Source organism: Durio zibethinus, chromosome 6 (assembly GCF_047325235.1).
Source record: "Durio zibethinus cultivar Kanyao isolate XHJ-2024 chromosome 6, ASM4732523v1, whole genome shotgun sequence".
NCBI classification, from domain to species: Eukaryota; Viridiplantae; Streptophyta; class Magnoliopsida; order Malvales; family Malvaceae; genus Durio; species Durio zibethinus.
In genome coordinates, this window is record NC_143167.1 from 12,373,542 (window position 1) to 12,442,071 (window position 68,530).

Sequence of the window (68,530 nt, forward strand, 5' to 3'; positions counted from 1 at the left end):
AAGGAAAGAGGGTTCTTAAAGGTTCTAGGGTAAAGGTAGCCATGTTAAGCCTTGAGGGAAAGGCTTTACAATGAGACCAACATTATTTGAAGGTACAAAAAAGTCTTGATAAGCTAAAACAAAAATAAATAAATGAAAGTTTTAAGGCAATAAAAAAATGATGAATGTTAAAATGGAAATAAATTACAATGAATGACAAAATGGAAATGAAAGAATGAAAAATGATGAACGAATAAATGAAAATGAATGATGAATGATGATGATGGTGAAGAAAAAGAAGAGAAGATGCTTTTAGCAAAAATTAGCAAACAATTAATAAGGAGATTAAGGTAACAAGAGGTGATAAAAACAAAATAAAAAAAAAATATTTGAACAAAGAAAAGGTTTCAATCAGGTAAGTATCATTTGACTGCTGATCACTTATCTAGAACTAGCAAATTAGAACTCAGTTATGGTTATAAAAACCTTGTTACCATAAGTATGAGCACATGATGTGAACAAAAATGTTTGAATCATATACATTGTATTTTTTGCATTCATTATGTACATTGAACATAGAATGGAACTTGATTATGGAACAACAAATATGCCATTTGGAAAATGAGCACTTGGTAGGAAAAATCAAGAGAGAGGAAGCAATTTATAGGAAAAGAAATCCTTTATAAAAGCCTTCTTTTAGATGAGTTTTTCAAGAATGATATTTTAAAGTTTCCAAGCCTCGTTTTAGAATAACTTTTCAAAAATGAGATTTATGAAGCTTCCAAGAATTTTTTTTAGATGAGCTTTTCAAAAATGAAAATTTTGAAGTTTCCATGCCTTTTTTTAGAAAAGTTTTTTAAAAACAAGATTTTTAAGTTTCCAAGCTTCTTTTTAGAAAAGCTTTTCAAAAATGATATTTTTAAAGTTTCTAAGCCTTTTTTTAGAGGAGCTTTTCAAAAAAGAGATTTTCAAAGTTTCCAAGCCTCTTTTTAAAAGACCTTTTGAAAAATGAAAATTTTAAAGTTTCTAAGCCTCATTTTAGAAGTTGTTCGAAAATGAGATTTTTAAAGTTTTCAAATCTCTTTTTAAAGGAGGTTTTCAAAATTGAGAATTTTAAAAGTTTTATAGCCTTTATTTAGAAGAACTTTTCAAATATTGAGATTTAAAGTTCCATAGCCTCTATTTAGCAAAGCTTTTCAAAATCAAGATTTTAAAGTTTTCAAAAGTTTGAATGGCAAAAAAAAAAAAAAACCTTTCAAACCCTAGTGCCGGACAAAATTGATGTCTTTGTCTTTGTATTATTTGTAATTCTCATAAATATGCAAAGAAGGATTGTTGTTGACACCTAATTTTATTTAGATAGAGTTTAGCTAGTTGTGAGGCCTTTAAAGTCCAACCCAGTTCAAATCTAACATTCCTTTAATTTTGATGAGTTTTAAAAATCAAATTTATAACTAATTTAACCAAAATACCCTAAGTTCAAACTTGGTCAAACAAAGTCAAACTTAATCAAAGTCAGTCAAATTACATCAAACTAGGGTCAATCCATAGAATTCAAAATCAAACAGGATTAATAAGCCCTGATTGCACTTCGAGAAAGGTAAAATTACTAAAATACCTTTTAGAGGTATTTTCATAATTTAACCTTCTCAAAATTAGTTTTTTGTGAAAACTTTTAGATCACATTCAAACATTTTTTAATGATTTTTGATGCATTAAGAACCTTGGTCACACCTTGAAAGGTGTGAAATTACCAAATACCCTTAAAGGGTATTTTCATAACTTGATATTTCTAAAATCAGTTTCACGAAAAGTTCAAGATCATGACTTGATATTATTTTTTGATTTTTGGTGCATTAAATACTTGATCAGACCTCGAAAGATGTAAAATTACTAAAATACCTTTTAGGCGTATTTTCGTAAAGAGCTCGATCATGTTTTGAAAATATTTTATGATTTCTTATACATTAAAAGCCTTAATTGCACATTAGAAGGAATAAAACTAGCAAAATACCCTCTAGGGATATTTTTATAATTTAACCTTACCAAGATTGATTTTTCATGAAACGCTCTAGGTCAGGATTAAGCATTATTTTATGATTTTTAGTGCATCAAAATCACAAAAACAATGAAGAGATCATGGGTTTCCAAGAAAATCACATAAAAGGTCAAACTTTTAATAGGGCAGAATGGCCTTTTTGCATGTTACAGCTACACTAAAAGCCTTATATTGTGCTAAATTCACCATAAATTTTTTATCTTTTAAAAGGCTAGATCTAAGAGTGAAAGGTGTTTGCTTGGTAAATAAACTTGTAGGAATGCTAGGGGCCCTTGGATGGAAAATTGATCAAAGGCTAGCATGCATCTGCATGGCTTTTATATTTATCATTTAGAGCTGTGAAAAAGGGGAGAAGGTAGCAACCTTGGTGGCATGGAAGGGAGAAAAAAAGAGGAAAAAGAACTTTTTTAGGAAAGCTTTGGAAGATATAGTCCTTATCCTATTCTTCATGCATTTTTGTGCTCATTTCCATACTTTTACATATTAATTTTCTTTGATTTTTATGGTGTTTAAAGAGAAAACAATTTTCTCTGTAGTTGTTTGTTTCCCATTTCCAAGCTTGATCCAACAAAATTCAATCAACTAATCAATAGTTTTGGTTTGAAGCAAGGTGATCAAGGAATAGCAACATTCCACCATTAGAAAGCCTTTTAGAGCATTCGACCAAGCCCCTATCCTCTATAGCCAAACCTCTTTAGTTTCTTTATATGTTTTTCTTAGCTAGATTGATGTGTATTGATGAGGATGTTGTCGCTTTGAATGTTATTTACATGCTAGCTTACTACTTTTATGGATTGTGTGTTGTGTTGTGTTTGGTTTGTATGTGTGTTTCTAATACTTTCCTTTTCAGTAGTTTATTACATGTTTGTTCAAAATCCTTTGATAATAAAATACCTTCATGAGTTAGTTTTCTATGTGTTTGATATATGTCTTAGATAAATAAGCAATAGGGAGTGCTTGGCCGAAACTTCCATCATTTTATTTAGTGGCTAGAAGTTTATCTTTCCATGCGTGTTTGCTTATATCCTTAGTTATTCCTTTATGTTTTCAACTTGTTTGATAAAATCCTCAAAGAAAAGAAAAGTTGAGTTGGTAAATTTTCTAGTGGATTTCATTTTGTTTTGCATGTGTTTGATTTGAAACCAAATGGTGGAAACATTGCTACCTATGTTTGGCCAACACAATGTAGCTTGAAAATGGCCTTGAAGCTTTCGATCAAGCCCTTTATCATGGCTCGGTCGAACCTAACTTTCCTTTCGATCCCTTGGTTTTGATTTTTTTTTTACTATGTTTCTTGCACAAAAATTGCTTTATGACGTGTTTGTAATATGCCTAAGTCTTGGTTTCTATCTTCATCCTTATTTATGCATTAAAGGTTGTATTTTCATAATTGACATCTTAGCTATCTTGTTATATGCATTGTCACATGCATCCACCATGCAAACAGTAAACCTCATGCAACCCAAACCCAAACCCTAGACCACCATCCTAAATCCCAAATCACTATGCAAACCCTAAACCTTCATGCAACCCTAAATCCTAAACTCTAAACGACCATGCAAAACCCAAACCTTAAACCTTAGACCCTAAAGGAAACCTTAAACCCTAAACCCTAAACCTTAAACCCTAAACTAGACCTTAAACTATAAAGCAAACTCTAAATCCTAAATTGAGCCCTAAACCCTAAACCAGACCTAAACCTAAACAAAACTCCAAACCTTATAATCCAAACCTTAAACCCAAAACTCAAAACCTAAACTTTAAACCAAGACCCCAAACTAAACATAGCCCATAAACCAATTCCAAACCTTAAACTAAACCCTAAATCATACCTATAACACAAACCAAATCTAAACCCTAAACCAAGACCCTCAACTAAACTCCAAGCCCTAAATCTACCCCAAAAACTTAAATCAAACCTTGATCCATTCTCATACATTTCCATCTCATTTTAATAAGTTGTTACATGCATGTTTGAGTTGGCATGCATTTATATTTTGTCATACATGTTTACTTATCATGCATATATTATAGATTATTATGTTCATGCATACCATTCACATGTTTTGCAAATAATTTTTTTCAAGAATATGTTTCAAATTGAATAAATTAAGGTAATATTTCAAGTAAAAATAACCCTTAAGATCTGACCTAAATATAAGGGACTCTCTACAGTTATTGTTTATGCGAAATATTATCTTCGTTTTATGGGGCAATTGAAAACTGATAAAGTTAGAGATATTTTTTAAGCTTTGCCTAAATATAAGGGTGTAAAGGAAATGTTTCAATATTTAGGATTTTTCATCTTGACCAAAATAAATTGTTTCCACTTTCAAAAATAAAAATGATTTGTTTTCAAGACATAAATTTTGAAAGGATTTGATTTATGTAAATAAAATAAATAAAGGAATTAATTTGTAAACATTAAATCTAAGGCCATTTTTACAAAAACTCAAGGATGACATGCAATTAATTGGTATTGTTTTTATGGACGCTGTGGGGTGTTAATCCTTCCTCACGCATAATTAAATACTTGACCTAACCTTGTTTTTTGTAGACCAAAAGTATTCTTTTAATAAACTTTAAACTTATTTTAAACATTTTATTAAATGGATAAATTTTTAGGTAGCCAATCATACCTTAAAAAAATTGGTGGCAACTCCTTAATTTTGATTTTTCTTTTAAAATACTTTTCAAACTTTTTTTTCACATCTAGCGGTCAGGTTCCTAGACTTGCACGTCATGATAATACTTACAAAAACTGACATAAGAAGTTACCTTTGCTTTAGTCATATATAGAACATCAATTTGTACTTCTATAGTGACTACTTATTTTTCATTACTATATAAAAGGGAGGTTGTTTTACCGATTGAAGTAGAAATTCCTTTTTTAAGGGTCTTAATGGAAGTGCAACTAGAAGAAGTAGAATGGATCCACAATTGCTACAAATAATTGAATCATATTTAAGAGAAAAGACTCATGACACTCAATCATGGTCAAATGTATTAAAAGAGAATGATGTAAGAACATGACAAAAGGATACGGCCTAGGTGTTTTCATAAAGAAGAATTGGTCTTAAAAAGGATACTACCCAGTCAACATGATGCAAGAGGAAAATGGATACCCAATTGGGATGGCCCATAAGTAGTAAAGAAAACATTCACAAGAGGAGCCCTAATTCTTGTTGAAATGGATGGAGACGAATTGCCAAACCTTTTGAACTCAAATGCTATCAAAAAGTATTTTGCATTGAAAGAAAAATAAAAAGGGAAAAAAAGATCCAAATTGAAAACCTGAAAATAGCAAGTTGGGTAAGGGGAAATACTTAAGTTAAAAACTCATAAGAATGACTTAGGTATAAAGAAAAAATCAGATAAATGATCGAGTTACAAACCTAAAATGGATAGGCATATAGAGAAACAACATGATTGGTTTAGAGGATGTGAAAAGTAGGTCATCGGCTCCGAATTAAGGGACATAGCTATGGTTCGATGAGTACATATTGATCAAAGTTATCAATGGAATGGAATTTTGAAAAAAGATTAGGTATAAATAGTCTAGGTCCATCTTAATGTTCAGTTTTCAAAAAATTGAAATTGATCCTTGATATTGTCCTAATTGTTCACTTTCCTTTTCAAAATCAAAATGTATATTCCTCTTTCAATACACCGCAAATCAAATTAATCCTATATCGTAGTGAATACTCTTTATTTTCTTCGATTCAAATTCTTTTGTTCATCTCCTTATTAGAAAAGATGTTGCATTTGGCATGTCATTGTTGATAGTGATTGATAATGCTCATGGTAAACCTTAATTACACTTAAGAAAGGTTTTAGGATAACGAAAACAAACAAATATATTTTCAAAGAAATGAAATGAACAAAATGAAATGAAAACGATGAATGAATGAATGAAAAATGATGATAAATGTTGACTTAATGAATGAAAATGAATGATGAATGATAATGAAGAAAAGAAAAAGAAGATATCCTTGGTAGGAACTAATAGATGATTATTGAAAGGATTAAAGCAACAAGAGATAATAAAAGGTGGAAAAAATTTTGGGTCAAGGAAAAGATTTCAATTAGATAAGAATGATGTTCGATTGTCAAGAGCTTACCTAGAAGTAAGAGCCTGGAAACTAGTTATGGTCATGAAAACCTCATGACCGTTATTATAAGCTCAAGATGTGAACAAATGTTTGAATCACATGCACTATATTCTTTGCATTTATTACATTCATTGCATGCACAATAAAACATTATTTTGGAAAATCAAACGTGCCATTTGGAAAATGAACACTTGTTAAGAAAAATCAAAAGGGAGGGAATGGTTTTACGGAGAAGAAAATCCTTAGTAAATACTTCAAATGTAGCTAAAAAAAATTTTTGAAGTTAAGATTTTTAAAATTTCAAAGCCTTTGTTTAAACGAGCCTTCTAAAGTTAAAAACTTTTTAAGTTTCAAAACCTTTATTTAGAAAAGCTTTCCAAAAATGAGATTTGTAAAGTTTCAAAGCCTCTGTTTAGAGGAGCTTTCCAAAGATGAGATATTTTAAAGTTTCAAAGTCTTTATTTAGAAGAGCTTTCTAAAGTTAAATTTTTTAAAGTTTCAAAACCTATATTTAGAGGAGTTTTCCATAAATGAGACTTTTAAACTTCAAAAGCCTCTATTTAGAAAAGCTTTTTGAAGTTAAGATTTTTAAAATTTCAAACCTTTATTTAGAGGAGCTTTCCAAAGATGAGATATTTTAAAGTTTCAAAGCCTTTATTTAAAGGAGCTTTCTAAAGATGAGATTTTTAAAGTTTTAAAGTCTCTGTTTAGAGAAGCTTTTCGAATATGAGACATAAAAAAATTTGTTTCAAAGAATCTGTTTAGAGAAGCTTTCCAAAGATGAGATTTTTAAAATTTCAAAGATTTTGCTTTTTTAGGTGCTTTCCGAAGTTAAATCTTTTTAAGTCTCAAAGCCTTTGTTTGGAGGAGCTTGCTAAAGTTAAGATCTTTTTTTTCTTTGCCAAAAAAGGGAAACTTCCATTCATGAAATAAAGTTTACGTTAGAGGTAACAATTTGTTGGACTTGATTGGGATAATCCTCTATCGAAATGGTACTTTCATGTAAATTTATACCTAGTTTAGCTAGAAAATGTGCAGCTTTGTTACTTTCTCTCATAGTGTGATTGATATTGACATTATAAAACTATTGAATCTTTGTTTGCGCTTCCTCTATCAATGTTTCAACAAGAGAGAGTTTTTAAGTTGTTGCTTTGAGTTTTGATATTTTGCAAACCCCATTTCCCTTGCAAAGTCCACTACACCCACCATCGCAATGGCCTTGATAATTAAAGGGTCTATTATCAATGGTAAACTATTGGTGAGAGCTCCCATAACCAGTCCATCTGAGTTTTTTACTACTACTCTAACAGCTCTTATCTTCTATGCTACATTTACCGTTCCATCAAAATTAATCGAGTATGTACCTTTAAGAGGTGGTTTCTATTTCTGATTCCTTATTACTTGTGGGCTTGAAGGTCGCTATTGGTCATTGATGAGATCTTGCTGATATTGTTTTGCAAAACTCTCTAACATTGTGGAATTCCTTATTTGCTCACCATCCAGCTTATTATTCATATTGTTCCATATCACCTAAGCTGCAATGGTTATTAGCTATTATTGCTCTTCGGTAGGTCATCAATATTTTTCTTACTTATTCTATCATGAGTAGGTTTTCTCTTACTTCATCCTCCCACTGGAAACCTAAATGCCTTAAGACCACTTTAGCCAATTACACTTAAAAGTTGCATAGACCACTATTTATATCCTCCACATCGAGGACATGTGTTGCTAACTTTCAGTTTTTATTTTGACAAATTATGCATTATAGGGAAGATCTTTTTGCACATTCCCTACAAGAACATTTTCATCTTTGTTGATACCTATGCTGACCATATAGTGGTCCATAAGGTTTTTACGCAATGCCTTTATTGGCTTGTTTTTTTACCACTACCATTTGCTTTTATTGAACTGCATAGCATTCTATATGCACTTTTAACAATGAACACACCAGAACTGTCAAGACTCCATACCATTTTATCAAGTAGGCTGATGTTGGTAAGATTGAATGGTGCATCCTACTTGACCTCCTCTATAGAAAATCTTTCATTAAGTGTTTCCTAGTTCCACCACCATGAGTGTTCATCCATAAGGGCTACAACCTTCTCATTCTCATCCCACCTCTTTTTTGACAAACGTGGTCTGTAGTTTACAAAAGATGGCATTCATTTATCCTTCCATATGCGCATAGTCCTCCCATTTTCTATTCTCAACCTAACACCTTGTTGAAGGATAGCTTCTGTGGTCCTTACACTTTTTCATGTTAAAGAAGGAAGGTACCCAAGTTGGCATCCAAAAAAGATTTCTAAAGAAATATTTGGCTTCTAATACCTTGTGTAGTAGAATACCAATGTTCATCAACTACCTCTATCCTTGTTTGGTGATAAGTGCTTTGTTGAATAGTCCCATATCTTTGAAACCCTTCATCTTTCTCCTTTCGATCTACATAGATGTTTCTATTGGATCTAATGTATGCCTTTCTTATCCTACTCTCACCCCTACCAATTGTTGCTCAGTAGGCTACTTATCTCATCACACATTGAGGTTAGTAATAGAAACCAACTCATTGTGTATGTGGGAATGGCTCAGAGAACAGCTTTTGTAAAAACTTCTTTCCCTCTTACAATAAAGTTCTATGGCTCTAACCTCTCAATCTTGAATTGATCTTGTCTTTTAACTTTCTAAATGTTTTTCTTCTATCCCTTCCTACCATGAATGGAAGTACCAAATATTTTTCCATGTTAATTGTTGATTAAATGCCACATATATCTTTTATTTCTTGTTTTTGTTCATTTGCCACATTTTTGCTAAAATAAGGTTGATTTTCCAAAGTTTATCTTTTATCTTAAGCTTCTTTTGTATCTTTGTACCATATGTTTCACCCTTTGACTTTTGCTTTTATTGGCCATAGCAAATAGTAGGGTGATTAAATTTCAAACTAGATCTACTTACCTGTATCTCATGTAGTAGTCCTTACTTTTGTTTTGGATTTAGCATTTCTACCAGTCCTTCTGTACACATCAAAAATAGATATAAAGAAAGGACATCATCTTAATGGAGTCCTTTTTCTGGTTTGAAGGTGTAAGTAGTACCACCATTAACCATAAGATAATATGAAACCAAAGTAACATAATTCATTACAAGATCAATCCAATTAAAGTGAAATCTCATTTTCTTCATTATGACACCTAAATAGTTCCACTCAACATGATTGTAGGCCTTACTCATCCAATTTCAAGGCTAAGAAACCATTTTGACCTTTTGTTTTAGTTTTCAAGCATGGGAAGCTCATAGGCAACTAAGACATTATTAGATATTAGCTTCTCGAGAACAAATGCATTTTGGGCTTGACTAATACACTCGGGTAAGATGGTCTTTAACCTATTCACTAGAACTTTAGAAATTATTTTATAGATTACATTACACATACTTATAGGTTTATATTGTGTGCTTTCAATAAGATCTTTAGTCATAGGGATTAGAACAATATAAGTATGATTTATGTTTAAAAATCCCTATTTCCATTAAAGTGGTATAAACATAATTGTGTCACATCATCACCAACAATATGCCAAATTATTTAATAGAAAAGAACAAGTATACCATCGAGTCTAGTTGCTTTGGTTGGATGTATATGTTTGAGGGCTAGCTTAATCTTCTCTGCTCTAAATTCTTTGAGTAAAAGTTTGTTCATCTCATATAATACTGGGTTTTCCACTACCTACAAGGTATCTTTAAAGGATGATGTCTTTCTAGAACTAAACAAGAGTCTAAAGTAGTCAGAGTCTATCTCTTTTATCTCCACTTTGTCTTCACACCATTCCCCATTCAAGTTTTTTAGTCCCCAAACTGTGTTGTTTTTCTTCCTTTGTTTTATTTAGGCATGGAAAATGCCTTGTTTCTATCCCCATCTTGTAACCAATTTATCCATGATTTTTGCAACTAAAACACCTCATTTCTTTCAAGCCATTTATTTTTTTCATCATTTAGTTTTTGTCATTTCTATAAAAAGTTGTCACTTGCTAGCCCCCGACTTGTAATTCATAAAGCTTATTTTTTAACTTTTTCAACCTCTTTTCCATAGAGCTAAAATTGGTATTGTACCAGTTGCCTAGATTACTCACCTCTTGTTAGTTTTTTTTCCATAAAAACTAAGTTGTCCATTATTTGAGCTTTCTTAACAATGTCTTCATAATCCACTTCTCTTTCCACCATGCTTCAAACTTAAAATGTTTGTATCTTCTTTTACCCTTCTTTTTTTGTATGCTAGTTATGGTTGACATCATGATAGGAGCATGGTCAGAAATTAAAACCACTAAATGTTGAACCTCATATTTTAAGAACCATTCCATCCACTGTTTGTTACCCATCACCCTATTAAGTCTTTCCCTCACATTGTTTGCCTCTGTATTGTCCTTCTCCCATATGTACCATTAACCTTAATAACCCAAGTCCTCCAATTCATAATCTGTTAATGCATTTTAAAAGCTTCCATTTAACACTTCCTTTTTGGTAACTTTCTTGCTTTCTCATGACGCTATAGGATTTCATTAAAATGTCCCATACAAATCTATAGCTTGCTCAATTGCCTTGCCAAATGTCTCAACAAAGCCCATAATTCTTTTCTTCTATTGGTATTAGGTTCCCCATAAAAGCCAAGTAATCTCTAGGTGTCCTTTCCTTGTTCATCATTTACCTCTATATCTATTTGGTTTCTAGAAAAATTGATTAACTTCATTGATACATTAGTCCTCCATATCATTACTAGTCCACTGCTACTTTTAATTGTATCTACTTCAAAACAAGCTCTAAATCCACATCTTTTCTTATTCTATCTATTTTGCTTGCATGTAGCTCGATTTCACATAAAAACACTACATGGGGATCTTTATTCTCTAACAAACCTCAAAGAGCCTGAATCATAAATGGGTTTCGAAGCCCATGGTAGTTCTAAAATAGGCACCTCATAGATCTCAATGGGATTGAAATCTAGTCTCTGCTTCTTTAAGTTTGTTATGAACTTTTCTAACCCTCATCTTTGCTTTTTTTCCCTTACAAATCTATTTCTTTAAAATCACCGTACTAGTCCTCAGCTTTTCTTTTACCATTATTTATTTTTTTCTATCTCATTTTTTTGTTTATTTCTTATGCTTTCCTCTCCCATTTCTACCTCATGCTAGGTTTTACATTCATGCATATAGTTACCCTTTATTTTCATTAAAAGTACCCATCTCATCCTTTATTGTTCCCACTTCTAGGCTTGCCACATCATTTATTGAGTTATTAATATCTTTTACTTGATCCTTCTTCCCATGTATGGTCTCATCTTTTATCAAACCTTCTCCACGTGCCTTGTCATTATCATATTTGCTTGTACCCTTGATTATTTTCTTTGATTCATTCTTTGTACCAGATTTCCCTTTCTACTCTTCATTTCTATGGTTTTATCTTTCCTTCCTATCTCCCTACAAATTAGCTTAATCCGAAGGTAATCATGATCCATACAATCTCACTTTCTTCCTTTCTATCATGCCTATTCCTTTTGCTGACCATGGCAATTCCATTCTTTCCTTTTTTTTCGCTTGATTTTATCTGCCTAAGTCCATGTTAAGGACCTTCCATTTTGATGAGGCTAGTGTTGACTCACTTTTTTTAATGTCATTATTAGATCTACCTTTTTTTGTTTAAACTTGCTCCTCTTTGCCCTCATCCATGATGTTAGTTTTTGATTGCTTTTGAAACCCTTCAAATGATGCCATACTTCTTATTTATACTAGGGGGCTCTTAACTGGTCCCTATATTATCTTTTCTTTCTTCATCACCAATTTTTTTTCTTGTAAAAGTCACATTCATTCTTTGTGTGCCCCACCATTCCACATATATAACAAAAGTTTGGCATTCGCTCATACTTTAGTTGACCCCAAATATCCTCCCTTTCTTTTCTTGTTAGCGATACAAACCTTCTTAGGGGTTTTATGATATTAATTGTTACCCTCATCCTTAGAAAACCTCTCTAGTAGAATAGGTAATGTTTTTATCTACATGTTTTGGTAGTCCTACTTTGTTTCCTCTTTTTTCTACAACTTTAGCATTCATTATTCTTAGGGGAAGGCTATAGATTCTTATCCAAAATGTGTCTTTGTTAAAAGCATACTCTTTTCAATGGAGGTTTCCATCATAATCCCTGAACACCATTAGGTTTGTGTCAAAAGGCCAAGGCAATCCCTCCAACACTTTCTTCTTATCATGCTTGGACCCAAAGTGGAATAAAAATAAAATTTCCCCCAATGTCGTTATTGCCATTTTTTTCCAACTTCCATATTACCCTTAATGGGCCTATCATTGCATCTCTATTAAAAGTGTGGGTTGTTAACTGTTTACCTACCGTCTAATTCTTCTCTTCCAATGGATTTGTGTTATTCATAATATCTTCCATGTCCACACACTCCTTTTTTTCCTTTGTTAGTTTAAGCTTTTGCCATGCATTATCTAGATCATCCGCCATGGTTGATCCTAAACTACCACTTATCAACTACAAAACAAAATGATGTAATGACCTCAGTTACTATAATCCACTAATTACTCAATAAACTAAAGAAACATCACCCCAAGAACCCTAAGTAAAAAAGCTATTTTATTTGATAAGATAACAAAACCTTTTCACAAAACCTAGAGCTTTGGAGAGACTCCAATTCCAACAGAGTTCAATCAATTTTTAGTTAATTTAATATTTTTAAAGTTTCATAGCCTCTATTTTGAGAATCTTTCCAAGGTTGAGATCTTTAAAAGTTTCAAAATCTCTGTTTAAAGGAAGCTTTTAAAAAAAATAAAAAAGAAAGAAAAAATTAATTTTTAAATTTGCAAAACCTTTAAAGGTAAAAAAAAAAAAGAAAAAGAAAACCTTTTTTGAGCCCTGGTCCCATACTAAATTGATGTCTTTGTCTTTGCATTTTTCTAACTCTCAGAAATATATAAATAAGGGTAGTTGTAGATACCTAATTTTGTTTGAGCAATTTCTAACAAGTTGTGAGACTTTTAAAGTCTAACTTAGTTCAAATCCAATATTTCTTTAATATTGGCAAATTTTCAAAACTAAATTGGGGGCCAAATTGACCCAGATGCCCTACGGTTTAACTTGGTCAAATATGGTCAAACAAAGTCAAATATAGTCAAAATCGATCAAACTTGGTCAGACTAGGGCCAACCCTTGGAACTCAAAACTAGATGGGATTATTAAAACTTGAAATTAACTATGATTTTGATGCACTAAAAACCTTGATTGCACCTCAAAATGTGTAAAATTATCAAAACACTTTTTAAGAGTATTTTTATAATTTGGCTTTCTTGATGTCAATTTTTTGCAAGAAGGTCTAGATCATATTTTTATACTATTTCATAATTTTTGATGCATTAAAAACCTTAGTCGTACATTGAAATGTGTAAAATTATCAAAATACCTTTCGTAATTTGATTTTTTCGAGATCAATTTTTCATGAAAAGTTCTAAATCATGTTTTAATATTATTTTAAGAATTTTAATGCATTAAAAACCTTGATTGCACCTTGGAAGATGTGAAATTACCAAAATATCTTTTAGGGGTTTTTTCATAATTTGACCTTCTCAAGGTTAGTTTTTCAAGAAAAGCTTCAAATCATAATTTAATATTATTTCAAGAATTTTGATAGACTAAGAACCTTGTTTGCACCTCTAAAGGCATGAAATTATCAAAATACCCTTTAAGAGTATTTTCATAACTTAACCTTCTGAAGGTTGGCTTTTTGTGAAAAGATCCAAATCATGTTTTCATATTATTTTATGATTTTTGGTGTATTAAAATCCCAAAAACAAAGATGAGATCCTAGGTTTCTAAAAAAATCATACAAAAAAGTCAACCTTTTAATGAGGACAAATTAGCCTTTCCCATGGTTAAAATTGCATTATAAGCTAAATTTTGTGTTGTATTCATTGTACGCCATTGTTTTTTAAAGAGGTTAGATCTAAAGGTGAAAGGTGGTTGCTTGGTAAATAAACTTGGGGGTAGTAAGAGCCATAGGATAAAGAAATGATCAAAGGCTATAAGCTTTTACATGGCCTTTATATTCATCATTTAGGGCTAGAAATGGGGGAGGAGACAACTGCAATTATGGCATGAAAAGGGAGGAAAAAAGGAAGGAGTAAAGAAAAAATTGGGAAAAGCTTTGGAAGGTATAATCCTACCCCCTTTGAGTTGCATTTTCATGTTAATTTCCATACTTTTCTTGTTAGTTTTCTTTGATTTTTTTTTTATGATTTTTCAAGAAGGAATAACCTTTTCCATGGTTACTTTCCTTTGTATATCCATTCTTGATCCAAAACCAAATCAATGGTATGGTTTGAAGTAAGGTGAACTAAATATCAACATAAATCCATCATGGAAGTTTTAGCCCATGCTTTTCCATAGCTTGGCTGAACCATCCTTTGATTGTTTTTTTTATATTGCTTGCTTGGATTGATGTATTGTGTTGTGATTGTAGATGTATCTATGGTTATTTTCATGATAGTCTATTACTTTGATGAGCTATATTGGTTGTTTGGCAAGTATGAATGTTTCTAACATTTTCTTTCTTGGTAGTTTCTTATATGTTTGAAAAAATTCCTTTAATAATAAAATGCCTTCATAAGTTAGTTTTTAATGTGTTTGATATATATTTTAGCTAAATAGAGGATTAAGTGTTTGTGTAGGGGCAATAGGAAGCTTTCAGCCTAGCACTCCTTATAGTTTGGTCAAAACTTCCAACCTTGTTCTCATGGCTAGAGGTTGGTCTTTCATGCATGCTTGATTATGTTCTTAGTTAGAGCCTTATGTTTTCTACTTATTTGATAAAATTCTCAAAGAATAAATTTGTTAAATGGATGATCTTTTGGTAGATTTACCTTTCTTTTGCTTGTGTTTGATCTAAATAAAAATGGTGGATATATGGTATTATTTTTTTGGCCAAAACAATTGATGCTCAAATGAACTTGAAACTTTATCCAAGCTCTTCTTATAGCTTGGTTGAACCTTGCTTTCTTTTTTATCATTGGTGTTTGATTCATTTTGACTAGGTCTTCGCATGTATGTTTAGTTTGTGACTTGTTTGTGAATTTGCTCAAGCTATGGCATTCATGTTTAATCCCATTTCATGCATTAAATGTTACATTGCATAGATTCCATGTTTATTTTGTCATATGCACCACCAATGCAAACCCTAAACCCAAACACAAATCATAAACCCTAATGCAACCCTAAATCCTAATACAAACCCTAAACCCCAATGCAAACCCTAAATCCCCATGTAAACCCTAAACTCTCATGCAAACCCTAAACCTACCTAAACCCCAAACCAAAACCCCAAACTTTCCAACCTTAGCTAATCGAAACCCCAAACCTATAAACCTATCCTAAACCTAAACCTAAACCCTAGCCTAGACCCTCAACCTATTCCAAAGCCCAAACCAAAATCCCAAACCCTAAACCAAGACCCCAGAACCTTAAACCTATCCTAAACGCTAAACCAAAACCCCAAACTTTCCAACTTTAGCTAACCCAAACCCCAAACCCTTAAGCGTATCATAAACCCCAACCTAAACTCTAACCTAGACCGTAAACCTATCCCAAACCCCAAACCAAAATTTGAAACCCTAAACCAAGACCCTAAACCTAAACCTATCTAAAACCCCAAACCAAAACCCCAAACAGTTATACTGAAACCTAAACCTTAACCTAGACCCTAACCTCCTAAACCATAACCAAAGCACCAAACCAAAACCCCTAACCCTTAAACCCAAACATAAACCCTAACCTAGTCCCAAAACTGAACCTAAATCCTAACCAAACCCCAAATCATCAAACCTAAACCTAAGCTTTAACTAAACTCGGAACCCTAACCAAGCCCAAAACCAAAATCCCAAACCCTCAAACTCAAACCTAAACCCTAACTAAACCCTTGAACCCTAACCTAGACCCTAAACCTAACTTAAACCCTTAGACCTTAAACAAACCTAACCATAACCCTAACCAAACCAAACCCAAGCTAAATCAAACCAATCTTAAGCCACCCTAAACTAACCTTTAAATCGTACCTATCCCCTTAGACCTCGATCAAGCCCTAAACCTTACCATAGACCTTAAATCCGAAATCAACTTCAATCCCTAAATGCGAACTATTAATCCATTCCTATGCATTTGCATATCATTTTAAATATATTTGCCATATGCATCCTTGAATTATCATTTCATTCATGCATTTACATCCGTCATTCATGTTTTAACTATCATTCATATGGTATGTCTTTATGCTTATCATTTACATGTTTCATAAGTAAAGTGTTGTAAGGAAAGGTTTCAAGTAATAATAAAATAAGATAATATTTCAAATAAAAACAACCCTTGAGACTTGACCAAAATATAGGGGGACCCTCAACGACTATCATTTCCACAAAACATTATCTTGGTTTTGTAGGGCATTTTGAAAAGTTTCAAAGTTAGAGACACTTTCAAAACTCCGCCTAAATATAGGAAAGTGAAAGAAGTGTTTCAATAATTGGGATTTTTCATCTTGATCCAAAAATGATTGCTTTTGTTTAAAAAAAAGTTAAAAATACAATAAAATGATTTGTTTTTAAAAACATAAATTTTAAAAGACTCAATTTTTGGAATAAATAAATAAAGATAAGGAATTAATTTGTAAACATAAATTTAGGGCCATTTTTACAAAAAAAAAAATCAAGGATAACATGTATTCAATTGGTACCATTTTATTACAAGCATTATGGGGATGCTAACCACTGAACTCGAATTCTATTTCATAGATCAAAACATCCTTTTAATAAACTTTAAATATGTTTTAATGTTTTATTAAAAGGATAAAATTTTTGAGTGACCAATCACAACTTTAAAAAATTGATGGTGACTCTTTGATTTTGATAAATTTTCAAATTTTTATTTTTATTTTTTTGCCACGTCCAGTAGTCAAATTCCTAAACACGCACGTTGCGATAGTATCCAAAAAGTTTTGTCACTTTTCACATCGAGGTACATGGATTCAAGTTGGGGTCTCAATTATATGTCTAGCTTCCATAGTAACTGGTATCCAGCATGGAAGGCAAGCATTCACTATCATATATCTTTTTGCTTGCTTCTGATATTTTAATATTTAGATCCAGTTTGCAGACTTTGAAATTTGGAGACATAGTTTCTCCATTTTTTTTTTGGCATTAATGGCAAGCATTTAAAATTATAATCAATTTTTATCACGATGGTTTAGTGCTATAGGCAATGCATTTCATTTTTGGATTGTGACGCTTTTTCTCTTTTTCATAAAAATGCATTCTCCGATTGAAGCTCATTTTATATGAATAAAGCTTCTTCATTGCACTTCACTTAATTGGCCCTATCATAGAGGAACTTTCTTTAAGAATAAACAGTATAATAGTCAAAGCTTTATGCATGAACTGTAAATTGTGGAAAAGCTGCTGATTGCAGCATTGCATGTTATCATTGTTTGTTAAACTCTATATTTCTCCGATTTATTGTTTAACTCAGCTTTGGTCTTTTAAGCTATTCATTATTTTGCATTTTTCCTTCTATTCAGATTGCATGTTCAACAACCAGATGGACTTATTTATATAACTGCTTCATTTGGATGATGGCAATTCTAATTTGCAAGATATCATAATAGCACGAATTCTCAATCAGGAAACTCTCCTTCAACTTGGGCTTCTGTCTGGGTTTCTAGTGAACAGTTTCTTTTTCTTTACCTTCTCTTTTACAGGCTGGTTTACATTGAGTTTAAATATTTCTTATATTAATCCAACCTTATTGGGTTATATTTTATGTATAAAATTATGAATAAAATAAGACGATTTATGATTCTATATAGAATTAGATTAGATGATGTCATCTTATCTAATGTTTGGTATGTGAAAGGATTAAGAGTATGATATGATGATTTTGAACTTCCATCATGGTTGTAGATTTAAGATTAAGTAGAATATTAGTTTTTTTATTAGTAAAAAATTATTCATCTATAAAATAAAAAGTAATTTGAATTTATAAATTGCTTGTTATATAAATGTAATTCAAAAACTTTTTTAACTAAAAATAGATATTATATGATAATTTTTATAAATAAGAGTTAAATTTATTTTTTTAATTTATTCTTTAATAAAATAATCTTTTTAACAAATTAAATTGCTTTTGTAAAAAGCTATTTTTTAAAAATATCATTTTTATCAAAAATACTATTTTAACTATTTTTCCTTTTATTTTCTTTCTTTTTTTTTTTTCTAATTTAACCTTAAAATAATTTATATGATTGAGAGCTAAATTTATTTTTTTAAAAATAGGTTTTCTAAAATAATAATTGACTTCTTTGAAAAAAAATCATAAAAATAAGTTTATCTATTTTTTTCCTTTTTCTTTTATTCTCCTTCTTGACAAGAGGGAAAATGATAACTTAATTCAAGAAAATATAATTTTATCTATTACTTGTTTTGATTTAATTCAAATTTTGTTCTTGCAATTTAAGCTTAATTAAGTGTTGTTCTAGTTTAATTTGATATTCTTGAGTTAAATTCAATTGAATAAGTTTAACATTTCAAATTATTAGATTAGGGTTAGTGTTTGTGCAAGCTTTAAAGTTAAATTTGCTTAAATTAAATTCTATTCATGTTGCGTTTTTAAGTTCTTGCTTTGCTTTAAGATTCATGCATGATAGATTAGGTTTAATTTACATGTTCTTAAGTTTAATTAGTTAATTAAGCATTTAGTTTAAGTTTAATTTAAAGTTTTACATTCCGTTCTAGTTAATAAATTGTCTCTGCATGTTTAGTTAAGTTATTTAGTTGTTGCATTAGTTCAATTGTTAGTTTCGGTTTTCTTATTTAAATTCTAGCATATAGATTTTATTTTTATATTGCAATTTAGATTCAAATTTATTTAATTAGATGTTTTCATTTAATAAGTTGCTATTTAAATTTAATTTGCTGTTCTTGCTTAATTAATTTTAGTTTTAGGTTGTTAGTTATTTACTTTGATTTTTATATAAGTTAATTTTCGGTTTTGATTAGTTAAATAATTAATTTAGTTATTTCTTATACTTTTTTATTTTTTGAATATAATTAAAGGTGAGATAATTTCAATACTTAATTTACTTTTTTTTAATCTTCATGCGAACAAATTCTACTTTCTACTATATTACTCAATTATGATTCTATGCACTTACAAATTAGCTTAATCAAAAAAAGAGTAAAAAAGATAAATTAGAAAAATAAAAAAGATAACATAAAAGAGAGAAGACAAAAAAGGAAAAATGAAAGAAAATAAATACTGTTTAAATTTAATAATGCAAAATTCATTAACTAAACAATATATAATTTAAAATAGTTTTTATGATTAATAGTTAAGTTTATTTTAAAAATAATTTAAAAAGCTGATTGTTTCCATCAAAAGTAAATTGATATTTAAAAAAATCCAAAAAATTAACTTTTATAAAAATTATATTTTTATTAGTTGAAAAAAGGAGAAAGAAAAAAAATAAAGAAAAGGAGAGAAACAAAAAATAATAAAAAGAGGGAAAAAATGGAAAAATATGAAAAAAGGAAAAGAAAGGAAGAATGAAAAAATAGTTTGGGTTAATTAACTAAATAATGATACTTTTTAGCTTATTAAATGTTTAATTAAAATTTTACATATAAGTTTTAAGAGTAAAATAAATAATTTTACTCTTACATATATAATTAGAATTCATGAACAATGTTGTAGATTATTACTACATTTTTATCAATAAAATATAGAATTATTTTATTTTATTTTGTATCTGTCTTAATATCTTTTTTAAATTTTCATATAATTTACTTTAAAAGAAAATTTTAAAAATTAGGAAAAAATAAAAGGAAATGGTTAATAAAATATAATTATATAAAATAACAAAATTAATTGTTGGTAATTATTTAGTATTTTTGTATCTTTGACAAAATTTTATCATTAGCGATGGAAGTTTTCATCAATAAAACTTTTATTGATAGAAATTTTTGATAAAATAATTAAATTCAGTAAATATCAAAGATATTTTTAATGAGGGAATTTGATAAATTTTCAATAGAATTTTTCATCAATAAAAGTTATCCTAATACCAACGAAAATTTTCATTATTGACAGAATACTTTTAGCGTCTTTATTTTTTAACTAAAAATTTTCATCAATAATGTGATTTTTCAATGGAAACTAAATTTTCAGTGGCAGAATTTTCCATTGCTAAAAGCTTGATTTCTTGTAGTGTTACCTTACTTAGAACTTTTGTTCTTGAAAAGAAAATTATTTTAAGCTCTAATCCTTATAAACATTTATTCTTGGATTTAGTACAATTACTTTAAAAATCACTTTAACATTTCGGATTAAATCCTTTTCTCAAAAATATAATTTCCTAAATAAATCATTTTGGTCAAATAAGATTTGAGATAAAGTCAACTTTTTTTTAAAAGTGAAAATACTCAATTTTTTATTTTTTGAAAAAAGTATCAATCCCATCATTTAAAAGGCTTAGACTTTTTCAAAAAGAATGCTCCCTGGAGCAAAATATGCTCAAGGGATCAACCCCTTGATAAAGGATCAATCCTTTAGCCCTTAATAACTACATTTTCTTTTTAATTTTAGCTTGAAGTGATTGATCCCCTTGGTAAAAAGATTGATGCTTTGTGTCATAGTATCTCAAACCAACTAGTTTTTCAAGTTTTCAATGACTTTTTTCTCCACCCAATCAACTCAAGTAACTCCAAAGGCTCCCTAACTATAAATAGGGCATCTCCAACATATTTAAAGATAAAAGACATCAATTGCAACATTTTTCCATTGACTTTTTCAAGCTTTCAAGAGACTTCAAATGTTGAAAGCTTTAATTCTTCAAATTCTTGTATTTATTCTTTTTAGTCTTTCATTGTACCTATTAGTAAATAGCTAACCTTAGAAAGGTTTACTTATTTGCAACACTATTTATAAAACCTTAAAGCTTATTAGGGATCAATGGGTAGGGCATTATCTTAAATGATTTTTTGTTATCTTATCCTTGAAAGATAGGATTTTAAAGGTTATGCGTTGGCTTTAAAAGATATTAATTGTAAAGGTTATACCTAAACCTAAAAACTTAGCTTGTAAAGATTAAAAAATAATAGTGGATTAGAATTCTTGATAAAAAAAAGCAAAATGAGAGGATATAGGTTCTTTAAGAAAAACCAAACCTCTATAAATCATTATGTTTGAGTTATCTATCTATTATCCTCTTTAATTTCAAATTCACTTGCACTTAAATTATATATATATTGAATTATTATTTTCCTACTTACATTTATTCAATTCTAATTTTGAGAAGGAATATGGTATCAATCCAATTCATCCTTTTTAGATTGTGTTTGTGCCGAGCTCCAATGTGAAAGTATTCCTGAAACAACAAAAAACTGAAAGAGAGTGGTTACATTCAAAGGTGAGAAGTGTTCTTTATATTTACACTTCGACGCATAAGTCAAAATAAGTAAGGTCACAAAAAAAGTAATGTAAGGGATTGAAAGTACATGGAACTTGCCTTAGTGATGCCTGGATGTTTGTATTTATAAATGAAGGGTAAGGGGCTATTAGGGGACAATAATGATACGGTCGAGCTAATATGGCACTGATTATGTTAGGTCGACCTGACATATCAAGTCAGCATAAATGTCCAAATTGCCTTAACTGTCTATTTAGATCTCCTAATAAGGAAAAAATCACTATACCATTTTGACTACCAAATGCCCCTAACATTCTATCCCCCCACTGAGCAGTTTAATTATTAGACTATTAAGTATGCAGTTAACACATTTCATGTAGGCCAGACAGGTGAAGGAGGAAGGTAGGAGATTTGATTCCTTATAGTCGAAGAGTATTATGGTTGACATAATCTTTAGAATTGTGGCTTATGTCCCTATGAAAGGCACATTTTTGGTCGGATCCCTCCTTGTGTTATGTCTTAGTAGCTTCAACCATTTGAGCTATAGGTTTCTCTTGATTTGTATCAAAATCCTCTCTCAAGATGTATTCAATGCTATTTAGTTTCTATTTTCGTTAGAGTTTCTAACCATATATCGTTTCCCTCTTAGGAGAGGATTATAGTAATCTTTACCTTTTTTATGATAGAAGAGGGGGGCTGAGCCTCTCTCACCTCAATGGCAGATGAGGGAGGATCAACCTATCTCACCTCGATTGTTTCTCATTGTAGCTTTGGCATTTATATGCTTTTAAGCTACAAGTAGGACATCAACCAAAGTTTAAGGTGATTCTAATAACAAAGTCAACTTCAGGTGATACGTTCTATCATTGAGTCCATTTGTTAATATGGCTACAGCAACCATTTATTCTAGGTCTTTTACTTGGAGAGTTTCTACGTTAAAATGCGTGACATAGCTTTTCAAGGATTCATTACGACCTGGGTGGATTGACATCAAACTCAATGTTGTCTTTTTCATTCTTTTACTATTGACAAATAAGGACAAAAAAAATGACTGAGCTCTTTCAATATTGTGATTGACCTCAATTCCAAACGACTATACCAGGACCAAGTTGCACCCTTAAGGGTGGTAACAAGGCCCTTACACATCAAAGCTTCATCCGTGTCTTGCATCATCATGTTAGTTTTATAAAGTTTCATATGATCAAAGAGGTTAAAAGTACCGTTATAGGTTTCTAAAGTTAGCATTTTGAACGCCTTAAGAGGCATGGCTTTGTCAATCTCTTCAGTAAAAGGCAAGGTCTCCAAAAATTTGAGCTCATCCTTAAAAGCCACTACCTTTGCCTTTATCTTTTTCTCCATAACTTACATCTGAGCTTTCAATTCTTTATTCAATTAGGGCTCGAGATTTGTTTGTTTAGATTTTTAGCTCATGGCTTGTGTCATGTTATGGCTAAGGCAGTGGCAGGCTAAAACATTATGCTCTTTTTCTTTTAAGGTTAATGAAACCTCCATCTCTTCGTAACTTAGTTATCTTTTCATAATTTGTCAGCCCAAGGTAACTAAATTTGACACTTTTAAAGCTTGTGGTGGGGTTATGGTCTGCAACATTTATTTAAGGGTTTGCATCTGCTTGGTCAAGGTCTAGAACTACTCCATGGTCAAACCAGCTTGTTATGGGGTATGTTGGTCTAAATGCTAGCTATCGTGTGTTTCTATTCAGGCTAAAATAGCCATCTCTTTTTCCTCTAAAGTTTTCTTCCTATGTGGCATTATTTCATGCTCTACTAATGAATAGAAAAGGTCCCTAGCTAATGTGTCAAATGTTTGTGCTGAGCTCTGACATAGGGATATTTCGAAAAGAATAGAAGATTAGAAAAAAATGGTTAGATGCAAAGGTAGAAAGTGTTCCCTACATTTGCACTTCGATGTACAAGTTAAAATAAGTAAGACCAGAAGGAGAGAAATGTAAAAGATTGAGAGTAGATGGAACTGGCCTTAGTGACGCCTAGATGTTTGTATTTATAGATAAAGGGTAGGGGGCCATTAAGGGACAATAATGATGTGATCGAGCTAATATGGCATTGAGTGTGTCAGCTGACCTAACATGTCAAATCAACACAAATGTTCAAATTGCCCCTGACAATCTATTGAGTCCTAATAAGATAAAAGACCAATATATCCTTTTGACCACCAAATGCCCCTAATAGATTGCTTATCTATACTTGAGTAACAATATATACAATTAAAATCAAATAACTTATAAATAAGCAAGCCAAATTAATAAACCACCAAAATCAATATTTAGATTAATGCCCATATGGTAAAACTTAAACTTGAGACCTACATTTATTAAGGTATCTTCCTTACCATTGAAAGAATACTTCATTGGTACATAAAATGATTTAATTGGTTAAGTCAAATTATATAATTGTTTTTGGGATATACAAACTTGAGCTACACAACTAGAAGGGGTATGTTAGCATTGAATTCATTTTTATTTTGAAATGATAAAATATTAAACTAAATAAGCTTTATTAAATTTTTTTAAAAAAAATTTAGTATATATTCTTTAGTTTTATTATTGTTGGACTAAATAAATACTATGTTGTCAAAGTGATATTTAATTTGAAAAAATCTTGGAAAAATGTTTTAGAAGTTTGGATTTAAAGGTTTTTTCAAAAATATAAGTTTCCAACATTAATAACTATTTCTAAAATGTTTCTTAAATTTACATCAAAATTTTTTTTTTATGTTTCTGTATCTCTCAAACCAAAAATCTTCTTTAAACATTATTTACTTTAACTTAAACTAAAGTTTAATTATTGCTTTAAAGTAAATTTATATTTCTTGGACTCTATATATTTTGATAATATTAGTTTTGAGAAATTAAGTAATTAGAGAAAGTTGTTGTTTTATAAGAACATGGTTTTTACAACATTGATTTTGTTCTTTTTTTTTTTTGTATAAATTTATAATGCTTCACTATTTGAGTTATATATGATTGGAAAGATATTTAAGTCTATTTTTTAATGGAAAAAATAAAATTTAAATATGAGTTCTCTAAGTAAAGATATTATATTTTTTTGTTATAGAATATGTAGAATGTTTGAAAACTACATAATGGATGGTTTTAAAAATTCACTGCAAATTTTATACATTGATTCAAATGTTGAGCTTTACATAGATGGAAAGCATTTTAAGTCTAGTTTCTAAATTTGGAAAAAAAAATCATGATTTTGAGTTTGGCAAGTTAAGATATGGTCAATTTAGTTAGTACTACACAAGCAGGATCAATTCGTTTAAACAAAGGATTGATTCCCTAACTGCCAATAGTTATGTTTTTAAAATTTAAATTGAGGGATCAATCCTCTTGGCAAAAGGATTGATCTTTAGCATCTTGGCAATAAATAATAGCTAGTTTTTCAAGCAAATAACAACTCTTTTCACCTTCCAATCAACTTTAACAACTCCTAAGTCTCTTCCACTATAAATAGAGCCTCTCAAACACCTTTAAAGATATGAAAGAAGGATCCCAAGAGAATCAAATCAAGAAATTCAAGAACATTCAAGTTTATAACATTTTAATTCCATATCCATTTGTAATTCTTATATCCAATCTTTTTTAGTGTCTTCATTATTGTACTTAAACTTATCAAACACCTACTTATTAGAGGTTCCTATTAGTTTGTAAAAGCCTTTGTATCCAAAGGGGATTTGTGAGCTAAAGGGTAAAGTATTATTTTGAGTGGTTTGCTTTGAGAATTGGGTAGAAACCCATAGAGGGATAGAGGTTATAAAAGATAGTGATTATAAAAGTTATACCTCAGCCTAAAAAAATGTAATTTGTAAAAGGATTGATTATTGGTCGATTTGGCTTGGTTAGGAAATCTAAGGGATGGGATAAGGGCCAAACCTGTATACTTCGATTTTTTTGCTTCTCTTTCCTATACCTTATTTAGTTTACTTGCATATTACTTTGATTTATATTACTTTTACATTTTGATATTTGCCTAATTTGTCAATTTATCGTACTTAGTTTTAAATTTTCTTAAAATTTTAACAATCTAGTTCATCCCCTTTTGATTGCCTTCTATATTTGGGCTAATAGGGTAATTTTTTCCATCCCATAAATCTTACCAAGTAGATTTGAAGATTCAAATTCAAGACTTTGTAATGGAGTTAGAAGTTATAACCTTTAGAGGATGTTTCTTTTACGGATTCTTAAATTTCGTAAGAGAAAGTGATTTCAAAGGGAATGGGTGATACTTATATTTTGTTAATATTATGGAATGTAAGAGTTCTATATTTGGTTTAGAGGAATTTAAAATTACCTAATAAATTATTTTATATGTTGTCTTTGACAACACGTGAAAAATACATGGTAGACATAAAAATAAAAAAAATAACACATGACATGTAGTTATATTTAAATTATTTGTTTATTTATTTAACATGTTAAATTATTTATTTATTTTGGGACTAAAAGATTTATCTAATATTTTTGTCAAATTAATAAAAAAATTAAAAATTGCTAAAATTTATTATATATATCAAATAACACTTATGTAAATAAATATTTTCAAAATTTTGTATATATATTTTGTTAAGTTGCTAATTACTATCCTAATGTTGATTATCCCTAAGTAGAGCAAATACGTGGACCTTAAAGATACGATTTTTGTTGAAATTATAAAATTTTGATTTTGATATGAGTAGCAATAAAGACCATTTTTTTTATTTTAAAAACGCAGGTCTTGTTGAATCTATAAATTTTTTTTAGGTAACAAAGATTACAATTTCATTTTAAAAATATGATCTTTGTTGAAAGTATAGACTTTTGAAGCAATATAGACTATGCTTTTATCTTAAAAAAGTAGTCCTTTTTGAATTAGTATAAATTTTGAACAATAAAATTTTTCATAATATATTTTTAATAAGGACTACATTTTTATCTTACAAATACGATATTTGTTGAAAGTATAAAATTATGAAAAATAAATTTTTTCATGATATATTTTGAACAAGGGCTACATTTTTTTATCTTAAAAAAAAAAACTGTTTTTTTTAAAAGTATATAATTTTAAAAAATAAATCTTTTTCATAATATGTTTTTAGTAAGGATTACATTTTTTATCTTAAAAATGAAATGTTTATTGAAATTATAAAATTTCTAAAAATATTTTTTTTCACAAGATACTTTTAAAAAATCACATTTTTAATCTTAAAGCATTGCTTTTGTCGAAAATATAGAATTTTTAAAATAAATAATTTTTAAAATTCTATATTTTCAACATAGACTTTGTTTCTCATCTTAAAAACATAGTATTTTTTAAAACTATAAAATTTTAACTAATTGAAAACAAAAATTAGCCCACAAATAAAAAATCAATAAATACATATTTTTTAAATAAAACTTCAACATAATCATTGCTATGTGTCAAAGCATAGGGCTTGGAATGCCTTTTTGCATGTTAGATTGGATCTTAGTATATCATGCAATTATTTGGATATTGAAAGGTAAAATAGACCATAAAAACCATTTCTTAACCGTAAAAGAAAAACAAAATTTGTTTTCTAGATGAAATGCTAAAAAACCTTAAAGAGAGGATGAAAGCTTCAGATTCCATTATATTTTTCTTTTCTTGATATTATTGGTTTAATATTCCTAGATACCATGAAATTGAACATAGAAATTAAATAATGAAAAGTTAGATTCTAAAAAAAAGGTTAAATTCTACCAACCAAACACTCCTTTAAGATTTTTCTTTTAAGTTAGAGACTATATTTGTCTATTCTATGAACAAATATATACATAAATATAAGATTTTAATAAATAAAGGCTAAAATACAAAATAAACACCTACATTTTTTCACTTTTTAAGTAAATCCTTGCATTTATTTTATTTAAATAAATTAATATCTTTTAATTTTAACTATATAAGTCTGTTCTCTAATGGAAAGATTAATTATCATTACACCAAATGCAAATTGATATTTTTGTACTTGTGGAAGCTAACGTGGGGGGATGACATGTCCAAATATCACTAATAAGAAAAATTAAATGTTTTTTCTAAATAAAAAAAATTAAAATATTTTCCCTTTGCTCTCTTGCTCATTTTTCCTTTTTCTCTAGATCTATCTCAACTCAAACTAGATCCAATCATTATCCAATTGGATATGAAAAATCAATGTCAAATCTGATGTAGAAATGGTCGGAATCTACCTTAAGGCAAGTCAAAATGACCTGAATCATGTTGCAGGAAAAAGGGATCCAACTTCATTTAGGCCATTTAAAAAATGAATAGGAAGAAAGAGAGAGAGAAAAGTAGAAAGAAAATGTTTCTAAAAAATGATTTTTCAGGTCAGTTTCCACAACAAAAAGATCATCTATATTAGTTCAATGAGTATAAAAAAATTCTAGTTGATAGTGGATATAATGATAGTTAATTTTTTTATTAGGGAAGAGGTTTATTTCGATAAAAATAAAAAGTTGATAAATTATTTTGAGCTATTGTAACGGTTTTGGAGACTACTAGATAAATTTGAAAATAAAAGTTGGAGTCACCACCAATCCTTTTGGACTAAGTATGATTGGCTACCTATTAAGACTTATTCTTTTAATAAAAAGTTTAAAATTAATTAAAATTTATTAAAAAGATAATTATGGCTCTATGAAAAAATAGTTTAGGTTCGAAGTTCATTACGCATATGCAAAGATTAGCACCCCTACAGTGCCTGTTTAAAACAATACCAATTAATTATGTGTTATCTTTTAATATTGACTTAAATTGGTCTTAATTTTTGTATTTAAAGATTTAATTTCCTTAATTTTCTTTAAAAACATATTGTTAATTTTAGTAAGCTTAATAAATAAGAACCTTATATTGAAAAATTCTTAAAAATATTCTAATACTCTAGCAATATTAAAAGGAACCATCTCATCTAAAGAATTTTTAAGAATCACTATTCAAAATTTTTAAAAATCTTATCCTCAGTGATTCATATTTATTTCCAGTATTTATGTTAACAAAATATGATATTTATAAATTTAAAAACAAATAGTATTTTTTAAAACTCATTTCTATGCCATTTAAAAAAAAAAAAAACAAGAAATCTTTATTGAAAATTAATCTAAATGCTCTAATAAATTGGTAGCATTTTAGATAGATTTTCTTACCTAAAGATTTTTAAAGAATTACAACTCAGATTTCTTTAAGATCTCATCTTCGGAGATTTTTTGTTTGTTTTTTTTAATTATTAAGTCATGTAACAATATAATTATCTACAAATATATTAATTTATTAAAAAACACACTCATATTTATTAAGAAAACTATTCAAATTAAAGAAAATAATTAAGAAATAAAAAATTTTTGCATTGAAAAGAAACTTTTAAATATTCCAATACTTTGACAATTTTTAGAAGACTTTTCTCACCTATGAAATTCTCGGGATTCACTACTTCGATTTCCCTAAGTCTTGGCATAAAAAATTCTTAGTACTCAATTTTATTAAAAAATGCATGCTCTTATAAATATTTATTATTTTTTAATCTTTTTAAAAGAATTATTCAAATTAATTAAAAAAATTATATTGAAAAGAGTTTCTAAATATTTCAATACTTTGGTAACTTTTAGAAATCTTTTCTCAGCTAAGAAATTCTCAAGAATCACTACTTAGATTTCTTGAAATCCCATCATCGAAAATTCTCATTTGTGAAAAAAAAAATTTTAAAAGACTTTTAGTTTGATAAAATGTTTAAAAAAAACAAATTACAAACATAATACCAGAGCTTTCTAAAGCTATTTTAACTCAACTGACAATATGAAAATAAAAATTAATGTCTTTAACAAGTCAAATAGAAAAAGATAGGCCTAAAAAAAGTAACCTTACTTCTTATCTTCTTTCTCGGCCTCAGTAGCCTTCTTCAATTTGACACCGATATGGCACTTATTCATACATTTCACACATAGCTTATTATAGGCCTTGAATGACTTCATCTCCTCGATGACCTTCACAAGCTCAACTAAAGGCTTTTCATAGGAAATAGGCATGTATGGTCCTTAGACTTGGGTGGCAATTGCAAGTTCATGAGTAGTAGAATCACCAGCTTTATACTTGCGAGCACATCTTAGAAAGATAATAAGTTTGGCCTTCTAAGTCTTTAGCCTCTGAACATTAGCTTGAAAACTTTTAAGAGATCAGTTCTTACGATGGTGATCAACTATAATACCTATGGTAGGAGTTCTTTCAAATACCAACAGCCTTAAGCTATTCCAAAGTGAAACCCTTGCCAGCTCTTGACTTCATGTTGTACTTCAAAGTCTGGCCATAGACAATAGGGTGAAGAGATCCAAAAGTTGGCCTTGGAAAGATGCTCACAGCCTTCTTTTACCTTGTAATTATTTTTTTTCTTTTCTTATTGACTGATTAAACCATGTTTTTAAATAATTTTGCCAATGCTTCTTGAAGTGACCATTTAGCACAACATCGTTATGCTTAACGATGACTTACCTATGGCCAATAGTGACTGAAGGAAGAGACATGGTGTAAAGATCAGTGCAGATAAAAATGATCCCCTCTTTTTTTTTCTTTTTCTTTTTCCTTCCTCCCATAAACAATTTTTTTCTACCTTTTTTTCTTCTTAGTAGTTTTATCTTTTTTTTTATGTGCTTTTTTTATCTTTCTTACAGCTCTCCCTTTTTCCTCTTCCAAGTCTTTTCTCTTTTTTTTTTTCGATAAACTCCTTCTTCTTTCAAGCCTTATCCTCTTTTTTTTTTTGGTAGACTCCCCATTTTTCAAGCCTTGTCCTCATTTTTTGTTTTTTTCTTTCTTTTTTTTTTTAGAAAGCTCTTTTTTTTTTCTTTCTTTCTTCTCCTTCCTTTCCTCCCCTCCTCCTTTTGATAGACCCCTCCCCTAGCTTTTCAAGAATCAGATTCTCCAAGAAAATCTATTTTTGGTGAATATAGACCCTTTAATCAAATTTCATCTAAGGGTTAAAGTTTCTCCTTTTTTTTTTTCAAGGAACAAACCTTGGCCATTGGATCAATATCAGTGAGAGATCCAATGGTTCACATTATTCATGGCAAATGTTGGATTTTTATAGCCTCTAAACCCATAGAAAGACCATTTTATCCCTAGTGTAAAATTTTCGTATTTAGGCCATTTTCTTAGAAATCAATGTTCCCATGCTCATTTTTATGATTTTAAAGCATCAAAAATCATGAAATATTATAAAATTGAGATCTAAAAGGTTTCATGAAAATCCAAATTTGGGAAGGGCAAATTACGAAAATACCCTTATAAGGGCATTTTGGTAATTCCACACTTCCCAAGCTACTGCTATGATTTCAAATGCACAAAAAATTATGAAATATTAAGAAATTAAGATATGAAAATTTTCACAAAAATCAGAGCTCGAAAAGGCCAAATTACGAAAATACCCTTAAAGGGCATTTTAGTAATTTTGTACTTCCCCTAGTGCAATAAAAATTTTTAGTGTTTTAAAAATCACCAATTTTAATTTTAATACACATTGATTCTAATTAGGTTATGAAGTTTGAGGATTGACTCTGGTCTATTCATTTTGACCAAGTTTTGTGTAATTTTGACTATAGTTGACTTTGGGGTTTACTTGTTTCATTTATTCTTTATTTCTCATACATCCATGTGAAAAGGTATCATCCATATAAATTCCATATGAAAGAGTTTGATAGTAACCATATGGGTCTCATTTATCTTTGTTTATTATAGGCATAAATATTGATGCATTCAATGGGCTTTTAAAGGGGCCTTTTTACGGGCTTCAAATGACTTTGTTTGGGTCTCCAAATGGGCCAACTTGTAGGCTCTTTATGGGTTGTAAATAGACTTGGGTTAACTACACTAAAAATTTTTTGGATAAAATTCATTGTCTACAACTGCCCTCTTCACATATTTTTAAGAATAAAAAATAATGCAAAGACATAGACAATAATTTTATCTGGATGATGTTTTTGAGAGTTTGTTTTTGTTTGTTTTGTGTTCTTTTTTAACTTGATTTCTTTTTTGGCTTTTTGTTTTTATAAATGGCTTCACCGAAATAGAGGTTTTGAAATAAATAAAAAAAAAAACTTGTTTGAAAATGGCGTCCTCTAAATAGAGGTTTTAAAACTTAAAAAAAATCTTGTTTGAAAATAGTTTCCCCCAAAACGGAGGCTTTGAAACTTTTTAAAAAAATTTTATCTGAAAATGGCTCATTCTAAATAGAGGCTTTAAAACTTTAAAATCTTGTGCAAAAATGGCTCTTCCTAGACAAAGGCTTTAAAACTTTAAAAATCTTGTTTAAAAATAGCTCTATCTAAACAGAGGCTTTGAAACTTTAAAATCTTGTTTTTCTTTTCTCTCTCTTTCTTTTTTTTTTTAATTTTTATCTTGCCTTTTGGTTTTCATTTTTGGTTTTTTGTTTCCCTATTTTTCTTTATTTTTTTGTTTTGTTTTATTTTTGTTATGTTTTGTTTTGTTTTGTGTATTTTTTTTAATTTAATAAACATGACCATTTACAAACAAATTTAAACCAAAACTTAATAACGTTTGGAAATAAAATAAGAGATCATGCCCAGAAGTCTTACAAATCTTGAAATTAAAATAGTTCAACCCAAGAGACTTATAAAACCTATTCAAAGGACTTAGAAATTATATCCAAAGGTTTTACAAATCTCAAAATTAAAATAGATTCAGCTTGAAAGACTTATGAATCTTGCCCGACAGACTTACAGATTATGCTTAAAGGTCTTAGAGATTGTGCCTAGAAGTTTTACAAATCTTAAAATTAAAACAGATTCAGCTTGAAAGACTTATGAATCCTGCTTAGAAAACTTATAATTATCCCTGAAGATCTTAAAGATTATGCCTGGAGGTTTTAAATATTATGCCAAAAGGTCTTAAAAATCTCAAAATTTTTGAATGGTTATTATAATAAAGGTGTTGAAACTTTGAAATTTTAAAATGTTTTGCCTAGAGGTCTTAAAGATCTTGCTCGGAGGTCTTACAAATCTTAAAATTATAATAGATTCAGCTTAGAAGACTTACAGATTCTACTCGAAAAACTTATAAATTATACCCGAAGATCTTAGAGATTATGTTCGGAGGTCTTAAAAATCTCAAAATCTTTGAATGCTTCTCATATTAGAGGCGTTGAAACTTTGAAAATTTAAATATTTTGCCAGGAGGTATTAAAGATTGTGCTCAAAGGTCTTAAAGATTATGCTCAAAGGTCTTACAAATCTAAAAAATCTCTGAATGCTCCTCATAATAGAGGTGTTAAAACTTTTAAAATTTAAAATGTTTAACCTTGAGGTCTTAAAAATTATGCCTAGAGGTCTCACAAATATATCTAGGTGCCAGCTTAACTAAACTTAAGTCTTATCTTGTATTATATCTTTTCTTTTTTATCCTTTTGCTTTTCACAAATAAATTTTCTTTTAACTTTTCAAACCTTTTTGATACCTTGATCTCCTGTCAAACTATTTTTTTCTTTTTTTTATATTTTCATGATAGACTTTTTTTTCTCTTTCTTTTTTTTTTCTTTTCTAATATTTGCAAAGTTGATAAATGCAATCATGATACAAATGTTTATTCTCATCAAACGATGCTAATGGAAATGTTGATGCGGATGCAAATGTTAATGCAAATGCAAGAATGTGAATGCTTGATGCAAATACATTTGACCTTTTCACAAGGTAAATGACAATGTTCTTTATGCCACTACAAATAATTTTTTTTATGATGTAGATGCCATGATGTAAATGCAAATTTCTTTCTTATGATGCAAGTGCAAATGCCTTGTTTAGGATGTAGATAATGTAAACGCAAATGTCTTTCTCATGATGCACATGCAAGTGATCCATACATGAATGTCTTTTTCTGATGTAGATGTGAATGCAAATGTTTTTCTCATGATGCACACGCAAGTATGAATACAAATTATGCAAATACGAATGTCCTTTTATATGATGTAGATACAAGTGATGCAAATGTGAATGTCTTTTTTGTGATGTAGATGTGAATGCAAATGTCTTTCTCATGCTGCACATGCAAGTACAAATGTGAGTGATGCAAATGTAAATGTCATTCTTTTTTTTTTTTGGCTTTTTTTATAGTATATAGATCCGATGTCTTTTTCATGATGCACATGCAAGTTCAAATGCGAATGTTTTTTTTTTTTTGCATATCAAATAATCTTCTCATGATACAAATGTGAAAGCAAATGATACAAATGTGAAGCTTTTTTTTTGTTTATACAACATGTAGATTAAATGTCTTTTTGATGATGCACATCTAATTGATGCAAATGTGATTTTTTTCTTTTAGCACACCGATCAAAAGTCTTCTGTAATTAATGCAAATGTAATGACTCTTTTTGTTTCATTTTTTTCATCATTTTTTTTAAATCTTTGTTCAATTTCAAGGTTCATTCTTCACCAAAAATGATCTCAATATCTTGTGCAAAAATGCTTAACTAATCTCCAAACTTTTCCAAAATAATCTCAAAATTATCCCATATAAAGTATTTTTGTAATCAATGAGAAAAATAAAAAACACATAACTTTTGAATCTCTTGTAAATTGATGATTACTATTTGGAATGGTTATGGATGGCATTGTTGGTAATTCAATTTTTTCACTGAGGGGTATATTTCAAAAAAAGCTCAATGATTACTATTTGGAATGTTTGTGGATTTAGTGATGGATAACTCAATTTTTTTCACTGGTTGGCATATTTCAAAGAAGACTCAACAAGGATCGTAAGGATTTCTCTTAGGCTCACAAAAGAGATAATTTCTCTAAAACATTTTTCTTTTGTTGAAAACATGATACTTCAATGTGTGCCAAAACTAATCAATATTTTTCGAGAAAGATTTAGGAAGAGAAAAGGGCTGCTTTTTTATTTTCACACTTTGGTGAAACGCAAAGTCTTTAATGGGTACTAATCCTTTAAAAGTTTTTGCATCATAACTTTTTATTTTGGAATAAAAACTTGGAACTCTTTTTTCTTTTTTGGGTCTTAAGAGTGGCTATAGCTTTAAACTGCCCTTTTTAGGTTCTCACTTTAGCACTATTTTTTCTAACAATGAAGAACTTGGTAAAATCTTGCTAAATAACAAGTATATACAAATTTTCAAAGACATAGCTCTTCAATTCAAGTGTCCATATTTGATTAAAATGGACTTTTCAAGGTATATAATGTAGGCCAAGGTTTGAGATTATGAAAGAATGGATAAATAGGCACAAAATATATTATTTAAGGTAATTAAGCCTAGGATCTTACAAAGCATTCTTTGGATGAAAAGCCATGTGTCAATCTTTCTTTACTCTTGTTTTATTCTTTTTCTCTTTTATTTATTTATTATTTTTAGAAACATTAGACTTCAACTTTAGCAATCTTCTTTCATGAATTTTATCTCCCCTTTTTTACTTCGGATTCTAAGTAAAACCTCATTCGTTTTTTGCCTTGGACTTTCATCTCTAAAGTGCATGCCTTTCTTTCTTTGTTTTTTTTCTTCTTCTTCCTTTTTTTTTTATTTTTGATTTTTTTGGGAAATATTTGACTTCAATTTTGGCATTTTTTTTCTTGAATTCTATCTCCCCTTTTTTATTTAGGATTCTAATTGAAACCTCATTCACTTTTTGCATTGGACTCTCATCTCTGAGGTGCATGCCTTTTTTTTTTTGCTCTTTTCCCTTTTTTTTGGAACATTTATCTTCATATCTAGCAATCAACTTTCTTGAATTCTATTTTTCTAAAGCTTCATTCACTTTTTTCCCTAAACTTTCACATATGAGGTCCATTTCTTTATTTATGTATTTATTATTTTTTTGAACATTTAATTTCATTTTTAGCCATCTACTTTCTTGAATTATTGGGATTCCAACTAAAGCTTTATTCACTTTTTGCCTTGGACTCTTATCACTAAGTAATAAGTTAGACATTATCAATATCAGACACTTTCCTTGAAGTTAAGTTTTTGAGGATATCCTTATTTTACCTCTCAATGTAAAAAATGATCCTTGGCAAAGGTTTAGTTTGAGAACATTAAATTTAATAGGCTCAAATGGGTAGCAAGTGAATAATTTTTTTTTTCTATAAGCAAAGGATAGAGAAAGATGGTCATTCATTATTTCAAACACGATCACTTAGTTTGAAAAGTAAACTATTTGAAGAAAGAGATAAAAGGTTTCTTTTTTTTGTTTTAGTTTTGTTGTTTTTTTTATTTTTTATTTTTTTGTTTTTGTGTTATACTCACCACTTGTTTTTTCATGATTATTGTCCCATCTTACTTTTCACCCAAAATTCTTATAATTGTGAAAATCAGGTTGTATGGGATGTCCCAAATTTGATCACACAATTCATAAGGCTCATTTTGATTCATAATTGTTTGGCATTTCTAGTAAAATAAGGGAAAAAATATTTATGCATGAAACAAATTGTCTTTAGGTGAGAAAGAATTTTGTTTCTTTTTGTCAATATGCCTTAAGATGTGAGACAAAAGCTATTTAAGAAAGAAAGTTCAAGCATTTTTCATGTCTATGATCATTGAAAGAATTTGGATGGTTTAATCATATTGACAAAATTTGACACACATTAAATTATCAAATGAAATAGTATCTTGACTGATTTTCAAAATTGGCTATTTTGTTCATTGCCCAAGAAAAGATTATTATCTCAATATATCAAAGGATGACAAGGTTCACAAATTGAAATTCATATCCTTTAAAGGAATATGACTGGTGAGTGAGGTTATTCAAAAAGATTGAAGCATAAGAAAGGTCAAGGAAATGTGTGAAGGTATTGGATGAGTTTTTTTTTTTTTTTATACAGTAATCACCAATTATTTTGAGATTTTTGCTATTTAGAAAATGTATTTCCCTTTGAAAAGGCTATTTTTTCTCAAAGAATTTTGAAAATCTTGAAAATTGCTTATATGAGACTTTATTCTCAAATAATTACAAATCAATTTTTTTTTAATTTACCTCACTTAGTATTTTCAAATCAAATCTAATCAAACAATATGTTATTATTTACAAAAATCCAAAACTAAAAGCCCTTATTATTATTATTATTTTAAAAACAACAATCTTCTTTCAAGAATTGGTACAAAGCTAGGAAGGCCAAATGTTTTTGTGATCATCAATCATGTTTTTCCATGATGCTATCTTTCAGCTTGGGCTTATTCACTTCGAGATGCCCAATCCTCTCCTTAATTCAACTTTGATGCTCTTGCTAAATTCAAATGAAAAGAAGAATAATTTGAAAAAAAAAAATTGGGCATCATCATGACTTTTCTTGCAACAACTTTAGGACCTTGAACTTTTTTTTTCACCCATAAAGAGCGCTTTTTATGCACTAAATGATGGGATGTTATGAGAACACATGAACGGCATGATATTTCCATGATGAATTTGTGAATGTATAAGGCTTACCTCACTAAAATGCAATGTTTGCACCATTAAAGTTTGATGAAAATCATATTTTTCACGCATGTTCACCAAGTAACAAGACATGTTTACATAAAATGAAATGTATCTATAATGCGAGTACAATAGGAATCATATCATTTTTCGAGTGTATGAGTGGAGACAAATTTATATGAAATGCACTATATGCACAATAGAAATCATGTGAATATGTATGTATGGAATGCAACGTCTTGTTTTATGATAAATGGTGTGCTTGCATGAAATGTTATTTATACAATGCACATTTTATAGAATCATACCATTCATGAATCTGCATGTATGAAACACAATGACATCTACATAAGTAACAAGATGCATGCACATGATTGATGAAATATACTTATATAGGATGCACTAACATATTTTTTACATAGGATCCAATGCATGTACAATACAAATCTATTGAAATTAAAATTTGGGTATGAGATGGAGTGCATGTAATATGTTTTATTTTTAAATCTGAAACATAATGGAAATAACCACAAAAAAAAATCAAATGAACTACAAAGGATAAAATTCAAAATCAAAACTCTTTTTTTTTTTTTTTGCAAATTTTGATAAATGCAAATCTTGAACAAACACCAAACCAATAATATGCCTAAAAAAATTTACTGGATGTGTATTTTTTTATTTTAGGTTTTGTTGCCAGGACATTTTTGCAAGGCCTACCAAATAGCCTAATCAATTTTAAAACTTCACTTTTTATTTTAAAAAAATCTCGAAACATAAAATCAAAATGAATACATAAAAACCTGATTATAAATTCAAAAGAAAATTTTGGTTGGAATAAAATAAGTAAAATCTCTCTTTTCTTCATTTTTTTTATTTTTATTTGTCAAACAAAGAAATTAAGAAAACCTTTTTTTCTTTTTTTCTTGTCCTTCCTTTTTTTTTTTTTGGTTTTGTTTTTCTATCCTTTTTTTTCTATAAAAAGAAATAATAATTCAAGAAAACATTTTCTATGAAAAAAACAAGCACATAAGATTACCATTACTTTAAAAAATTTTCTTCTCTTTTTTTTTTTTTGCTTTTTTTTATTCGATTAAAGAAACAATAAAAACACCTTTTTTTTAATTTTATTTTTGTATTTTTATTTATTGGAAAGTACTAAAAAAATTTTTTCTCTTTTTTTTTGGAAAATATTTTTTGAAAAATGCAAATTTTGAATAAGCATTAGTCAAATCGAACTATATGTCAATTTATTGAAAGAATTTTTTTTTATTTCACCTTTTTTTTTTTTTTTTTTTTTTTTGCATTATTTTAGTTTTATTTACACCATTCATACACCTAGATACAAATTGTATAGGAATGTTTCTCTATGCCCAAATTTGGGTAATTTTCTACAAAAAAGCATTGGCAATACCTAAGGCTAGTCCTTTAAAGTTCACAATATGCTAAGTGGGAATTTATACATTTAAAAGGTTCTCAAATTGTTCCTTACTAGCATCTGTATAGGACTAGTAGGGCATCCCGATCTTCACTCATTATAGGCTATGAATGAAAATGTTTTAATTTGAGTGGGAGTATTTCACTTGTCATTACAGAGGTTATCATCTCATGAGAGCATAGGTGGTTTACTCCCTTTTAAAAAGATTAGAGCCCAAGTATAGAGCTTATGTATGATATAAAATGTGTCATTGTGTGTATGAGAGGAAGCGACATCACAACCTTTATCTTATATGCCCTATAATTTATTGAGGATAACATATACATAAAATAAATAATGAACAAATGAAATAATTAAAATGAAATGCATGTAAATTTTTATTACTGTTGTTAATTAAAAATAAAATAAAAATTAAGAAAATTAATGTTAAATACCAAGAAAGACCATTAAATCAAAATTAAGGATAATCCCTAATTAGTTTTTGGCTAGACTTTCTAAAAAAATGATGTATCTAGTGAAGTCGTCAAGTTGTTGTAACGGTTTTAGGTACTATTAGATGAATTTGAAAAAAATGGAGTTGCCACCAATTTTTGTTATTAGGTGTAATTAGCCACCTATTAAAACTTATCCTTTTAGTAAAAATTTTAAAATTAATTAAAATTTATTAAAAAGATAAATTTTGGGTCTACAAAAAAATATTTTAGGTTCGGGAATTGATTACGTATAGGGAAGGATTAACACCTCCACATTGCTCGTTTAAAATGGTACCAATTAATTATGTGTTATCTTTTAATAGTAACTAAAATGGTTTAATTTTGGTATTTAAAGATTTAATTTCCTTAATTTTCTTTAAAAGCATATTTTTAATTTTTAGTAAGCTTGAATAAATAAGAACCTCATATTGAAAAATTCCTTAAAAATATTCCAATACTCTGGCAATATTAAAAGGATCCATCTTGCCTAAGGAATTTTTAAGAATTACTACTCGGAATTCTTAAAAATCATATCTTCGGTGATTCATATTTATTTTCAATATTTATGTAAAAAAAAAACATAAAATATGATATCTATAATTTTAAAAACAAATAGTATTTTTTAAAACTCATTTCCATGCCATTTAAAAAAAATGAGAAATCTTTATTGAAAATTAGTCTAAATGTTTTAATACATTGGTAGCATTTTGGATAGATTTTCTTACCTAAAAATTTCTAAAAAATCATTACTCAAACTTCTTTAGGATTTCGTCCTTGGAGATTTTTTTTTTTTAATTATTAAAAGTCATGCAATAATATAATTATCTACAAATATATTTATTTGCTAAAAACCACACTCTTATTTGTTAATAAAACTGTTTAAATTAAAAAAAATAAAAAATAAAAATTTTTCGTACTGAAAAGAAACTTCTAAATAATCTAATATTTTGACAATTTTTAGAAGATTTTTCTCATCTAAGGAATTCTTAGGAATCATTACTCAGATCTCCTTAAGTCTCATCATAAAAAATTCTTATTACATAATTTTATTAAAAAATGCATGCTATTATAAATATTTATTATTTTTTAATCTTTTTAAAAGACTTGTTCAAATTAATTAAAAAAATTTTCTATTGAAAAGAGTTTCTAAATATTCCAATACTTTGGCAATTTTTAGAAGTTTTTTCTCACTAGAGAATTCTCAGGAATCACCACTCGAAATTTCTTAAAGTTCCATCATAAAAAATTCTCATTTGTAAAAAAATATTTTTAAGGGACTTTCAATTTAATAAAATGTTTTAAAAAAATTGATTACAAACATAAGTCCAGAGCTTTCTAAAGCTATTTTAACTCTATTAACAATATGAAAATAAAAATTAATGTCTTTAACAAGTCAAATAGCAAAACACAGCCCTAAAAAAAAGCAACCTTACTTCTTATCTTTTTTGTTGGCCTCAGCAACTTTTTTCAATCGATATTGATATGGCGTTTATTCATACATTCCACATGTAGCTTGTTATAGGCCTTGAATGATTTCATCTCCTCTGTGATCTTCACATGCTTAACTGAAGGCTTTTCACTAGAAATAAGTATGTATGGTCCTTAGACTTGGGTGGCAGTTGCAAGCTCCTCAGCAATAGAACCACCATCCTTAAACTTGTGAGCACATCTTGGAAGATAAAAATTTTGTCTCTATAAGCCTTTAGCCTTTGAACATTGGCTTGAAAACCTTTAAGAGATCAGTTCTTATGACGATGATCAACTATAATACCTATAGTAGGAGCAAGCTTTTTTGAAATACCAGCAGCTTTAAACTCTTCCAAAGTGAAACCTTTGCCAGCTCCTAACTTCATGTTGTACTTTAAAGTTTGGCCATGGACAATAGGGCGAAAATGTCCAAAAGTTGGCCTTGGAAAAATCCTTACAACTTTTTTTTGTCTTGTAATTCTTGTTCTCTCATTCCTTGCTAGCTTATTAAACCATGTTTTCAAATAGTTTTACTAGTGCTTCTCAAAGTGACCATTTGGCACAACATTGTTATGTTTAACCATGACTTACCTTTGGCCAAAGGTGATTGGAAAAAGAGATACGATGTAAAGATTGGTGTAGATAAAAATGATCCATTTTTTTTTTCTTTTTCTTTTCCTTCCTCCCATAATCGGCTCTTTTTTTGCCTCTTTTTTTTTCTACATGCCTCATTTTCTTTCTTTTAGCTCTCTTTTCTCCTTCTTTCAGCTCTCTTCCTTTTTTTTTTAATAGACTCCCCCTTATTCCAAGCTTTGTCCTTCCTTCCTTTTTATTCTTTCTTTTTTTTTTTTAGAAAGCTTCTTCTTTTTGCTTTCTTTTTTCTCCTTTCTCTTTTTCCCTCTTCCTTTCGATAGACCCCTTCCCAAGCTTTTCAAGAATAAGGCCCTAAAAAAAAAATCTCATTTTGGTGAATATAGACCCTTAGATCAAATCTTATTCAAAGGTCAAAGTTTTTTTTTTTTTTCTTTTCAAAGAACAAACTTTGGCCATTATATCAAGATCAATGAGAAATCCAATGGTCCACATTATTCACTGCAAAGGTTGAACTTTTATAGCCTTTAAACCCATGGAAAAACCATTTTATCCTTAGTGCAAAGTTTTCGGTACTTAGGCCATTTTCTTAGAAATCAATATTCTCATGCTCATTTTTGTGATTTTGAAACACCAAAAATCATGAAATATTATAAAATTGGGATTTGCAAAGTTTAATGAAAATCTGAGGTCAAGAAAGGTAAATTATGAAAATACCTTTATAAAGGTATTTTGGTAATTTTACACTTTTAGGGTACTACTGTGATTTCAAATGCACCAAAAATTATAAAATATTATGAAATTAAAATCTGAAAAGTTTCATGAAAATCTGAGCTTAGGAAGGCCAAATTATTAAAATACCCCTTAAAGGGCATTTTAGTAATTTTGTACTTCTTTCGTGCAGTAAAAATTTCTAGTGTTTTAAAAATCATCAAATTTAATTTTAAACCACATTGATTCCAATTAGGTTGTGAACTTTGAGGTTTAACCTAGGTTATATTCATTATGATCAAGTTCTATTCATTTGTGCTTTATTTTTCATGCATCCAAGTGAAAATATATCATCCATATAAATCCTATACGAAAGAGTTTGACAATAACCATACAAGTCTCATTTTTTTTCATTTATTATAGGTCTAAATATCAATACATTCAATGGGCTCTTAAAAAGGGCCTTTTATGGGCTTTAAATGGGCTTTGTTTGAGTCTCTAAATGGGCCAACTTGGGGCTCTTTATGGGTTGTAAATGGGCCTAGGTTAACTATGCTAAAAATATTCTAGATAAAATTTAGCATTTATAGATATAATAAAGTATAAAGATTATTTCAAAAAAAAAAGATTTAAGATATTTTGTTGGTTTTAGTTCAAAAGCTCACTGGGTGACTAACACAGTTTAACAAAAACTAAAATTGACCTAGATACAGATAGGAGTTTAATACCACTGAATCCATGGTAATGGAATTGATGCTGCCATCATGAGCTTTCCATTGCCTGCCTCGAAGGGCCTAATTGGAGACCTACACAGTAAAAAAAAAAGAACTACTCTCTACCTCTCTAAAACTAAAGTTATGAAACTCAATAGGTTAGCTTCATATTTATAGAGGTGAGAGTAGGAAGCTCACCTAACATGTTAGTAAAAGTTGATCCATCTTATTATGGGTTCAAATAGAGAATTCAATTAGGTCACATTTAATTGAAATCATACTATTATTTGGGTATATTATAACATGGTACCACAACAATTACTCATTACAACAACAACAATAACAAACTAAGCTTTATATCTCATAACTCTGTGGTCAATTGTCTGAAAGACCAAAAAAAAATCATGTTAAGTCGTAGTTTTGAATCTTCTTGGGCTACTAATTTCTATCAACAACTTTTTCTTTTACTTTCTTAACCCTCATATCATTTTTTATTACTTATATCCACATCTTCTATGGTTTACCTCTAAAAATTTTGGTGTTTCCTAAATCTAGAAGCTCACTTTTCCTAACTGGTGCATAGATAAGCCTATGTTTCATATGTCTAAACCGTCTCAAATGGCCATTTTTCTTCTTTTCCTTAATTTGAACTACCCTTAATTTTTCTTGAATCTTTTCATTTATGATTTTGTCTCTTTTAGTTTTACTGTACGCCTATCTAAGCATCTTCATTTCAACTATGCTCACTTTTTCTCATTTGTTTCTTAACGGCCCAACACTTAGTTTCATGTAGCAAAGCTAACCTTACAGTTGTTTTATACAACTTTACCTTTAGCTTTAAAGACATGTTGTAATCACATAACATGCTTGACATACTTTGCTATCTCACCATCCTGCTTGAATCTTTTGATTTACATCTCTTTCTATCTTAGCACCGCTCTAAATAATTGATCTCAAATATCGAAAATGACTACTTATTGGTACTACCTCACCATTCAACTTAACACACTAGCACTCATTTCTTTATGATTAGTAAACTTATATTTAATATATTTAGTTTTAGATCTACTTAATTTAAAGCCTCAAGACTCTAGTGTATGCTTCCATAATTATAATTTCGTATTAAGATCATCATTAGTTTCAACAACTAAGACTATATCATCGGCAAATAACATACAATATGTCATCTTATCTTGGATATGTCTAGTGAGCTCATTTATAACTAATGCAAAAAGAAATGGATTTAGTGCTAAGCCTTGATGCAATCTTTAGGTAATGGAAAAGCTATCAATCACACCTCTGACCATCCTTACATTCATTGCAACTCCTCTATATATATCTTTAACTATGTTAATGTACTTTAAAAGAACTTTTTTTTTCATTAAGGCCCATTAAAGCACCTCTTGGGGAACTCTATTGCTTGCTTTCTCTAAGTTGATAAATGCCATATGTAGATCTTTCTTTTTCACTTTAAAACCCTCTAATGAAAGCCTCAATAGGTGAATTGCCTCTATTGGTCCCAAGCCTGGATAAAGTTAGATGGATTGTGATAGGTTGATGACCAGCGTAAAGCATAGTCAAACCATGATAAGAGACCAACCATTACTCATTAATTGACATTAATTAATATAATTCGATATATAATGACTTTGTTAGTCCACCAATATGAGATAAATATAGCAATCTCCTACTTGGAGAATACAAGTCATTAAACCTAAATTTGAATTAACAAAATGATCATAAAGTAGAAATTTTAATATGAGTACATACTCAAATGATCATACAATAGAATGAGCATATATAAGCATTAAAATACATTGTACTAATAGGGTACCAATGTGTGGACATGCATTCTTTTCATAACTTGAAGGTATTCATTAACCTCAAAAAGCACTATATTAATAGGATACATGTATGTAGACTTGTGAATACTTCAACAGCAATAACAAAAATAGCAACAAGCATTTATGAGCCCTCAAAATGTATCGTACTAACAAAATATGTGTACAGAAACTCATAAACACTTCAAAAGTAGCAATATAATAATGTGAAATGGAAATGATATGAAAATAAAATTAATTTCCATTTCCATTAGGTCTTTCGCATTTAAACCAAAAGATGTGTAGCTTCGAAAAAAGCACATGAGACTGAACTTAAATGTATCATCTAACAAAATGCCATACTCAACAAAATGTGCATAAATAGAATATACATATGGCAAATAAGAATCCATCCATCAAAGTTGCAACGAATTTCAATTACATGATGCTCCCACTAAGTTAATATAGTAGAATGCTCTACAAGACCTAAATAAGTGTCTATCTTTATCACACATTAGTAGCCAAAATTAGCTAGTGGTTACACTAAAATTAGTTGTGTAAATTATGTGCTTTGCTATTTACACCAACAAATGGATTCCGTTACTTTCTCTCTAATATAATGAATCATGATATCTATATATATATAGTGTGAAAAACTCCTAATATTTGAGAGAAAGCCACTACTGCATATTTACCATAAAACATCTCCAACGACTTTAAAATGAAAAAACTAGAATTTGACCTTCAGATGAGATTCTATAATCAACAATCAGACATGTAGCTCCATAACATGTTACGTGCTTCACCTCCAAAATCAAGAACTTGTAAATGTTCATTTCAGACTTTTTAAAAAATAGTTCCTCTAACCAATAATATTGAAATTGGCTTTCAATAGTATACATAATCAAGATAAAATATTTGACTTAATCTAGAATGTTAGATCACTGATGTCTAAATACATAATTGCTCAAGTGTTTTCAATGTACACCTATAGCATACAGAATATCATAATGCGTACGACTTGAGCACAATATCAAACTGCCCACAATTGAGGCATACTAAATATTCGACATGAGCTCTTTCATTTATCAATATGAGGACTTTGAGAATTAACAATATGTCACTATTTTCACAATAGATGACTTACTAAGAAAACAATAGTGCACATCAAAACTACTAAACAAACACATATTGAATGTAAGTTTTTAGACCAACTAATTATGCTTTTATATCGTCACTAAAAATTCAATCCTTAAACAAAAATGGGAGCCTCATTTAGATTTTTCACCTAAAGTGACATGACAACCTGTAATGTCTCAAATGATAGGTCAATGTTTATGGCTGCCAATTCGATATTATCAAAATATATTGCTCCCACTAACCTCTAGACATGTGCACTGACCACCAAAAGTTTCCTTGAAGTGACAATTTTATTTAACTTTAAATGTTACAAGATAAATGCCTTTTAAGTCCACAAATGCATTTCTTAAGTTAGTAAACTAAATGTTCCGTTATAGAAAATCACAAAACCTTTAGGTCACTCCATTTAAACATCTAGTCTTAATGTCTTACTAATGTAGCTCCTAATCGAATGAGCCACAAATGTTGTAAAGATTTCAAATGAATCAATAGTAAAAACAAAATAGAATGATATTTCATATCCAATTTTTCTTTCTGTTTAATGCCCAAAGCCTTAAATTATTGAATTGGCTTTGAACCTTTTTACTTGGCCTATAGAATATCTTTTCAACCATATAAGTCCATCAATGACCAATTGGATTACAATGATATGGTCATTCATAATGATCCTACACATAACTATAAAACACAGCTGCAATCTTATATTGCTTAGCAAACATCCCACTCAATAAGTTAGAATCTATAAAAGCCTTTTGAAACATAACAAAATTAGAAGACACATGAATGCCATATTCATGTTCCTTTGTAAGTTCAAGTACAATTCTAGAAATGAGATTATAAGGATCTATTGTTGGTTCAACTGCATGTCACACTATCAACATCTAAATCACACATGGAACTGGCATAACAATAGCAAACTTTTAATGAGAATGACTTTATAGAGTTCAAAACTCAATAATCCTACTATCTAAGTTATCCTCTAGATAGACTGCACAATCAAACCTGATGATTGCAGTATTTCACAATAGATGATAAAATCTAGAATCTTTGAAGCCGATACAATAGAAATAAAATGTTGTTGATAGTTTTCCAATCAAATTTTCTTTATTATGGGTTATGGGCCTGTAGATCTGAATTACAACTCTAAGCTCTTAAAATGGCTCAGAAATTAGTTTATTGTTTGACCATAATTTACAAAAATCTTTAGGAACTCATTTACTTAGACTTTAATTTAAACTTTATACTATAGTGCCAAAGGCTTTATTCTACATGAAATCTAGAAGCCGTGGAATACCTCAACATATACCACACTATATACATAATTGTGTGGTTGCTTTTTACCACAACCTCACGTCAACACCAAAATCCTATAGAAGACTTAACAGAATAGTTTAGGATTCTACCTAGTTTCATTATATTAACCACAGTATTCATCACCTATGTTTGACCTTATTTCTTTAATTTTATGTTTTTGAAAACTCAACAATTGTTTAGAAAAAAAAAACATTAAGGCTTTTATATGGCTAGAGTTCTCACTCCACATGATTGAAACTTAAATGGTCTTTCGTAAGGGTAATGAAACATTTGTATCCATTGAAAACAATAATTGGAAATAGTCAACAATTATCGATATAGATCAGTTCCTAAGTTAGTTCCTAAGCTTTTTTGCATTATCAAATCACAATGTATATTAGCAACAAGATTTCTCTAGATGTTATTTACATGTGTGCCAAATTCGATATGTCCCTAATTTTTATGCCACAACATAATAGACTTCTCAAATATTCTACCAACATTAGAACCAGCGACTATATCATTTACAATAAACACAATTGAAGAAGATTATCCATATTTATAAATATCTCCCATTGATTTGGTTTTTGGTTGCTTGCCAATTACCATATTTGGCTTAACAATACTAGCAACAGTATCCAATCATGAAAAACCATAAGACATAGTATTTGGATTTGATTCAAACAAAAAAGGTTAGTTGAATGCCTAGCTTCACTTTTCAATCTAGATAACTTTCAAAGATTGCCTTCTTATGCCTTATTTATAATAGTAGTGGCACATATTCCAAAATCCTCTGATTTCAAAGTTTAGAGGCATTCATGGAACCAAAATGGGAACTAGGCTTCACAAAATTCTTTTTTTTAAATGACATTTAATGGAACCTTTCTTAATAGTGTTTTGTTTGGCAGTAATACTAACCTATATCATCTAAAGGATGAAATAAGATTATTGACTCATAATATCTCTTACTCTTAGATGGTTATAACATTCATAATATTTAAATTGCATATGCTTCCTTCTATACTTTATGAGTAGATTTCACTACCAAAAGAAAGTTATCCAAAAATATGTTCTAGTAGGGGCTGGTCCCCCATTTCAGAATTGGTCATTTTTTGGATGTGATTACGTAAACCATCTACCTTATCCAACATGTTAGTGGCAAAAGATCTATGTGGTTTTATATTTTAACCTTTTAGAACTTTTTTAAATTGGTTCTAATGGCATCTTTAATTATCAGTGTACAAAACACTCTATTTGATGCACTACTTAATGGTTTACCTATACGCCATTAGACAATTCTAATTAAAGTATTTTTAGAAAGCACACTATCCTTTTATCCTCTATCAAACTTAATAATGTGGGCTTATCATTTGAATGGGTATTGAAGGTGATTAACTCTCAAGGTTATTTTCAAAATTTATTATGCCTAAAACCATATAGAGTGATTTACACCATTTTATGTGAATGATCTTGTTAAATGATAGTTGTATAGACAAAACTGCGATCGGAGGTTTTTATAGAATAATCTAAAATGGTATTATACAAATGAACAAAATCATGCCTGAATAGTTATTATTAAATTCTAGAATCTGAAAACTTCTCAGAGTATACTACAAAGGATAATACATAATTGGATATATATAGCCCTAGAATGACTTGCTACCAACAGGGTAACTAAATCATATCATACCCTAACCAAAATACTTTCCTTCTTGAGCATCCCTCAAAGCAATAATCAATCTAAGAAGGAAGGTCTTACTACCTTAAAAGACCTTAATAAATGTTGCAACTATCAAAAGAAATTTGCCTTATTATTGTTTGAAATGAATTATCAGAAAAATCTTGAAAATCTTCATGATCACTCTCACTATAGGTGGGCTCTAATTATTCCAATTAGGGATTTTTGTAATTTAAGAACATTCACTGAAAATTGTAAGACCAACATTTAACTACAACAAAAATATGCAATACCAGAAGCATATATTAAAAATTAGGTTTAACAGAATCAATTAATTTGATTTACAGTGAATATTCAAATAATAAGAAAATTTTATTAATTAAATGGGCTTTTAGGAAACTAATGAATTATTAACATAATTGGTAAATTTTAATTACCCAAATAATTCATTTATCACCCATTTAGTTTGGCCAAATCTTTTACAAAATGGAGCTATTTATTTTAGACCCAAAATATTTTACCAAAAATTTTAACCAAAATGGACTAGAAATGAATGGCCTAAAAAGAATTAAAATTAAAATCGACCTCAATTTAATTTAATGTGGTCTAAAATCTAACAATTTTATTTGGTTCAAACTAACTAACCAAGTGGCCAAATTTTATTAAATTAACGGTCTCAAAATTTAATCATTCAATTTGGTCTAAGCATAATAGCCTAACAATAATAAAAACCCCTTAATTTCTACTAAATGCCTTAACCTTGAATATCCTAAAAGGAAACTATCAAAAAAGGGAAAAAAATTACCTACTATGAAAAAAAAAATTAAATTAGTCTAAATCAAAATGCCTAAAAAGTAGTAAGAGCCAAAACACAATTTTCCCCAAGCTTCATTTTCCCAGTTTCTCTCAATTTTCCCTTTTTTGGTTGGCTCATGTAGTAGACATGCCTAGGGGTATCTCTGGCACGTATGGGCTATCTATGGCATGTGTAACAGAAATGCCACGTACTTAACAGGTGAATAGGTATGTGTGTTATATGTGCCCCTGCCAACAATAGTGCACATGCTTTACACACACTGTTGGATGCATACACCACATGTGTCTAAGGCTTATTCTTCACCCAACTACCCTGTTTTGAGTTTTTCAATTTGACCTAACCCGGTTTATCCAAAACTTATCATTTTTACATCGTTTCTAATCCAGAAAATCAAATTTCAACTCCTTTTAAGCTCCACAACACTAAAATGAGAATTTGGGGTCCAAATATACAAAAAAAAAAAAAAAGCCTAGATCTAAAAGCCAAAAAAATCAAAAGCTTCATTTACAGCTTTAATGGCGGCATTACACCAAATAGAAATGGTTAGTGACCTCTGTCATAATAATTTTGGGGACTACTAGACAAAAATTTTAAAAGTTTCAAAACAAAAAGTGACTACCAATATTTTTGTGTTAAGTGCAATTAGCCACCTAAAAAAACTTATCATTTTTATAAAATTTTAAAATTAATTATAACTTATTAAAAAGATAAAATTTTTGGTCTGCAAAAACAAAGCCAAGTTTGAAAGGACAGTTACGCATAGGAAAAAATTAACTCTTTATAGTGTCCATTTCAAAAACAATACCATTGATCATGTGTTATCCTTAATATTGATAAAAATGGTCTTAATTCAAATATTTAAAATGATTTTCTTAACTTTTATTATTTTTGCAAAATCTTTTTTTTAAATCTTTTATTTAGAAATAAAATGAAAATCTTGGTTTTCAAAAAATTCTTCTAAATTCCCCAATATTTAAGCAAAATTTCAAAAAATATTTCTCCACTTGTGATTTTTATAATATCCCTTAAAATCTGGCATAATATTCTTTTATAAAAAATAATCATTGAGAAACCCTCCAATATCTAAGTACAATTACAAAAATTATTTTTACTTAGAAATATTAGTTTTTATTTCGAAAAATACTTTTTTCAAAATTTTATTTTATCACCTAACATTTATTACCGCTGTGATGCATGTAGTACCATTTAAGAAATAAATGATACCGATAAAAATAAAATAATGTAAATAACCAATTTTATTTCATTATTTTCAAATGTCTCATTTTTATATTTCTTATCATTATTTCTTTGATAAAATATTTAGAAATAAAATAAAAATGTTTAAAGCTGAAAATTTTCCTTCATTCCTAAATATCTAGGTGAAATTTATGAAAAATTGGTTATTTGTTTAAAAAAATTATACTAATTCTTTCAAACAAAAATTATCTTTCTTAGTAAAATAATTACTTGAATTCTCTCCAATATCTAAGTAGGATTTCCAAAATAATTTTTTACTCAAAAATACTATCTTTTTTTTTTATTTTCTAAATAATATTACTAATAATTTTTCATTACCAAAAATTATATATAAAAATATAACATTAACATAGGCATTCATAATTTTAATCTCACAAAGATTGTTTTATTGTTTTAAGACATGCATTTTTCTTAGATTTGGACATGCATATATATGTTCATAAAAAAATGCATGTGATAATGAAGTTTGAAAGAGAAAAATTATACCCAATGAAAATAAAATATTAAAGCCCAAGGTTAAACAATCCTGCAAGCCCAAGAAACACATGATTGGGCCTAAAAATTGACTAGATTAGATCTCAAAGAGGTTAGATTAGGTTGGATTAGGGACCTTGGTTGGGTTTCCGATTTACAAGTTGGTTTAGCAACTAGGTATGGTTGAATTGAGTTGAGTCAGGTCTTTCCCTTTTTTTTTGTTTTTCTATAAAAACTCAAGCTTTTTTTTTATTTCCTTTCTTTATTTTGAAAAAAAAATTTTGATCTTCTTTACAAAAACACCCAGGCACCCCATTTCTCAAACCCAAAAGCTAGTGGGTTTGTCGCAGTGCCATTACCGTTAGCCTTGTAGTAGAAGAGCTCCACCCTTTTTTTTTTCTTCTTTTGTTTCATTCTTTTTATTTCTCTATTTTCTTTTCCTTTCTCTCTTTTTTTTCTCCTAGCCAAATGTAGGCCTTCCCTAATTACCAATAGTTGACCACTTCTTAGCCCATTAATTTTTCTCATTTTCTTTTTCTTCCTCTTTTTCTTTCTACACCAAAAATCAAGACCTAAAGCCCACTCAAAACCCCCAATTGAAACTCTCTCTCTTTGATTTTGTGATTTTGGCTTTTTTTTTTTGGCATTATGTTCTTTTCCAAGGAATATGGTTGGTTTTTTGTTATTATTATTATTTTTTTAGGACCGTGGGTTTAGGGTTTGGTTATAAAGAGGGATTCTTTTAGGTAATTTAGGTTGATAGTGATCTTGAGGTAGGTTGGAAGGTAATGAAAAGTGGTGTTATTTCATGGTGGGTGGTGGCCAAATGAAGGTGATTTTGATGGTGGTAATTAATGGGTTGTCATGATGAGGCTAGGTTTTAGCTTACAAAGATGTGATGAGGTGTTTTGACTAGGTTAGTTTTAGGTATGGTGGGTTGGTGATGATAGTGATAAAGGCATTGGGGGCAGGTAACGATGATTGTCTTAGGGCTTTACAAAAGGTAGTAAACATTTTTTTATGACATGTTAGGTTGTAGAAGGGCTCTGAGGAATTGGTTTTCGATAATAGATGGTGATGGGGCTAGCTTGAGTCAAGGGAATGGCAAAGGGTGGTCTTAAGTAGTGTTGGTAATAATGTAGTTTTAGGCTTTATAGAGGAGTTGAGTGGAGGTTAGCAGTGTATGGTAGTTAAAGGTGATAGTGGCAGTTACAAGTGGGGGCGTAAGGTGGCCTTAGGCTTTGAGAAGGGATGGGTCTTGGTCAGGCTTGATGGGGTGATGGTAGTGGCTAGTTTTTGGTTTATGAAAATTGCCTCCCAGCTTATAACTGTGTTCCCCCTCGACTGAGTCTTTCCCCTTACTTGTGAATTCCTTTATAAATTGGGTTTATGGTAGAAAAAGCCTCCGAAATTGGGTGTCTTGGAGTATTACTGGCTTGGGGTTGAGAAACATGCTACACCTTGAATGGTGGAGTATGCTCGATTGGCATTATGGGTCAAATGGTAAATTAGGAGGAGAAAAATGAAAAACTGGAAGTAGGGAGAGGCTTTTAGGAAGTAGAGAAAGCTGGTTATCATAGGAGTCTCGACTTCAAGCTTTGTTCTTCTTTTAGTTGATTTTTTCATATATTTGTAGCTCTTAACAAAATATACTTGGGTTTTAAAATCTAAATGTGAGCACATATAGGGTTTTAGAATGCCCAAATGATATAACTTGCATTTAACCCAAAATTGAATTGAGCTTTAAAAATGGATATTTAGATTTCAAGCATTCAAGACCACATAAAATTAGTCCAAGATTAGATTCAATCGGACTTTAATTCATGTGAAATTATTTTAAAAATAATTCTTCCAAAACCAAAGTCAAAATGAACATGATTAGGTAATTTTCATTAAAATGTTTGAACAAACCTAAGATGGGTATATCCAAATACATAGTAGAACTAATCCAAATTGAATAGTCCCAAACAAAATAAGGTGTGTACAACCTTCATAGTGAGTATGACTATGATACCAATTATTGGTTTTACCCCAAAACTCATAGGATCAATAACACACTTTAACAAAAGCTAAAATTGGCCTAGATGCAAGTGAGAGCTCAATCTCGCTGAATCCATGGTCACATAATTGATGCTACCATCATGAACTTTCCATTGCCTGCCTCTGAGGCCTAATCAAAGACTTGCATAGCAAAAGGAGAGAGGATTACTCTTTTCCTTTTTAAATCTAGAGTTGTAAAACTCAATGGGCTAGCCTTATATATATAGAGATGAGAGCAATGGCCTTTCCTAACATATTATTCAAAATTGATCCATTTCATTATGGGTTCAAATACATAATTAAACCGGGATGACACTTAACTAAAATCATACTACTATTTGAGTATATTACAACATTAAACCACATCAATTACTTATTAATTAACATTAATTAATATAGTTTAGTATATAATGAATTTGTTGGTCCACCAATATGAGATAAATACAAAATATTTAATATTTTGGACAATTAAGTAGAGGTTAAGTTTTCTTTGGAATTTTTTATTTTATTTCAAACTTTTATTTTATTTTCTTAGCATCTCTATATTTGGCTATCAATTAATTAATGAAAATTAAAAGTATTTGAGCGCTTAATTTGAGTTCACTTCGAGATTGAATTGGTTCTTAATCTCTCACATTCTAGAGTAGCTAATGTTTCAATAATGAACGGTCTCCCATTTTGCCTTCAATCTTAGTTTTAGGTCACCAAAGTTGGTTTCACATTCAGTTACTTTAGGTGTCTTTGAATTTGAAGAATTTTACATTTGGAATAACTTCAATATATTGCTATAACTCTCTTTTGGTTGACAATTAATATCCATTGGTTTAGGATAATCCGAATAATTTCTTGTCTTATATTATAAATTATAATATAAATTATAAATTTTCATTCATTATAAACTATAATTAATTGTAAATGATAAACTTCCCGAAAATACTAATTTTTGGTTTAAAGCTGGTTTAATTTCATCATCATTAATTAGAGAGTGCTTCTGCCTTTTTTTTTTTTTTTTTTTTTTTGCAAAAAGAGTTTTAGAACCACTTAGCTTTTGGCCTTGCTGCCCTTAATAGATCTTCGTCCAATAAACGAACCAAATTTATTGGAGGGTCATCTAACACATAATGAGTATCACCTTGACTAAAAGCCCAATTAGCCAAATAATCAGTAAAAGAGTTTGCTTTTTTGAAGATATGTTGAACTCTACACTGCCAACTTTTACTGATAAACTGTTGTCATTGACAAATAACATGGTAAAGAGGATCTTTTGTACGAATAGAACACATAGTCTTTTTAACTACCAACAAAAAATCTGATTCAATAACAACTCGTCTAAAACTTTCTCTCAAACTAACTTTAGTCCCACCTAAATTGCATACAATTCGACCTTAAGCACTGAACCATATTCAATTTTTCTGGCAAACCCAAATATCCAATAGCCATTCGAATCTCGTGCAGTGTCTCCCATAACCAAATCACTTGGATTAGAAGCAGTACCATCCACATTAATTTTGATAAAAGTAGATGGAAGATATATTAAAGTTATTCCAAATGTAAAATTCTTTGGTTTAGGATTGATAATTTCTGCAATCATAGTACAAATAGATATGGGGATAATGGATCACCCTACCTCAATCTTCTAGTTGGCTTGAAATAACTAGTCAGTTCACCATTCCAAAGAATGTTCATTTCCGTGGAAGTCACTCAAAACATTATTAGTGAAATAAGAGATTATGCTAATCCTAAATCCATTAACACCCTAGGCAAAAACTCCAAACTGATACGATCATAAGCTTTCTCAAGGTTAACTTTCATCATCATAGTACCTGTTTTCCCTTTTTTCCTCTTAAGTAAGTGCAATTCTTCTTGTACAATCACAATATTATCTGTACTGCTGCAACCAAGGATAAAATTGCGTTGAGTAGGAGAAATAATATCCCTCAAATAAGGACGTAACCTACCCACAATGATCTTTGGGATAAGCTTCACCGAAACATTACATAAACATATCGGTCTAAATTGCGAAACTTTTTCAAGGTGTTCCATTTTAGGAATAAGGACCAATAAAACTCTGCTACATACACTATCGAAACTCCCTGTTAAGAACGCCTGCCTAATAAAATTACATACTGAATCATTCACGACATCCCAATTTGCTTGTTAAAAGCTTGTCTTAAAGCCATCCGGACCTGGAGATTCAATGGCAAACATGGAAAATAAGGCTCGTTGTATCTCCTCGTCCTGTGGGACCTATGCCAAGAAATCAACCTGCGAGGCGGACATTCGAATTCGGGCACTTGGACAAAAATCATCCATGAAATCAAGATTTTCAGTCGAATAAACTTTTAAGAAGAAATCCATAACTATTCTCTTCAAGGAAGCATGATCTGAACACCATATCCTATCTTCATCTTTTAGGGACACAATGTGATTCCTGTTCCTTCTAATAATAGTGGTTGTGTGGAAAAACTTTGTGGTACGATCACCAAAATTAACCCACTGAGATCTGGACTTTTGAAACCAAAGAAGTTCCTCCTACTGCAAACTTTGCTTGTACTCTCTGGTAAACTCTTCTTGAAGATTAAAAAGATAAGGATTCAGCCCCATATCTAGTTTTTTCTGCACACCCGACAATCGAGCTAACAAAGATCTCTTTCTATGAAAAATATTACCTAAGGTATTAGAATTCCACTCTTTAACCACACTTGTAAAATATTCCAGACTTTCATTAAGTGCCACCTCTCTCTTCCATCTGCCCTTGATCAAATTCGCAAAGCAATCATGAGTTAACCATGCTGCTTCAAAGCGAAACGGCCTGGCATACTTGACTGATTTCCACAACATCATGCAAACATAAAAGGATTGGACAATGATCACTATAAACCATCGGTAAGTTTCTAACAAGAGCTTCAGGGAATTCATGTCTCCACAAAGCATTACATAAGACTCTATCAAGCCTTTTCCTGATTACTTCCCTTTCTATGTGACAATTAGGCCAAGTGAATGTATCACCTACCGCTCCCAAATCTAACAAGTTAAGAGAGAATAATACACTCCGGAGCCTTTCCGTTCTACTCGTATTTTCGGGAGCACCTCCTTGCTTCTCACTATCAGACAAAACTTGATTGAAATCACCAATTAACGCCCACCGTATATTATCAAATTCATCAAAGTCCATCCAATGCTCCCAAAGTTGGTTTCGAATTACAAGTTTCGTGACTGCAGTAAGAGCCCACTTTGACCCTCTCCTATCTGTGATAAGGACCGAAACAATATGCTTACTGTTCTCAAACACTTGCACTTGACCAATGTTTGCTTTCAACGATACCCAGATGCCAGACGAAAAGCATTTAGCATCCACTTTAGTAGAGTGATCAAATTACAATTTTCTAATTACCGTATCAGCTGCTACCCCACTAATCTTTGGTTCTGCAATAATCAATACATCTAAATGATTCGCCATTACCAGTTCCCTAGCGTCACAAAAGAATTCTGCATTGCCAGCCCCTCTACAATTCCCAAACAACACTGACATCATAAATAAATAATGATCAAAGTCCCACAAGGGAGTTAAGCATCAAGCATAACAATAGAATGATCAACTACTTCAACTTGTTGTTCATTCGACACTGCCAATTCCATCCCAGTAGGACCATCACCACCAAAAACATTAATCTGAACCCCATCATCTTTCCCACCCCCCTCCTCCGAAATGACCAAAGGTGTATTTGGCTGAAGTAAGACGCATGGACTCGTGATAGACAAGGAAGACCATGCACCATCTATATCGAAACCCGAACCATCACTTATTCCTTTTGTTAAACTATCAAATCCCATAACTGGCTGAATCGGTCTTGGATTTATCATGCCATTTAGCTCATGCAAAGCCAAATCACCAATTTTGGAGTCCCCACATCCATGTAAATCTAAGTTACCAACATTGGAGTCCCCACACCCATGTACATTCAATGCAATGGTTCCATGCAAACCACCACCATGGCAAAATTCCATGCCCTCAACATTTTGTTTTGTTGATTCTTTTATTATAATACCTGGCATCTTGGTCTAACATTTGATGCATAAACAATCCCCTGCAAAGTCAGCTCATTCCCTTTAAAAACTTCCCCTCCATGCATGTTCGACTCGCCACCAGCCTTTAAAACAAAATTATAATCTTTGTCAACCGAAACTCCTTTCAAACTTTTAGATATAGCCTCCTTTCCAATTAAGCCTTTCTTCTTTGTTGAAATCGCAGCAAACATCTTTTGTTTTCCTTTGTCCTTGTTGACACTCTTGGTTGACTTGTCCCCATCTTTAGTAGTAGAACCCGTTTGCCTCAAAATTTGATTTCCATTTGACTGCCCCGAGTCAGCCATAAAATTAGCGGGGATATCTTTCACATTTTGGGTAATATATTCCTTTCTCAATTGCGCAAATCTATTTCCAAGGTTTTTCCGGGAATCACTCCCGGAAGATACCTTGCCTTTCCCAACATTTTCAGTAACCGGCTTCTTGCCCCTTCACTGCACAATCATCCAAGGGCCATAATTTTGCTCCGACATTTCACTTTTGCTAACCTTTCCATTATTCCTTGTGTCTCCTTGTTGTAGATCGGCATCCATGTGTGACCGGTAACAGAGATTGGACAATTATCTCGACGATGGCCATATTTTCCACGATGAAAACAAAACAAGTGAATACCTTCATATTTGACGAATTGAACATGCTTACCAACCGATATCCTTTCAATTAAAGGAGCCGAGAGATCCAACTCCACACATAGGCGTGCAAAATTACCTCTAATGGCTCTTTCAGTATTCCTATCAATTTTAATCACCGTACCCACAACAGCGCCTAGTCGAGAGAGAGCCATTCGATTATAATACTCCATTGGAAGCGTTGGATATTTGATCGATGCAATTAACTTCTCAATTCTATCAGCGTTAGGAATGAAGTTTGGAAACCATTGTCTCACAGTCAAATAATGCTCCCCAACTATCCAAGGACCACCTTCCAGAACATGTTTGTAATCATCCTTAGATTCAAACTAGAACAAGAAATAATCTTGTTCCAAATCTATAACTTTATATCTCCTAACAGGTTGCCAGATCTGCTTACCCATTACTTTTCCAAGAAGTTTGACAATCAACGCATGCCGCCATGGTTTCCTCATCAAGGTTTTTTCCTCCCTAGAGAAGACAACCCTTGGTTCAAAAGTCTCCCCAGAATCATCATCATCTTACACACAATCGTCAAACTGCATTTCATCATCATCCCCTATATTTGCCCAATCACTCCACGATGAATCCTGATTCACATCTCTCCCAGATACCATATCTTTATAAGACGGAACTTTGATATGCTTCCCAGAATTCTGATTCAGGTTTACATCCGCATCCGTTGGAAGGTTGATTTCCTGCACTTCATCATTCTCGCCGCTTGTTCTCTTAACTTTTTTCTTTGTACGCATAAAAATCTCATTATCAGGCATAGGGTTTGCTGGTGTCTTAGTCAAAGAGTTTTCCTTTATCTCAGTCAAAGGGTATGCTTGCAACCGAACAAACCAGCCTCGAATTAATTACTTAGAAAAAAAAATCTTAAAAAACACAATTTTTGCTGCCATTGCTGCTGCTTCTTTATTGTGTTACACTTGACTTGAGAAAGCTTCATCACCATCGGTAGTCGGAAATTGTTTGCCTGGAATTCATTGGATTAAAGCTTGGAAAACTATACTTAAAATCATGTGATTTTGAAGTCGGTGATTTCCCATAGACTATAATCGTTGACAAGCAGGCCAAGGGAATATTTTCATAGCAGAAAACGGATGCACTTTGCTTTGCCTTAACCATATTGCATTATTTGACAATTTCGACTCTCTTGCTTGGGAAAGCTTTACATCGTCATCATTCACGACACCATGACCTACTCTGAACAGTTAAGTACACCAACCAAATTTTAATTTTTCAATACTTAAAATGTTAAATAATTTATCAAACATTCCCTAATTCTAAAGATCGATTAGTATATCTCACTTTCCTTAATTTGTTTGACAGAGGTGTGAATGTACGAAGATGAAATAAACAAGTAGTTAAAAGGGGTCCATAAATAGTTGTGGGGTCGGAGTTAGGAAGTCCGGTTGACACTTTTAATTTTAAAATTTTGACCAAGACTTTATCCTTAATTTAAGTTCGTTACTATTTGAAAATATAATTAAAATGTCAAAATTTTATTTACAAATAAATATTTATTAATAAAATAATATTTCAAAACAGTTACAAGTCTAGCTAAAAGCGTAGCTCAAATCATTATATGACAATTTTTTTAAAGCAATTGATACTTTTTATCTAAGGATCACAAATGGAAATATTTTAATTAAAATAATAAAAAATTTTGAATTTTATCATTTTATTTAAATAAATTTTTATATTTTTATTGTGTTTAAATAAATTTTAAAATTTTAATTTACATCCAAATACAATCCTACTTTTTTAATTTGTATCTAAGTAAGTCTTAACTTTTAATTTATATTTCAATAAATTCTTGACACAAATAATTATTTTCACTTAAAATATGAATTTATTTGAATATAAATTACAGTATAAGGATTTATTTGGATATAATAAAAATATAAAAATTTATTTAAAAAATAGAATAGTTTAAATTTTTTTAGTATTTTAGCCAAAATTTTTTAATGAAAAATGTTGAAAATTTAAATAGCTAAAAGTTATTTAATGTATTGAGTGCATTTTATTTAAGAAAAAAATTGTTATTTAGTTATATTAATTGTGTATTTATATGTTTTCTTTCAATTAGAATTGTTCACGATCACATGGAGTGCCAAGCTTGCGAGCTCACGCTGGATCTTTGACAAAATTTTTCAAATTCGAACTCATTTTTTGAAAATATTTAATTATTAAATAATTATTTTTATTGAATTTTAATTTTAAAATATATTAAAATTTATTTTTAATATTCTAATAACAAATTCAAATTAAAACAAATTTAAATGAATTTCAGTGGCAAGTCATGTCAGGTACTATGGAAGGTTTTAACTTCTAAACATGTTAAATTAAGGACACTTTTGTCATTTATTAATTCTTTTATAACCTTAAGGAATGCAAATTACATATAAAATTATATATCTCTTTTACAAAAGCTTTAATAAAATCTATGGAATGTTAATCTTTCATAACATACTAACAATTTTCACCTTGTAAATTCAATACAACAACAACATACTCTGGAGCCAGCTATATGAAAAAAATAAATAAGAAAATCAAATTAGATTATAATTTGAATCTTCTTACATCATTCATTTTTATCAACATCTACATTTTCATCTAATTTTTTAACTATTATATCGTTTTTTGTTACTTGCATTCATATCTTTTGTGGTTTTATTTCTAGATGTTTTGATCTCTTATAAATCTAGAAACTCAATTCCCTTAACTGATGCACAGCTAGGCTTACATTTCACATATCCAAACTATCGCAAATGTTCTCTCTCATATTCTCTTCAATTCGGACAGCCTCTAATTTTTCTCAAATCTCTTCATTTATGATTGTCTCTTCTAATCTTGCCAACATCTATCTAGGCATTCTTATCTTCGCTACATTCATTTTCTTCTCATTTTGTTTCTTAATAGTCCAACACTCAGTTTTATATAATAATGCAGGCCTTACAATTGTTTTATATGACTTTACTTTTAACTTTAAAGGCATGTTGTGATCACACAACACACCCAATGTACTTCGCTATCTTGCCCATCCTGCCTGAATTTTATGTTTGACATCTATTTCTATCCCAGTATTACTCTAATAATTGATCTCAAATATCGAAACTGACTACTCTTTAGTACTCCTTCACCATCCAACTTAATCACACTTATACCCACTTCCTTATGATTACTGAACTTACATTCTATATATTCAGTTTTAGATCTACTTAATTTAAAATCTCAAGACTCTAATGTACTTCTCTATGTTTATAATTTTGTATTAAAGGCATCACAACTTTCAGTAAGTATGACTATATTGTTAGCAAATAATATACACCATGGTACCTTATCTTGAATATGTCCAATGAACTCATCTATAACTAATGTAAAAAGGAAAAGACTTAGTGCTAAGCCTTAATGTAATCTTAAAGTAATAAGGAAGCTATATGTCATGCCTCCAACCATTCTCACATTCATTATCACTCCTTCATACATTCTTTTAACTATGTTGATTACCTTTAAAAGAACTCTTTTCTTCATTAAGGGCCACCAAAGCACCTCTCGACAAAGCACCTTTCGACAAACTCTATCATATGCTTTCTCAAAGTCAATAAATGTCATATGTAGATCTTTTTTTCTCACATGAAAACCCTTCAATAAGAGCATCAAAAGGCAGATCGTCTCTGTTATAGAGCATCCTGACATAAACTTAAATTGGTTTTCAAAAATAATGACCTCACATCGTAACTTATATTCAATTACTCTCTCCTAAAGTTTCTTAGTATGAGTCATAAGTTTTATACCTTGATAGTTTGAATAATATTGTATATCACATTTATTCTTATATAAAGGCATAAGAATGCTCTTCTTCCATTCTTTTGGCATTTTTTTGGTATACCAAAATTGGTTGAAAAAATCCGTCAACCATCTTATCCTTGTTTCACCCAAGCATTTTCAGACATCAGTCAGGATTCTATATGGTCCTATAGCTTTTTTTAATCTCATCCTTCTCAAAACCTCTTTAATCTCATAGCTTTTAATATTATGCTTAAGCACATGATTTACGTCATAATAAGGTAAGTTCAACCTACCTATATCATGCTCAAACCTGCTATTAAAGAGATTATTAAAATAATCTCTCCATCTCTTTTAAATATCCTCATCTTTTACTAAAACTCTTCCGTCATTGCCTTTGATGAATCTAATGCCATTAAGATCTCTACTTTTCTTATCCCCATTTTAGCAACTTTGAACAATTAATTTTCTTCAACTCTTGTCTCTAGTTTTCTATATAACTCCTCATGGATCCTATTTTTTGAGTCTTGAATAGCCTTCTTGGTTTTCTTTTTTGTTATCTTATACTTTTGATAAATCTCTTTATCCCTATTGTTCCATAAATTTTTATAACACTCTCGTTTAACTTTAATTGCCTTTTTCACATCTCGTTCCACCACCAAAATTCCTTTTCTAATGGTGCCTTACTCCTAGATTCCCTAAATGTCTCTTTAGCAACCTTTTGAATTTTGACTGTAATATTTTCGCACATTACTTCTATGTCCTCATCAAGCTTCCAATTAACTTCTTTTACTAGTCTATCCCTAAACGCTATCATTTTGTTCCCCTTCAAGTTTTACCACTTAATATGTAGTTCATAACTCTAATATCTCTTTTTTGACCCCTTTGAGGTGGAATAGATTGAGTACTAACTGGCTATGTTGTGTGACCATATTCTCACATGGTATAACCTTACAATCCTTACAACTATTTTTATCCTTTTTCCTTGAAAAAAAAATCAATTTGACTAGTATTTGATCCACTCCTAAATGTCACTAAGTGTGATTCTCTTTTTTCTAAAACACTTGTTTAATATCGTTAGGTCAAATGTAATAGCAAACTCTAAGATAGTCTCTTCGATGTCGTTTTTTTCTCTAAAGCCATATCCCCCATACACCCTCCCAAAGTCATTACCATCCTTGCCTACGTGACTATTCATGTCTCTTCCAATAAACAATTTTTCTCTGTATGGTATGGCTCTCACTATCTCATTTAAATCTTTTCAAATTTTTGCTTACTCTTCTAATCCAAATCATTTATAGGACATAAGCACTAATGACGTTAACAGTTTCCTCTTCTAAAAGAAGTTTAAGAAGTAAAATTCTATCTTCTTTTTTTTTAATCTTATTCACATTATCCCTCAAATTCTTATCTACAGTTATCCTTACTCCATTTCTACTCCTCTCTTTCCCTGCATTCCAAAAGCTTATAGCCCTACGTTTCTATCTCTCTAGCCTTTTCCCTTACCCACTTAGTTTCTTGGAGACACATAATATTAATTTTTCTTTTAGCCATTACATCTCCTATCTCTACAAGCATACTGGTTAATGATCCTATAATCCAAGTAACTAAGTGTAACTTACCCCTATGGACTAGCTTTTTTATTCGTGTTCGTCCACCAAAACACAAAACCTCTTACCTATTTGACACTACACCTGAGTAGCAATGCGTCACATCGTTTTCGAGCGACAACCTAGCAACCCTTACATATTTAACTTTACATTTGGGTTACAATGTAGCGCATCACTAAAAGACGATAACCTAATGAGAATTCTTATTTTGGTTTTTCATCATAGATTGACTATATTTTATTCTAATTGTCAATTTATCACAACCTTCATCTTTTATTTGGATTAAAAATCGGTAGTATGATAACACATGGGTGGAGTTTACCTCATAAATTCAATATATAAATTTTTTAGAATAAAAATTCAATAATAAATATTTAATATTTAATATTTATTAATTTTTTGTCTTTTAATTTTTAAGATATCTCGGTATAACTTCCTCCAAGAAAATAACTCTGCCACTGTCCATAGATAAGATAACAAAGGGAATAGAGAATTTCATTTTTTACATTTTTGTAATTTAATCAATAAGTTAAATGAGAAAAAAGGAGACCAAGATTTAAATTTGTCAAGAAACCACCTCCACAAACGACCTTGCGTCAATTTGAAGTTGCCAAGAAATCACCTCCACAAAAGACTTTGTCGTCAATGACTCCTTAATGCCAATGTGCCATATAATGACATTTGAAGACGTAAACGTAAAGTGGATTGACTAATTTTCTCCTTGGGGGAATTACAAAAAGGATCAAAGGACTAGATTTTTTTTGTTTTGTTTGTCATGACAATAAATAATTGCTAGCAAGGAAATGAAAAATTTTCAAGATATTGTATTTACCTTTTTATCCTTCAACAAGAACAACGGATAACGGCGGATCCTTTAAACAACCTGCACCTCAAAAATTTTGAAAACTTTTTATATATGTTATTTTTATAATAATTAAAAAAATTTTTAATAAAAAATTAGTTTGGGTTCCTCAAATTTAAATTTATTGTGTTGATATATATTATTTTTTATTCTAAGTATTTACATTGAATATATAACTACAAAAATTATTTGTATCTAAATATTATAATTTTTAATTTAAAAAAGTTATAATTCTTTATCTTGTGTTTATTTATTATAAATAATTTTTAATTTAAAATAAATAATAAATTTGTCAACATTATATTTTAGCAAACATGTAATTTTAAGTTTAATATATATGGAAATATTATAATAATTAAAATCAAATTTACAAATAATCGATTGTGATTTTTTTAATCAATTTTTTATTTTATTTTGCATGCTCATTTTGTTTAAAAATTATTACATTTCAAAATAATTAGTATGATTGATTTAAATACATTTTCATTTTTTATAATGTAAAAATATTATGTAAAAAATTAGAAGGTTTTAATTTATCATATCAAAATCTTTATTTTATTATTTTAAAATTAATTTATTAAAAATTAAATTTTTTGGATTTGTTCACTTTAATACTTTAAATATTAAATATAATAAAATAATGTATTATTATTGTAAAAAAATAATAATTTTATTTTTATAAAAGATATTGTTAGTGATTTATAATTACAAATCATAAGATCAATTGTTTAATATATATATATATATATTAACAAATTTATATATATAACTGTAATTATTATATGTTTACATTTATTTTTATTATTAATATATATATTTTTTTAAATTATTATAAAATATTATTTTGACCCCTTAAGATTAAAGGTTAAGATTCGCTGTTACCATCAGGGGTAATCGATCTAGGGCTCCGGCAACTAAAAAAGTCCATCGATTTTGGATTTCGACAACCGATGAAATCTCGTACTAGTAAAAAAACAGAGTTTTTTCTTCAAATAAATTAGTTAAAAATCTTTATTCTGAAAACGGTAATTTTATTCCTGTTTTTTTAAACAAAATAATTTTTGCCATATAGGCCTTTAATTATCATGTCAGCATTTGACTTCCTACCAACGCTAAATTACCATGTTTTCTTTCTTATTCCGTCCATTTTTTTCTCGGCTGCTTTATTGATTAAACTTTGGTCTTACGCTAACAAGTTTAAAGGTTTGACAACTCAAACATTGCTAAACAAATTAAATCAAAATTGAGCCTTCAAACCTAACTAATTGACATATTACACTTTTTTCAGCAACCAACCACAAGTTTAACCCATTTAAGATCCGATGAAAACACCATTATTGTAGACTCTTCATTTGAACGGAAGTTTAACATAAATGTCAATAGGGAACCAAGCTCTTTCAAAGGCATTGTTCCAAGAGTGTCTTTTTCGTTTTTGGGTGGTTTAGTGGAGAAGGTTTTGAAAAGGGTAGTTGGATTCAAGTGGGATTTAAGCAATTTTGGGTGAATTGTGATGATCATTGGCTTTGTGAAGTAATTGACAAATCGATTTTCATTTGATGCTTCGAAAGTTTTAGATTTGAAAAAGCCATCCTTTCTAAACCAGCCAAAAGGCTCAGAATCGGGATCACTGTTATTGGAACTCTTCCCCTATCCAACATCTTTTTCGGTGGATGATTCAAATTGGCAAATTTGTAATGTAGTTATAGACAGTCTTATCCGTATGCACTTTGAAATGAATTCTGTTGTTTAATAGAATGGTAGCAGACATCAAAGATTTGATGACACCTATATATTATACTTAAATTAATCACTTTCCAAGCCACCTATGTCTGAACATTTTGATCCTCACTGTTGCTTACTCTGTCTGCAATTTGCAATAAATTTTGAAAATATAAAAATTCACTCTTATGATCAACTTTGGATTCAATTTCGATTGTTATTATAAAGAATAAAAATAGTAAGAGAAACCGCCCACAAATTTTAAACTACAAACCCAAATTGAAACTTCCTTACTACATTTAAGGTTGTTAAGTGCATTTTAGTGTTCAAAGAATAAAATTGACATTTTCCTCTTTAGTATAAATCAACTGATAAGAGGGAATATTTTGGTTATTTTAACTAAGATAACGTGTCAGGTTTAGCTGAATTCTTGGGGTTCATGTCAGCTCGGCCATCTCAACAACGTACAAGCTAGTGCCCTAAGATGTTAACTTGTTGTGTCCTGAATAGGCAATCAACTACCAGCTCAGTTTAAGACCTTGAGTAGCCTAGGCCCAAAACTCCCTATCACACAAGTATAAATAGCCCTATCCAAGTATCTCTAATCCATCTTGAACTCTTAAGCTTTTAAGCTTTTAAGCCTTTATTCCTTTTCTTTCTCATTCATTTTCTTAGACCGATATCAAACTTAAGTGTTAGAATACAAATGCTAGGACCACCCTCAGCCTTTATAAAAAATCACTCTCTTTCTCTTTCTTATGTTTTCAAGGTTTTTTCTTCCTTAGATAGCTCAACACAAACATTTAGTATGCCAGATAAAGGTATTTTAATTTAACAGACCTAAAAATGCTTTCAAGGGAAAAAGTAGTAAAGGAAAGAGAAACTATCGTTGGGATAGAAACCCAGATCATCCAATCAAATCCAGATCGATTTGCCATAACAATCCCCACCATAGAACAATTTGAAGCCCTTACCCAACAACTCCAATCGTTTAAGTAAATGACACAATACTTGACCCCTCCATAAACCTCAAAGGCACCAAACCCAATAACTCCCAAAACGCCACCTGCCTAAAAACTGCAAACCTAGGATGACATTGCAGCCTTGTCAGCATCAAACGAGGACAAAACACCAATAACCCATTACCTCATACACACCACAATATAAGCCATTACCTAAAAGTCTTAGCAAGCCACATCAGAACCATAGCCGAACAAAAATTTAGAAGTTTGGATAGAAGCTATGGAAAAAGAATTGAGGAATAAGGCCTCCACCTTTGATGACAAGCTAAAGTTTTTATAAACCTCCCCCCTCATTGAGGAAATAGACAAGTAATACCTCTTAAAGGGTTCAAGATGCCAACCTCGGAGGCTTATAACTATACATCTAACTTTTTTGATCATCTAGAGCTTTATCAGACTAATATGATGATATAAGGAGCTAATGAGGCCTTTATATGCAAAAGGCATGCTATAACATTAAAAAAGGCAATTCGATCCTAGTATAACAGTCTAAAGCTAGGTCGATCATTATGTGCAAGCAACTTAGCCATTCTTTCCTCTCCAGATTTGTCAATAGTTGATGAACAAAGAAAATGACACTCAACCTGCAGGGCAAAAATGTATCCTTGAAAGAGTACATCACACATTTTAATGCTAAGATTTTTCAGGTCAAAGACTTAGAGTAGGCTACTATAATGGTTGCCTTGACAAGTGGGCTAAGCGATTGAGAATTCCACTTCAAGCTCACCTTTTCCCTATAGTTGCCAAAGATTTTGGTCAAAGTTTTATTCATCGTCAAGAAGCACATCAACACTAAAGTTATAATGAAAAACTATAAAGGTAAGAAAGGTTCATCCCCTTTATATGCTTACAAAAAGGGAAAGAAATATATAATCTCCCAAAAAGGAAAAAAAGGGTACCCTAGTGTTAGAAGCCCAAACCAATAACATTGTGACTATATTGCATTAAATACCTCTCTCGAGAGGATTTTGATGCAAATTGAAAGGGACCTTAAACTCAAATGGCCTAAACCATTAAGGCAAAACAATAAAAAAAGCTATGACAAAAAGATGTGCCTTCTACAGAGGTTAAGACCATAATATTTAGGATTGCATCGATCTAATGAATGATATTGAGAATCTAATTAGAAGAGGTCAAATGAGTATATTTGTAGATCGAAAAAGGCAAGGATAAGGGAGAAAGAATTTAAAAAAAAAAAAAGATCATAGAAAAAGAACATGAATGAACCATGATAATAGAGGTAGAGAAAAGAACAAAAGTGGTGGTAATTAAAAGACCAAGTAGAAGGAAGAAAAAGAAAATAATGTGGATTGGCCTATCATAGGGATAATTAATGTGATCACTAGGAGGACTTCAACATCGTTAAGAAAATGTTTGATCAAGGGATAGTTAAGGCCATTAGGTCATCAACCAAAAAACAAAGAAGCTGGAAGGATGGGCAGATCTCTTTTACCTTAGTGTATTTGAAAGGGATTCAATTTTTCCATTTTGATTCCATTGTCATTCAGGCCATGGTCTACAACTATGTGGTTAAAAAGATCCCGTTTGACAATGAGAGCTCAATTGACATCCTATATTACTCAATAATGCTAAGAAAAGGGATAACTAAAGAGATGTTAAATCTGTTTACCACTATTCTGATTGACTTTGGAAACGAATAGGTAGTAGTAAAGAGAACTATTAGGATGCTGATATCATTGGGTATAAAGTTGATAAGTGTCATCTTTATCATAGAGTTTATAAAGGTAGATGTTTTCTCAACATACAAAATGATATTGGGTCCACCTAGACTGTCTATTATGAGAA

At 30.0% G+C, this 68,530-nt stretch overlaps 3 pseudogenes; all 3 read right to left on the reverse strand.

Annotated features, from left to right (window-relative positions):
• Positions 1-29,532: 29,532 nt before the first annotated feature.
• On the reverse strand, positions 29,533-31,099 carry LOC111284333 (large ribosomal subunit protein eL13z pseudogene; annotated as a pseudogene).
• A 9,330-nt stretch (positions 31,100-40,429) lies between these two features.
• On the reverse strand, positions 40,430-41,051 carry LOC111286172 (large ribosomal subunit protein eL13z pseudogene; annotated as a pseudogene).
• A 13,133-nt stretch (positions 41,052-54,184) lies between these two features.
• Positions 54,185-57,009, reverse strand: LOC149518429 (uncharacterized; annotated as a pseudogene).
• Between the last annotated feature and the right edge of the window lie 11,521 nt (positions 57,010-68,530).